At 32.9% G+C, this 72,089-nt stretch overlaps 3 protein-coding genes and 1 long non-coding RNA gene across 4 annotated transcripts; 2 read left to right on the forward strand and 2 right to left on the reverse strand.

The window, feature by feature from the left end:
* Positions 1-19,835: 19,835 nt before the first annotated feature.
* LOC130969456 (RNA polymerase sigma factor sigB-like) lies at positions 19,836-24,348 on the reverse strand. Its single transcript, XM_057895187.1, has 6 exons — positions 23,704-24,348; positions 21,822-22,424; positions 20,976-21,206; positions 20,730-20,870; positions 20,399-20,599; positions 19,836-20,296 (listed from the first exon to the last, which is right to left on the reverse strand). The coding sequence occupies exons 1-6, from the start codon at positions 24,250-24,252 to the stop codon at positions 20,012-20,014; spliced, it is 2,010 nt and encodes a 669-aa protein (XP_057751170.1). The 5' UTR covers positions 24,253-24,348; the 3' UTR covers positions 19,836-20,011.
* Positions 24,349-36,585: 12,237 nt separating this feature from the next.
* Positions 36,586-40,061, reverse strand: LOC130967983 (phospholipase A1-IIdelta-like). Its single transcript, XM_057893054.1, has 2 exons — positions 39,449-40,061; positions 36,586-37,482 (listed from the first exon to the last, which is right to left on the reverse strand). Exons 1-2 carry the CDS (start codon positions 39,930-39,932, stop codon positions 36,728-36,730), a joined length of 1,239 nt encoding a protein of 412 aa, XP_057749037.1. The 5' UTR covers positions 39,933-40,061; the 3' UTR covers positions 36,586-36,727.
* A 717-nt stretch (positions 40,062-40,778) lies between these two features.
* On the forward strand, positions 40,779-42,746 carry LOC130970273 (uncharacterized). The gene is made up of 2 exons (XR_009082034.1): positions 40,779-41,230; positions 42,323-42,746. It is a non-coding gene; the product is annotated as an uncharacterized LOC130970273 (long non-coding RNA).
* A 4,723-nt stretch (positions 42,747-47,469) lies between these two features.
* LOC130968961 (membrane-bound O-acyltransferase gup1-like) lies at positions 47,470-55,248 on the forward strand. Its single transcript, XM_057894494.1, has 20 exons — positions 47,470-47,917; positions 49,705-49,916; positions 50,030-50,088; positions 50,284-50,465; positions 50,569-50,617; positions 51,182-51,285; positions 51,369-51,433; positions 51,806-51,876; positions 52,381-52,440; positions 52,576-52,689; positions 53,052-53,176; positions 53,268-53,319; positions 53,519-53,581; positions 53,664-53,773; positions 53,854-53,946; positions 54,046-54,127; positions 54,221-54,298; positions 54,459-54,534; positions 54,615-54,664; positions 54,766-55,248. The coding sequence occupies exons 2-20, from the start codon at positions 49,775-49,777 to the stop codon at positions 54,805-54,807; spliced, it is 1,617 nt and encodes a 538-aa protein (XP_057750477.1). The 5' UTR covers positions 47,470-47,917; positions 49,705-49,774; the 3' UTR covers positions 54,808-55,248.
* Positions 55,249-72,089: the final 16,841 nt, after the last annotated feature.

A 72,089-nucleotide genomic window follows, 5' to 3' on the forward strand; every position in this document is an offset into this window, starting at 1 on the left:
CTTGATGTGTTTGCTAGTAATCTCAGGATGAAGTAGGTAAGGCATGGATCAAAGGAGCAAGAAGGGAACATGCAAGTGGAGAGAAGCACAAAAAGCCAAAGAATTGATCTAGGCCATGCACGCGCACGCGCACAAGGCGCTCGCGCGCACATTGCGAAAGAGGCCAGGGACGCGCACGCGTACCGTGCGCGCACGCGTCGATGACGGCACATGACCTCACTAATGCAACATGTGCCTGGCGATTTGAGAGGGTTTCTGAACCCATTTTTGGCGCCAATTGCTAAGGAAAAGGGATAAAAGGATGAAGGATTAAGGGGAAAGGGGAATCAATCAATGAAGGACAATTAGTTAGTTACCATTAGTTGAGGATTAGTTTAGAGTTCTAGAGAGAGAAGCTCTCACTTCTCTCTAGAATTAGAGTTAGGATTAGGTTTAGTTCTTAGATCTAGGTTTTAATCTTTGCTTTCTTCTACTTCTACATCTCAATTCCTTGTAATTACATTCATTCTTCTTCCATTCTTTTGTTATAATCTTTCTTATGTTGTTCTTGCATTTGTTATAGATCTAGTATTGTTTCCTCCACTCTCTTTCAATTCAATAAAGGTAATTCATAATAAATGTGTTTCTTTTAATTGTTGTTGTTAATTCCTTTCAATAATTGTTGTTAGATTTTGCTCTTGTTGTTGATTTACTATGTTTTCCTTTTATGCCTTCCAAGTGTTTGATGAAATGCTTGGTTGGATTTTAGTTTAGGTTTTGTTCCTCTTGGCCTAGGTAGAGTAATTAGTGACTCTTGAGTTATCTAATTCCTTTGTTGATTGATAATTAGAAGTTGCTAATTAGTTTGAATATCTCTAAAGCTAGTCATTCCTTTAGGAGATGATTAGGACTTGAGGAATCAAATTGATTCATCCACTTGACTTTCCTCCATGGTTAGAGGTTAATTAAGTGGTAGCAATGAACAATTCTCATCACAATTGAGAAAGGTAACTAGGATAGGATTTCTAATTCTCACATCTTGCCAAGGGCTTTGTTAGTTGTTAGCTTATTTTCATTACCATTTACTTTTCATGCTTCTTATCCAAAACCCCAAATATAATTCATAACCAATAACAAAACACTTTATTGTAAATCCTAGGGAGAACGACCCGAGGTCCAATACTTCGATTTATAAATTTAGGGGTTTGTACTAGTGACAAACAATTTTTGTATGAAAGGATTATTGTTTGGTTTAGAAACTATACTTTACAACGAGATTTCATTAGTGAAATTCTAAACCGTCAAAAATCTAATCATCAACGTGCGCACATATCAGAAATCCTGAAATTTTGCAACTTTGCAGAATTTCAGATTTTTAACACCAACTTTGAATGATCATAACTTCCTCTACAAAAACCCAAATTTTACAAACTTTATATCAAATTAAAGGGTTTTTAATAAGCTTTGATGTCAAATAAGTTCCAATCAATTTTGAAAAATGAGGCAAAAGTTATGATCGAACAAAGCTCACTAAAAATCAACTTTTACCCAAATTCACAAATCCCACAATTTCTCATAAAACACAACCAAAACCATACCAAACCATTCAAACTCCCTTTCTCATCAAAATCAACACTTTATTTCACATTACACCAAGTTTACCATATTTTCCTTTACCATTCATCATCCTCAACCTTAGCATCAACATATCACTTTATAATCAATCCCCATTAACATTTTTCTAACTACATTACCAAATCATCAACATTAACATCACATATATCAACACAATTCACTTTTCAACTCTACAAATCAGTCATCCTTATCATATCATTATCAATCGTCATAATCAAACTCAACAACCATCAATTCATCATCAATCAACATACAACAACATTCAACACTCATCAACCAGTTTTAATTCAAACCTATCCTATGGGTCACTAGCCTAAGTGTCCATGAATATTATACTACATAGAGGAAATCAAAACCATAGCTTGGCCGATTTCCTATATGAACCAAAACTCCAAAATGGCACAGGTTGAGTTCTCCACCATAAGCAAGCCACCAACAAGCTCCAAACTCACAATAATCAAACTATATATGCATAAACCATCACAAATCAACCTAGGATTCCATTTAAACATAATACCACAAGGGTTTAATGTCTCTTACCTTTTCCAACAGATTTGATAGCCAAAATCCAATGCTAAGCAAGGATTAGAGCAAACCTAAACATCCAAAATCACAAAAACTCATTTAACCCAAAGCCCTGAAAAAACTCGAAATTTTGAGGAGAAGAACTGAGAGGATTTCAAGCTTTCCTCACCAGTTCTTTATATGGATTTTGTAGAGCTCTTCACAAGGAACGCGTAGTCGCTGACGATACGCAAATCGGAGTATCGTTGCTCGAGATATCGCAAAGAGAAGAGAGGTGTGGATAGTGTTCTCTTCTTCCTCTTCTTCCCTCTTTCAATTCTGATGTGTGTGTGTGTTTATGAGGTGAGGGTTCATTAATGAACCCTTATATATGTTGGACTTGGGCCCAACTTGGGCCCGTTTGGCCCAACTTCGGGCCAAACCTTTAAAATTAACGCCCGGTTTTCAATTTCTAATGTTTTCTAAGGTTTTTAACTGTTTTCACTTTTTTTCGCGCAACACCGGGCAAACTTGAACCAGTTGAACCGGTTCGACTGTCGGTTCGTGATTTTTCACGGTTTTTCGCAAAAAACACATTTTCTGACTCAGAAATAGCTACTGAATCTAAAAATCACATTTAAATCCTTAAATTCTTACTCTAACTTTGTGGAGTCTAATCTGGGCAATATAATCACTTAATTAACCGGTTGATTAGTTGCGGTTCTTACACGAAGCATTCATGACAATATTGTAATAGTTCAAGAAATGGTCCGCTCCATGAGGAGAGTGAGGGGAAGAAGAGGATTAATGTTGATCAAGATAGATTAGATGAAAGCATATGATAGATTAAGCTGGTCCTTCATTAGGGATTCCTTGATTGAATTTGGTATACCGCAACACCTAAGAGATATTATCATCCAATGTATTACTCCAAACTAATTATCTATCCTTTGGAATGGTTAATAGACGAATTTCTTCACTCCTTCGTGTAGAATTAGACAAGGCGACCCGTTCTTGCCATATATATTTGTTATATGTATGGATAGGTTGTCGCATATGATCTTGGAAGCAGTTGAAGGAAATAGGTGGAATCCTATGTGGGCCGGTAGAGAGGATCCGCTAATATCGCATTTAATGTTTGCGGATAATCTTATTCTGTTTGCTGAGGCAAGCGATGATCAATTGAGAAATGTGATTGCCATTCTTAAGGATTTCTTTGAGGTGTCAGGATACCTTGTGAATTGAAAGACAAACATTTATTTCTCCAAGAATGTCACAGAGCAAACTAGACAGAGCATAATCTCTATGAAAGTTTTTTCAGCCGTGAATGAAGTTGGAAGATATTTAGGGGGACATGATCCAAAATCCCAGAGCAAAGAAGGCCAACTTTAGTCACATTCTTGATCGAGTGAATATCAGACCGTAGGAGTGGAAATCCATGTGCCTTCAATGGCGGGAAGGATAACTTTGGCGCAATCGGTATTGGGCTCCATGACACTTTATCCTATGCAACATCTTCAAATCCCAAAAAGTGTTTGTCATGAGATTGAAAAAGCTCAACATGCGTTCATTTGGAGCCATACAGTCATAGAAGGGGAGCTCATATGGTGAGGTTGGAAAAGATTCAAAATCATCAATATAAAGGGGGCCTTGGCTTTCGAGATCTAAGTATTGATAATGAAGCTTTGATTCTCAAACGAGGATGGAATTTGATTAATGATTCGAGCTCTTTATGGGATAAGGTTATGATTGGTAAATATAGTTGTGGAGATAATTTACTACAGCGTTGTACTTCAAAGAACGAGGACTCTCCCTTATGGAAAAGTATGTGCAAACTTTGGCCAATTCTGATCCAGAATGTTGGGCACATAATTGGCGATGGAGAGAAGATTAATTTTTAGAGTAATGATTTGATGGAAAAGGGGATCAAGTTACAGGATTAGGCTTCTCCTATGAGAACTCAGGAGAAAATCAACTGGTCTATTAATAAATATATATATTCTAATGGAATGGGATGTGAGTAGACTTGACATCCTCCTACCAAATGACATGGTTACCAAAATTCTCAAGTGCTCTCCACCATGAACAGAGGAAAGGGAAGATTCATTGATGTGGAGACTAAATCCTAAGGGAGAATTCACTATTAAACATACATATAGTAATCTGCCTCAACAACAACAAGAGGAAGACCTGATTTGAAAGAAAATTTAGGAATGGAAAGGGGTATAGAGAATTAAGATATTTGCCTGGCAATTGGCCCATAATGGTTTATCAACCTTATTAAGAACAACTAAATAGACTCGGGGGAATAAATCCAATTGTATGAATTGTAATGTGGAAGATGAGTCCCCTCTCCATGCGGTAAGGGATTGCCCGAAGGCTTCTATCATTTGGATGGCGTGCATTAAATCACAATACATCCAAAGTTTTTTCTCATTGAATCTAAGAGACTGGATCCTATTTAATATGTCCATAGAGGTTGGGAGGGACCAGAATTTGAAATAGAAGGACTTTTTTATGACGACAATTTGGATGATATGGAAGTTCAGGAATGAATATGTGCACTCTAATAAGGAAGATCAATATAGAGTCAAATTATTAAGAATCAGGAGGATAATGGAGGAGAACAAAATCATCGTTAATGGAACTCATAGGTAAGACCATAGAGGAAATAGAATGATCTCTTGGAAAATTCCCCCGGAAAATTGGTACAAACTAAACACTGATGGGGCCTCCAGAGGAAATCCAAGGCCAGCGAGTTGTGCTGAAGTTCTAAGGAATGAAAATGGTGGTTAGGTGTGGGGAGTTGCTAGAAGATTGGATAATGCAAAGGCCATAGAAGCTGAAATCAATGCTATAAAAGTGGGGCTAGAAATTGCTTAGAGTAAAGGAATAAAATTTTTAATAGTGGAATCAGATTCTCAAGGAGCAATCGAGCTTATCAAAAACTCTCCCATGCGTCATCCAACTATTTCTCGTCCTTTGCGAAGAATACGGGCTATGATGAATAATAGTTGGAGAGTGAAGTTCCAACATGTGCTCAGAGAGACTAATCAGATAGCGGATAGGTTAGCTAACCTGATATTGGATGGTGAAGAAGAAAGTATATTCTTTGAACAACCCCCTAGAGAAATCTCAATGCATCTGTTTGCTAATAGGTATGGGATCTCATATCCCCGTCTTTTGTAATCCTTTTTTTTTTGCGTTACGGCCTTCTTAATACAAAAAAATATATTAGAATATGAATTATTATAAATATATAGATTAGAGAGGCATATTCATACTTTATGTTGTTCAAGTTTAATTTTCTTTTCAAATTAAGTTTAAGAATTTAATTTTCATATAAGGAAATTTAATCTAAAGAATTTTGGATTTATACTAATTGTTTTTGTTTATTATAGATAAGATACATAGTGATTTATAGTTCATAGATTTTTAAGGATGCTTTAGATAATTTATCTTATTGTTAAAGATAATTTAAGTTATCATGAATGTTGAAATTATATGAGGGTAATAATAATAATGAATAATGTTACACATCCAGGTATTTTTATTAACCAAGTTCAACCAAGTTAGTCTAACATCAACAAAATCAGTTATGGATAGTGTTTCAGGTATTATTAGAAATGGACTAATTGGATCTAAACATGAGATCCAGACTCTTGTTGGGTGAGATGTTCCTTTGTCTTCTCTAGCATGATGATGCTGTACGAGCTCTTTGGAGAGAATAGTGGGGGTACCTGCAATGGACTCTGATACTTAAGTTAGCAAGGGATTTAGGCAGGTTTTTAGTAGATTAGAGTTCGAAAAATACCTGAAAGTGTCGGAGTATTTATCAATGTAGATGTAGAGCAAATAACCACTTTATAGAATAGTTCCACTTTAGGTGGTGGATAATTATTCCCTTTTATTGGAGATATTATTAAGATCCCCTTTCTAGATAAATAGGAGAAATTGTAGGAGTCGATTGCTCATGTAGATAAGCAGGGCGAGGCCTGTGTTGCCTTGTACGGCCTCTTTAAGGTCGGCTAGGTCACGAGTATGAATTGTTATAGGGCTTTAATCATTTTAGGCCAACCCCTTGCAACGGTCTCAGTTATGAACAATGCCCCTGCTTGAGGTTAACTTTCAAAAGTTGGACTCAAGCATTTTATCAAGTAGGTAGTGGAGTTCAATTAAAGTCGTCCGAGTAGGTCGCTCCTGTTGACTTACCGATTTTATTAAGTCGGTCAATTTAACGTAGTTGATACTTGTAGAGGTTGGATGCTCGACGTGGTTTTGAGCAGTTGTAACATTTTACTTTATAACCTCCTGACCGCTCTTTCGAGAAATGTGCGCCATCATTCAAAGTGGGGTCTTTTTACTTTTTTGCCTCTATCACTATAAAAATGTAACTCCCTCTCTTCTTTCTTCTTTCCTCAGAATCTCCATAACCATTTCTTCCTTTTCTGGCAATCGTTCCAATGTTTGCTTCATTTTCAAGGGGTTGTTGTTTGCTGGAGTTGCTGTTCGTGCCATTCTGATACTTCGTTCTTCACAAAGGTTGGTATTTTTATTAGTTTTTCTGTTATGTTGGCTTCCATCATTTGGTGTAGGTATAGATTCTTGAATTCCTCCTGTGATCTTGGTTTGCTGATCGTATTGTGTTCCTAGGGTTTAATCTCATCTTGTGAAGATAACTGCTTTTTGGTTGAATCTTGATGTTTTTGCTTGTGAAAAATGCTTTTATCGATTTTTGTGAATCAAGGTATATTACAATATATTCTTTTCCCAAATTGTGTCGTTGTTGGCTGTAAGATCCAGAAAACTTCATTAGTAAATTATATATTTAAAAAATTGAGTTAAAGGTGTTTAAATCACCCAGTCTGAGTTAAAAATTTAAATTTCATAATTTAATAATTTACAGATAAAAGTTGAACTCAGAAAATTATTTGGAGCGCAAAAATATAATTATTTATGGAAAAATGTGTATCGACGTTATAACTGATAGTTAGGGGTGGAAACAGGTCAGGCCAGGTCAAGCTTTGCTCTTAACAGGCCTGGCCTATCATGTAGTCAATTGGTCTGAGTCTGGTCTGCAACCTGCTATATACTTTTTTTAAAGTACTAAGCTTGGCCTGAAGCCTGTTAAGAGGCCTGATAATTTTTTTATAAAAATAAAAATATTATTTAAAATTTTTTTTAATAAAATTTATATGTAATATGTCATATTTAATAATTATAAAAAAATTTTAAATTTTAAAGTATTTAAAATATATAAAACTATTTATAATTAAATATAATAAATTTCAAATATCTCATAATTCTGTTAATAACAAAAAATTATTTATATATATAATTATGTATTAACAGGCCCAGGCAGGCCAATAAGGCTAATTAGTGAGTTTGGGTCTGACCTATTAACATAATAAGGCTTTTATAACAGCCTGAGCCTGTGCCTATTTTATAACAGGTCAGGCCAAACATAGGCTAGGCTACAGGCCCCTGTTAGGCCGCCTGACCTTTTTCCACCCCTATTGACAGTATACATTTATAAATGTCTGGTACTGTGTATGAGAAAAATAAAACTATAAAAATGACCAGAAAAATATTTAGAATACAAATCGAAACACATACCCTTAAAATTTTGGCCCTAGGTAGGACTAATAGGTAAAAGGACAAAAATGCTCCTCATTTAAGGAGTCAAAGACGTGACTCCTGAGAGAGATCGCGAGTGATGAGGAAAGAAAAATGAGAGAGAACCTAGAAAATATTATTCACCTTCTTCTTCAAATATATTTTTCTCACAAATTAGAGCCCCGATCGACGACTTGTTTGCGGCTATGTGTCGCTCTAATATCTCTCTACATTTCTATGTATCTTTTGTAATGAGTAATCATGAGAACTCTACTCTATTTTCCTTTTTCCTACTGTTTTACATTTTTAGGTAGTGAGATAATGAGTTTGTGATTTTAATGTTTTACGAAAAGCTCAAGCCCAAATTCTAGTAGAGTTTTAACCAAGGTTGCGAGAACTGAACCGATAAAATAACTGGTTCACTGATTCAATGGTTTGACCGGAGTTCAATCAGTTTAATTAGATATTAAATAAAATTATTAAAAATTTAATATATAATTTTAAATATTTAAATTCAATCATTTCTAAGTCAAAAAAATTTTAATATGAAAATAATTTTAGAGTTATACCTCAACATGATATTAGAAGGTGTTATACCTCAAGATTAGATATTAGTAGTTTTCTTACAAAATTTATTAATAAAGTTTGATCAACTAATGTACACTACACAAGCAAAATTACAACCACACAATTATAAGGACTCATAATACTGAACCAAAAGTTAGACAGATAAACAGAGTGGATACAATCTTGTTCTTAATGCATAATATAATTTTCTTTTACAATGAAACTAGAAGCATTAGTAATGGATACTTTAAGATGCTCAATAAAAACACTAATAGGAATAATGCATTTATATTAATTAATACAAGGTCTTTCCATTATTTAGATACAAATGGTAACAATAAAAATAAAAAATACGCATATCAATACAGAAACATGTCTGCGAATGGCATTATTGATTGAATTGGGTGAGAAATTTGCCATGGCTTAAGAAGCTTATCCAAATCCAAAATTCTGAAATCCAAATTATAAATTACATACAACAAAATCCAAAATCCAGAATCCAACATTTAGAATGATTAATTCATATAATTCAGAATTCAAATCAAGAATACAGAATGATTAATTCATATCATTAACACTTTGTGATTCTTTCATCTTTAATGTACATCAAAAAAAAAAACTAAAATTAGCAAAAAATTAGCAAACTCCACAATAAAACTAAAATCAGCAAATTCCATAGTAAAATCAACAAATTTCACAGCAAAATTATGAACAAAATTAACTCAACAAACTTCATAGTAAAACTAAAATTAGCAAACTCCACAGTGAAATCAACAAACTCTACAGAAAATTATGAACAAAATTAACTAATATCACCGAAATTTATGAACAAAATTAACTATTATCAGAGGAAGCTCAAACAGGAGAGAAAGGAGACACAATGGCAAAGAGGAAGTGGAGTGCTTACCGGCGGGGAAGAAGAATGGGAGTGCTTATCGGCAGCGAAGAGGAAGGGGAGTGACGGCGGTAAAAAGGGAGAAAGTTGACACCGGCGAATACAGAGAGAGAGAGAGAGAGAGAGAGAGAGAGAGAGCTCGAACAGAGGAGAGGAGATGCGTTGGCTGTGGGGCCTGCGGGGCTGTAGTGGCGGGCTCCAAGGCTGGGGGGCTACGCCGCTAGGGTTCTTTTTGTTGAGTTTGTTCATTCTTTGAGTTTTCAGAGAGGAGGGGAGATGACTAAAACTGGGGGCCTGGGGGACTGGGTCGGGTAGCCATTTAGGTTTTTTTTTAAGGGGTCAAAACGGCGCCGCTTTGGAAGAGTCACCAAAGCAGAAAACCTCTAAAAAATTGGTCAGTTCAGCTAGTTCACTGGTTAACCGCTGGTTCGATCGGTTTTTTGCCAAACGATTTTTAGGATCAACCGAACCACTCTGGTTACCGATTTTTGATTAACCAGGTTGAACTGGCCGGTCTGGTTCAGTTTTCAGAACTATGGTTTTAACCCATGTTCATGTGTAATAAGGTAAGAGAACTCTTTCTCTCTAGTTCTCCTAATTGGTGTGAAACCTTAGTATGAACCTTGTGTAATTTGAATGAAATTATATTGAATAGCATTGGTTGAAGCTTGAATTGGTGAGGAATTGATTGAGACTTTGATTGACCAGAGAGAAAGGTTTAAGAGGTTGAGACTGTCGTCAACTAAGGTACGGGTGATGATCGGATTTCTATCGGTAAAGAAATTCACAAGAATATAATCGCGTTGTAAGTATAGCTTCTAAACCAACAGAAAATCTTTTCGTACAAACATTTGGTTGTCACAAGTAACAAACCCAATAAAATTTATAAACTGAAGTATTCAAACCTCGGGTCGTCTTCTCAAGGAATTGCAGGGAAGTATGATTTATTATTGGTTATGGAAAACAGTATTTTTAGGATTTAAAAAGGTTTGAATAAGAGAAATAAATTGCAGGAATTAATAAATTAATAACTAATAAAACTCTTGGCAAGGTATGAAAACTAGAAGTCCTATCCTAGTTATCCTTATCAATGGTGATGAGAATTATATTTTGCTCCCACTAAGTCAACCTCTAACTATGAAGGTAAGTCAAGTGAACAAATCAATTTAACACCTAAAGTCCTAGTCAACTCCTAAGGAGAGACTAGAGTTATGGGAATTTAAATCAATCAGAAAAGATAACAATTATAATTCACGATGAGTTTGACAACTCAAAAGTCACCAATTAATCAACCAAAACCAAGAATGTAGAAAGCTAAATTAAAATCATATATCTGAAAATACCTCAAATTATATTAAATAGAACATTCAAATCTTAACATGGAAAAGTTCATAAATTAAATTAGAAAAATAAATAAAAAGAACATTGAACCTGTAATTGAAAAAGATGAAATCCTAATTACTTTAAGAGGAATCTTAATCCTAAATCCTAAGAGAGAGGAGAGAACCTCTCTCTCTAAAAACTACATCTAAATTATGAAAAGTGAATAATGGAAGACATCTTAATGAATGGATGTATCCCCCCCCCCCACTTTATAGCCTCTAATCTGTGTTTTCTGGGCCGAAAACTGGGTCAAAAATAGCCCAGAAATCGCCCCCAGCGATTTCTGGTACATACAGGTCGCAGGAAAGTGGCGCGGAAGCGTCGTCTACGCGTTAGCATGGATTGGGTTTTCGCCAGGTCACACGTCCGCGTGATCTACGCGTTTTTGTCGCCTGGCTTCAAGGCAGCTATGGCAAATTATATATTTTTGCGAAGCCCCGGACGTTAGCTTTCCAACGCAACTGGGACCATCTCATTTGGACCTCTGTAGCTCAAGTTATGACCGTTTGAGTGCAAAGAGGTCAGGCTGAGCAGCTTATCAATTTGTTCAACTTCTTATATTTCTTCCACTTTTGCATGCTTCCTCTCTATCCTCCAAGCCATTCTTGCCCTATAATCTCTGAAATCACTTAACGCACATATCAAGGCATCGAATGGTAATAAGAAAGGATTTAAAAATAGGAAAATAAAAGCCAAAGAAGCATATTTTCAATCATAGCACAAAATTAGGAAGGAAAAATGTAAACTCATGCAAATCATATGAATAAGTGTGTAAAGAATTGATAAAAACCACTCAATTGAGCATAAGATAAACCATAAAATAGTGGTTTATAAACGGGTTTCGATTTTGGATAATATTATTGTTGTATTAAATTGCCTAGATTATTAAAAATAAGAGTTGTGATGTTTATTTGCCATTTCATTAGAATTGAGATTGGTGGTGGTTGATTGTCTAGATTGTTGAGAATGAATTTTGATGAATGTGGTATTGGATGATATTGTATGTTGAATTAAAATGGTCGGAGGCCTTGATTGATTGAGTTCCTATTACTTGGGATGTATTGATTGGTTGTGGCAATTGTTGAAATTAGAGTTTTTATGATGAATATGTGAAACTGAATTTAGGGTGAATATTGTTGATTGTTTGGAAAAGTTTTATGAGCGGTAAGATTAAGGATGAGATGAGATTTGAGATTTAGATGAGTTATGTAGTGAAGAGCTAGGTGAAAACAAGAGCGAAATTTATGAGTAGTGGCCTAAGCTTGGATTTGGCTAGGTTGGTATATAACGGATTCAAATTTAGCGTAAATTTTTTTCAAGTGGAGCAAAAAAATTCTGCACTATGACAGATTTTTAGCCCAACTTTAGAGGGTCATAACTTGGCGCTCGGTACTTAAAAATTAATAAAACTTAAGTTAAAATAAAATTGGGGATGTCTATTTTGTTGTCTTCAAAAAATAGAAGCAAAAAAAGTTTTGTACTAAAAATTATGATCATTTGAATTTTGGTGGTTGAAATTGAATTCTGCAGATTATGCAGTAGTGCCTGGTTTTGTGCGTACGCACGATGGCTGCATACACATGATGGCAGATCCGTGCGTACGCATGATGCCTGCATACCCATCATTTGTGGATCCTCAAAAACTAGTGTTGGATTCGGCGCGTATGCACAATGCCTGTGTACGCTCTATTCCCTTGAATTTTATTAAATGCTGATTTTGAACTATTAAACCTTTCCGACAAGCCTGTACCCATCTGTAATCTCTATATGGAGTCTAATAACTATTTTAAAGGCTATGAATGTATTAGGGGTGGGTATAATGAATTTTATTGAATCACTCTCTGATAAAGACTCGTTAAATGAGATATAAATATTGTGGAGATGGTGATTCATTCCGTACACAGTGAGGACGGTGGCTTTGTCCCGCTCACGGATTGATGATATTAGTTACGTTAATAACAAATGGAGTTATGATGGATGATAACTTATGATTATGATTATGATATACCAACTGAATTGGCAAGAACAGAGGTTTTGTCCCACTTGTATTGTTAATGAGGCACCTGAGCCTGGCAAGGATGGTAATTTTGTCCCGCTTGCTCAGTGCTGCGGTGTGGATGTGAGAAAGACAGTAAGGAACTTTCCCTCGATTTTATTCTCCCACATTCTCTCTAGTTTCAAGGTGGAAAGAGACTCTCCTTCGTTTTATATGGCACGACCTCACAAGGGAAGGTGGTAGGACACTTTTCCTCGATTTATTTTCCCTGGAGATACCTCCAACAGAAGGTGGTAGGACAAACGTCTTCCCTTGTATTCTCCCTGAGGATGCGCAACAGAGATATGATGTCTAGGATAGCTACCCGATGTGTCAAGTTTGGCCGTATAACTAACACGCGAGCTCATGGCCAGTAGGACAGACATGCATCATATGCATTTGTTTGATTTATTTAGATGTGCATAATTGCTTGGTTTGCCTACTTGTTAATCTATTTATTTGCTACTTGTACTACTTGAATTATTTGTACCTTGTTGTGATTGATTTTGGATGTCTTGCTTGTGTTTGTTTCGCCAAAAATAATGAGACAAGATGAGATTATGGTTTTGGTTGATAAATTGGATTGCGGCTAGGTTTGATGTATTTGGTTAACTTTACATATTGAGATGATCAATTAATGAGGAATGTATTATGGCGGTATTGGTTTAATGTCAATAAGTGAATTGTTTATTTTAGAGTTCTCAGCTGGTAACTTTAAGCGAATTATCATAATAAGGACTTAACTAATGAATTGACAAGTAAGAGAGGTAACTAAATTGTAATCAGAGTTATAGTACACAGTAGAGGTTCCTTTTAAACGATTTAGTTAAAAACCTTAGGCTTTAGAATCCTGTAAAGTTTTGAGATTAGGATTGCCTAGAGGGTTCATATTTCCTTATGTAGTCATTATATAGAACAATTACCCTACTGGAAACCTTCGGATTCTCACCCGTTGTTGTTATCTTATTTTTCAGATATGGATCGCCACGCACCTCGGTGAGAGTGCAGGATTCAGGTGCTGAAGTGAAAAGGATTATTTTTGAGATTTTATTTTGAGACTAGAGTTCTCTTCCTATTTTGATATTGTATTGTATATGACTTTAATTCCTCTTAGAGAATTTTTATTGGAGAGAGAGGTTTATTATTTTTTATTGCCTCTAGTGATGTAATATTCTAGCTAGCCTTTCTTTACGAGTCAAGACTAGTAACTATTGTGTATATACTTTATTATGTACCTTCTTATTAAACTTCCGATATTTCTGCTTCTGTATATGCTCGCTCTATAGTTTTAGCATGTCCGTGAGTATTTGACGGCTAACGATATTCGAGTTTTCTTTATGGGCTCCTAGTATTAATATTATTCTTCTATAATTATATATGTATCTCTAAGAATAAATGTAGTAATGCCTCGCCATCATTGATTTACAACTTAAGCGTAAAGTTCTGTGTGGTAGAAGGTGTTACATTGGCTCGATGATGGTGCCATTTGAGATTCTTGTGGACCATAGTCATGTATTCTATTCAATGGTGTTGGTTGACGATGTGAGTTTTATCTGTGTCTGAACATTTGCATTTTTTTATCTTTGTAGACCTTTACAATTGACCATCTTGTTTGTGTGTAGTAACTTGGTAACATTTTCTTTTTGAAGGTATTCTTTATGTCTCGATCTGTAGTGTACATCATGCCTTCTAACACTCCCGCCGACTAAGATTGGGTAGATAGTACAATTTTATCTTCCATGTCAGTAGTGGATAGAGAGATGTTAGAGGAATTTCGAAGTAAACATCGAATTTGTAGGGAAAGAGAAGATGAGGCCAATTATGACTTCGAGGCCCCAGATCCTGAAGAACAAATTTGTTATGCCCGAAATGACACGTCGGGCGAAAATTTCTTATTCATATATGAATGTCTTTTCACTAGGTTGGGTGTTACGATTCTTTTTTCTAATTTTGATATGGATATCCTTTTGACCTCTAAAGTTTCTCCTATCCAACTTCACCCAAATTCTCGGAATTTTATGAAAGTGTACTAACTAGTTTGTCATGAGCTTGAACTCCCTATTTTCTTTAAGGTTTTCTTTTACCTTGTTTCAACTGACCAAGCCCTTTAGCTCGAAGAAACAATATTGGGCTTCTTTCTAAGCTATTTAGGGCAAAAATGTATAAACTAACTAGTGGTACCCGACCTTTTTATAGGAATAAGATGGGACAATATATGTTTTGTTTGTATTGGGAAGAGGTTTTCATGGTTGTAAAACACAATTTTGAGGATTTGAAAGAGTTGGAGCATAGTAACCTTTCATGAGAGTTGGAGCATAGTAAACTTTCATGGCTTAGATATAAAGAAATTTTTGACTTCCAAGCCAAGTTAACTCGTGGTATGCTTACCTTGTTACTCAAATCTTTTCTTTCTTTTTGTAAAAAAAAATGACTAGTGGTTTGGCTCATTACAATAAATTCACCAAGCCAAGAAGAATGCCGTAGCTCAGCAAGTCCAACTCAAAGAGTTTGGGAAGTTGGCTGAAACTCCCTCCTCTTCTCCTGGACAAGGTTCGACCTCTTCTCAACCTAAACAACTTGCTCAAGCTTTTCCTCCTCCTAAGGATTCTACTGTCCAATTTATTCCTCTTGTCCCTCACTTTTTGGACACTGAAAAGGAATCGGACTCGGGTTCATGTTACAAGCACAAGGCTCCCTCCAACAAATACGGTAATGTTTACGACAAAGATTTTAACACAATTTCCTTTAGTGAGGAGTACATCCTTTTTGGGAGCTCTATTGCCATAGATTGTGTCTCTCTAGAAAAAAATATTGGCATGGTGGCAAAAGGGAGCATTCGTACTGCTGGGATTTGTACTGCTTTTCTTAAAAAGCTTCACCAAACTCCTCTGAACGCCACTCAAAAGGAGGTGTCTGACCTTAGAAGAGAGGTAGATGAGCTAAAGAAGACCAAGACGGCATGGGAGGCTGAAAGGAATGCCTTCAAGTCAGACGTCGCAATGCTGAGGAATATGGTGAAGGACTCTGATGCCAAACTTGATAAGGCAGAAGCTTTGAAGAAAAAGGCAGAGGAGACCTATACCCGAATTTATGGGGAGAAGCTTGAGTTGGTGTCCTAGTTGGAGGATTTAAGGTTTGATCATGATGTGCTAGAGGGCTCTATTGGACAGGAAATGGATGCCCTTGTGAAAAATTTAAAAGCTCAATTTCAAGTGATCGCCCTCGGGGTTGACATTTTTGCCATTGAACCAGACAAGTTTGTGGTCAACAGAGAGATTGTCTTAATTCTAGAAGACAATGAGAATGCTCCGAATCCTCAGAGTCTCAAAGCTTCTTCTTCAGTTGCCGAGGAGATTTCTCACCCGACTTCTACTGAGGAGGTTGTGCAGGATGAAGAGATTATCCAAATTTTGAAACCAGAGGAGGTTATTCCCTCTGGTGATGTTTCCTGATTTCTTTTACTTTTCTATTTTGATGACCCGACCTGTGGGTCTTGATTCGAACAATTTTGTTGTGTAATATTGGATACCTTGTGCCCTTATTTTGGACTTTTATTTTGTGGTGCTATTGTTGCTTGTTCTGCATTTTCCATGCTTTTGTGTTATAAGAGAAAGTAATTTGTTAATTGTGGGAAGAGGTTCCAAGAGCAAGATTTGCCTGAAAATCTGTGAAAATGATTCATGCAATCCCATGAGGAAACAGTGAATATACTCAACTTGAAGAAACTCTTGCATGGCGCGCGCATCACCGCAATTGCATTGCACCAGGCGATATGAGTTCAATTCTTTCCAAAGAACCTTGATTCTTGTGAAGTATTGTGACACAAACATGGCACCTTGTCGAAGATTCATCAAGTCGTGCTTCAATTCGAACATGCGAGGGCTATTTCCATATTGAAAATGCTCCTTCAAATCGTTCCACAACTCTGCTGCAGAATCTGTGTATACGAGAGAGGTAACAATTTCTTTTGAAATAGAATTCAAAATCCATGTGCTTATTACGTCATTCACGCACTGCCAGTTCTCAAATTTCTTTGATTCAGTGGTTGGATCTGGTTTAGGCACCGATCTAGTGTTGAAGCCAAGCTTGCGTTTGGCATTGAGGGCTTTCTGCATCAATTCATGCTTCAATTCAAACATGCGAGGGCCATTTCCATATTGAAAACGCTCCTTCAAATCGTTCCACAACTCTGTTGTAGAATCTGTGTATACGAGAGAGGTAGCAATTTCTTTTGAAATAGAATTCAAAATCTATGTGTTTATTACGTCATTCACGCACTGCCAATTCTCAAATTTCTCTGGTTCAGTGGTTGGATCTGGTTTAGGCACCGATCCAGTGTTGAAGCCAAGCTTACGTTTGGCATTGAGAGCTTTCTGCATCGCGTGGCTCCAAGAATGATAGTTGTCCTCAGCAAGTTGTTGAGTGACCAAGATCAAACTTGGTTGATTAGCGGGAGAGAGGTTATAAGGATTTACAGCTATTGATGAAGCTAAAGAAACCGCAGATAAAGATGAAGCTAGCTGCGCCATGGTTGGTGAAATTAGGAGAAGAAAAAAAAGGAGACGCTTCTTTCTAAGTCTTGTTGATCGGAATCGCTGTTTTTACCAAGAATAGAGGTGAAATACGCGCATTCTCATCAAGCTCAGTTGTGTGAGTCAAGAAAAGAGGAAGAGAGAAGAGAGAAAGAAGAGAAGGATGGAGGGTTCAAGGAAAAAAAAAATGTTTCTGATACCATGTTGAATATTGTGAAGAGTGTGAGAGAATGGACTTAGTTGTTATTGATTGTAAAAGAGTCAAGATGTAAAGAGTGTAAGACAATAGACTTAGCTGTTATTGATTGTAAGAGGATCAAGAAGTGAATTAGCTTACTCAATTGTGGATATACAACGTAATAGTCTAACTAACTCTATGTCTAGTCTAGCTAATTAGTATACCTACTTCAGTCCTAACTAACTTATTAAATTATAACAGATTATACAAGTATATGCTATGGCTAATAAATATGGACATTGTCAAGAAAAGATAAAAATAATAAGTAGCATTTTTCATTTATTTATTTTTTTAAAAATAAAATAAAATTGTTTTTAAATAAAAAACTGTGAATCATGATTTTTCATGCATATAAATTTTTAACTGATTACAGGATATTACTTTTAAACTCATACGTGTGTATTATACCATTCTAACCCCATTTTCAAATATTACACTATTCTTCTGGCCCGAATTAATAATAAATTTTTTAACTGATTATAGGATTATTTTTTTTCATAGTAAGTTATATTTCATTAATTATTGAAAAATAAAATACAAAGATGTCCAAAAGCAGGACAACATAATGAAAAGTGGGAATTTTTCAAAAACACTACACTGAAAGTATTCATCCAACGGTGCGTGGTCGAAAAACGAAGAAAAATTTTAAAGAAGAAAGAATGATAAATCAAATTGGATGCAACTAAGAGCTTGCCTCATGGAGATGACGGCCTAAACTGGGAGTTCTTTGGATTTCACGGAGCAACTTGACAGAGCTTGCTAGAATGGCAAACGGCATTGAAGTAGAACCTTCAAAAATCAACTGGTTGCGAGCTTTCCAGCAGTTCCAACAAATGATGGCAAGCAATTAAAGATTACGGTCAGCATTCTTCAATGGGTTAAGCATCTCTGTTGATGCAATCCACCATGTCCAAAAGTCGTTAGGACTCTGAGGGGGAAGACAGTCACAAAGATAACTCTGAGACCATACATCTTTAATTCTAGAGCAATCGATCAAACAATGAGTGACTGTTTCGGTTGCTTCATGACAGCAGGGACATATTGGTGATATAGATGGGATACTGTGATGAATCTGAGCAAGCACCGGAAGCCGGCCATGGAGAGCTTTCCAAATAAATAGCTTAATTTTGTGAGGCAAGTTCAACTTCTATAGATCAATCCACGGCTTTTTCTGCTGCATATAATTAGGGCAAAGCTCCAGGCGGATGGTAAAATAAATAGCCAATTCTGTAACCTGAAGCTGTATCATATTGATTGCTTGGATTTGTTCAAATCCCATTGCAATTTGTCCCTATTCTGCTGAATTTTAACTGACAAAATCCTGTTTGCAACGTCTTAAAAAAATAATTCTTGAATAAAATTCTGATTCCAATTTCTATCTTAGTAATTATATCTTTTAACTTGATTACAGGATATTACTTTTAAACTCATACATGTGTATTATACCATTCTAACCCCATTTTCAAATATTATACTATTCTTCTGACCCAAATTAATAATAAATGCTTAAAAATATGTCTACTTATTAAAAATAATTAAAAATTAATATTTAATTTTAAAATATAATAATAAATAATTATTAAATATTTAAATTTTACCATATGTTAAGGAAGACATTATAAAATTCACCTAATAATAATTAGCTGTCTACCGGATGTAATTGTTAGTGCTTAGTGTGTTTACTTTATTCGTTCTTAATTACTTGTATTTGAAATATTTATCATGCTTAAGCAATTTGATTTGTAATTTTTTTAGGTTTAATTATATCATTAGTTCCTATAATTTTATCAAATTAAAAATAATGTAAATTAAAAACCTAATTTAAAAAAATAAAATATAAAAATTTAATTATAAATTCGATAAAACTATAAAAATCAACAAAATAATTAATTTTTTTTTTACTTAATATTATAAGCCCTAGCAAAAGTTGCCATACCAGAACTTCAACAAATAACAAGTAACAACCCTCTAGGCCTCTAAGACCCAAAAAATAAAACAAAAAACTATGGCACCTGCATTTACAGATCAGAAATCAGTATAAAAAAAAAGAATAATTTCACAAATACTGCATGAACAATTAATTTGTGGAGTTACTTTACTTATACAACTGATGCAAATAAATATAATTAAAAGTAATTTTAGAAATATACTGACTATACAACTCCAAAATATGTTTATTACGAACGATAGTGGTATAAGTAGTTGAATTATTCATGCAGAATATCTGCAAATGTGATTTGTGAATAATTTATACAACGGTTAACAGGATATTCTTGTCTGGGGAATTATCTATTTATGTTCGTCAGGAAATGAAGGGGCAGAGAGCTCACTTCAACGTCTGATAAAAAATTGGTTGACTAGTAATAATAAATCCAGTTATTCCCTTGTGTGTACATCCATTTCCGAGTGGTATACCAATAACGTTCTGTTTCCTATTTTGGAGAGGAAGAAGGTAAAAGATGAAAACGAAAATAAAAAGGAGGAAGAACGTACATACAATGATACAAACAAATATGCAAAAGGGAGAATGGACCGCACCCTCACCAGCATCAAATAAGCCTAACTCTCTGTCTCCGCTGTAACAATGAGAACATATATATATATATATATTTCTATATTTGGTAGGATTATGATGAAACCAAATACTGCTGGAAATGCTTGGTCCTCTTCTTGTTCCTAAGTTTCCTAAAAGCAACAGACTCAATTTGCCTGACTCTCTCCCTACTCACGCCCATCATTTCCCCTATCTCTTGCAATGTCTTCATCCTTCCATCATCCATACCAAATCTCCATCTTATGACCTGTTGCTCTCTGGGATTAAGACTTTCCAGCACCATCTCGAGGTCCTTCTTCATCATTTGTTTGATGAGCTGTTCCTCAGCTGTTTCAGCATCAGGATGAGCGATCACTTCCTGGTCAAAAACACAAATCCGTCATCATATCAGTAAAATGAACTCAGATAGACAAGTCCTTTTCCATCAAGCATAATAAATTTTAATAAGTTTAGGACAGACCGAAGGCTTCAAATTCTGGTTGATCCCAATCTTCTGCTCTAGAGATCTGGGAGCTTTTGGGGTCAAGAGTACAGCACCAAGCCTCTTCATTGACAGTCCAGTTGCTGCAGCAACTTCTTCATCATTGGGGTTTCTTCCATTTTCACTAAAAAATTGTTTTCTTGCCTCTTTCACTCTGTAAGTTGCCTCCACCATGTGGAACTGTCGAAACAAAAAACAATGCAATGATACAGACGATCATAGACATTAGATCTATTTCAACGTTGCAGTTTCTTTCACTGTAACACGCATAGTCAGAAAGAAGATAACCAAAGATAAGTATAATGCTCACAGGTAGGCGAATGGTCCTTGACTGATCAGAAAGCGACTTTCGAACTGCCTGTTTAATCCACCAATGAGCATATGTGGAGAACTTAAAACCCTTGGAAGCGTCAAACTTCTCTGCACCTCTCACAAGGCCTCGGCATCCTTCCTGTAATCAATGGGAATTATATAGTTGATTACTGAAACAATAAGGTCATCATGTTCGTCATAGCTACAATGTGTTTAACCGAAAACTGTAGAATCGGTAATATACCTGGACAAGATCCTCCAGGTTCATCCCAGCTCCTTGATAATTCTTAGCAATTGATATCACAAGCCGTATATTGCTTTTAATCATTTTGTCTTTGCAAAATTTCCCATGATTTAGACGTTTCCTCAGGGTCTTCTGATCTACTCCAGCTACTGCAGCCCATTGAGCAAATGTGGGTTGCCCACCACATCTTTCTGCAACTTCCTCCCGGAGCTTTTCAAGCTTTAGTAAGTCCTGAATCATATTCGCAGTAGGGGCCAGATAATTTAGGCGACAAAAAGAATATTATAAACTTCACTGCATTATCAGAAAGAAACTTTGAAAACAGTTATTCTTTTTTTTCTTTTTTTCTGGGGGGGAGAGGGGTACTTGATTGCAATTTTATAACTTAAAGGATTAAAATCTCCTAAAATATAAATTCTTTGAATAATAATCTGCATAAGTATATTATTTCTAATTTCATTGTAATATTGCATTCCTTTTCTGACTCTGATGATTCTTAAAACAAAAAACAAAAATGGTCAGCTAAACAGGAAGTAAGATTAAGTGAATAGCCGCAAACCTAACGGATGAGACTTGCATAACTTGATATATCTTAAAATTGGCAATGGTCAGCTAAACAGGAAGTAAGATTAAGTGAATAGCCGCAAACCTAACGGATGAGACTTGCATAACTTGATATATCTTAAAATTGGCATAAAATTTATTGATGAATCATAAAATCAGCATGCATTTTATGGAGACTATATAACATATTTGGAGCATATTAAAAATAAAATGCATGAAACCATGGTTGCCACGCGAGTGTAGTATAAAAATAGTGCATAACCACTAACATGAGATTCTCACCTGAATTCCTTCAGACAGTTGAACTTCTTCAGTTGATGTAAGAAGCCTAGTAGTGCTGGTTGTTGTTCTCAAGTAACGAAGTGGATCGGAATAGTCTACTTCTTGAACGGGAACACGCTTTCTCCTGCTGGGGGAACCAGACTTAAAAGAAACAATATTTGTGGCAGTCTTCTCTGCCACCCTCTCTCTTCTAGCTTTTCTTTCTATTTGGCGCCTAGATCTTACGGCTATACTATCTGAAAGCTGTTCCTGCAGAAGCTCAAGTTCCTCATAGGTAGGCTCCACATTATCAGACTCCTCATCACTATCCACTATGTTTACATCTTCCACTGTTTGTGCTCCAGAGTCAATGGGACGTCTTGCTATGTCATCTCCTGTTTCCATACGTTGAACCCACTTCAGAAGTAAATTATCAGATTTGGAAGATACATGTGATCTAAATGCTGGTTCTGCCGAGGGTTTCTTTTTAACTAGAAGGGCTGCATCCTTTGCAACCTTCACAGCAGCTTTAGCAAGAGCAACAGCTTCATAAGCAGCAGCAGCTATTACAGCCTCTTCACTAGTAAGAAGTGATTCTGTAGATAAGGTTGATTTAAACTTCGCCTGATTATAGGCATAAATAAATTAGTCTCTGGGTGAGTTCGATATAACTAAACCTATTTTCTAATTATAATGGCCTGTTTGGCTTCTATTTTAAGTTCCTATAATATGAATTTGTGAAAAAGAAATAATAAAAAAAATGGGTAAACAATGAAATTTTGTTTTTCCTTCCCCCTCCTATCTTAACTATTTCCTTTACAACAACTTGTAACAAGAAGCACACAAAATAGAATGGAAATTGTCTACATCCAGTTCAATGTTACAAACCATGTCAAGCCTCATCGACAGTTGGATTATAATTATAATAACATAAAAAATGGTGATAAATGTTGCTGAACTTTGTCAAAATGGCAGGCTTAATGCAGCCATGAACAGGAATAAGTAAGCTCCCTGTCCATGAATGAGTAAATAACAATAATAATAATAACAATAATAAAGCATCGCCAAGGGCAATAAGATCACACTGACATGACTCAATCCAAATATACAAATGTAACAATACAAAAAAGTGGAATGCGGAGCCAAGAATGGTGAAATCGAATTGATAATAGATTGGGGAAAAAATGATTGTGGAAGGGTAGCTGTTTGTTATGAGTAAAAACGAGGCCTAAGATCCAATTAAGATAGTTTTACTAGTAATTGATTTACTATAAATAGGTATAGTAAGAATGTAACTAGCAATGAATGATTTCAGTGATTGATTCCTTTCTTCTTTGGCCCTAATTGGGATTCTCTCAACTCTCTCTTCTCTCTATTGGCCCTGAATTGGGAAAATTTTCTATTCTCTCCCTATCTCTTAGATTCTTATCCCTAACATTTGGTGCTTTCATTGGCCACCATTCTCCATTTTCATGGTGGTTTGGTGATCTCACCTCCAATGGAACAAATTGGAAGTGTAGTTGAGTATTTTACTGCCTTTTTATCTTATATTTAACGTCGCGGAAATATTGAAGAATTTTCTCAATGGATTAAACACATATCCATATAGAAATTATATTTGACAATCCTAAATCTCTTTGGATGCATTTTATTTAGCAAAATTTTATGAAGAAAGATGGAAAAATCCTTTTCCAGAAATTTCAAAGCCAAAATTACCATATCAACACCATATCCAGATCCAAAAAAATTCATCCACAGAATCAACAGCTCAAGCAGAATTTCAAATCTCAGATCCAGAAATTCAATCAAAATTTCAATGTCCAGTTCCAGCATCATCAATCACAATTCAGGATACGACAACACAATCAATTCAACAAGTAGAAGATTCAGAAGATATATCTACCGCGATCGCGATTGACAGTGACGATGTTGATGGACGAGCAGTGAATGGCACCACTCTGGGCAACGGAGACGGGAAACTCACTGCCAGAAGCGGCGCCGAAGACGGCGCCGTCGCGATGGAGAAGGTGGAGGACGCAAACCAAGAACCGGCAGAGGTGAAGGCGACGCGACCACCACCAAAGCCACCGCATCTGAACTCGCACGCGGTGGTCTTGCCCGGCACCGACGACGCTGCAGAGCTAAACAGGGGAGGCGTCGCCGAGGACGGCGCCTCCGCGAAGGGAGAGCAAATGCTCGCGAAGTTCCGGGTTGACGGAGCAGCGACGATGGAAGACAGAGCGGCGACGGTAAAAGGCAGGGGTCTGTGCCGTCGAGTTCCCTCAATCATGGCGAAGCCAGCACCACTCATGGCCGCCGTATTTCCTTGGGACCGTGAAAGTGGACTCGGGTCTGTGACGGGTATGCCCGAAAGGCGGCCGCTGCACGCAGGGTTGGGGGCGTGCTGGTCTTGGACGGCAACATCAATCCTAGGGCAGCAAGGGTTGGACATGGGTGGAGGGCAGCAGCTGTAGGACAGTGGAGGAGAAGGAGTCGCTGGAGATTCCTTCCCTGGGAAGGAGAGAGGAGTTGGGTCAATTGAGTTTGGTGTTGCATTAGCCCGAAACCTAATGAAGCCCAAAATAAGAAGGGGATAGGTGATCCATTTAATTCAAGCCCAATTTTGAGAATTATAGTTCTTTTGGACCAATTTTAGATTTTTTATTTTCAGTAGTAGTTTTTAGTCTGACAAACTAAGACCTAATTTTAGATTTATTCATCAAATATATTTTATTTGTTTTAGATTGATGGAATAAAATTTTATCAATGAAATTCTAGTGGTAATTTTGTTTTTTGTAGTAGTAGAATAAAAATAAAATAAAAAATATTATTTTTAGATTTAAATGTTTTTTTAATTGTAATTAGGATTTTTTATTTTTTTTACAACTTATAGGCAAGGTTGTCGTTAATGGGAAGTTAATCTTAAGAGTAAAGAAGAAGTTCAAGGTCTAATTAAGATAGTTTTACTAGTAATTAAATTTACTATAAATAGGTATAATAAGAATATAATTTGTAATTAATCTAACTCAATCCAACTATGTTTATAAATCGAAATTTAAATACAATAATAAATGTGGCTTATCTTTTGTTAGAGAGAATCTCGTTAATAGTAACCCACTCAGAAATAAATTAAGATAGTGACTGAAAGATAAAACAAATATCTTAACTTTTCTGCACAGGATTACACTTTATAAATACTAAATCCTAACTATGTAAAAAGTACGCTATTAATTTTGAATTGCATTATACTCATCTTTTGGGCATCGAAGTGTTTTGTGGGTGCCCGCCATCACCATTTCTCTTAAAGGTGACGTATACCTCATTCGTCTCACGCAAAGACAAGCTCAATCCTTGAACAAAACAAGTTATACCTCAAATCCGACTTACTACATAGGAACATTTGGCACCCACCATGTGGCCGAGTCTACTTAACGCCACTATTATTTTTTCTGTCCGATTATTTATCCTGTTTTGTAGGTTATAACTAATGGCAAAAAAGCAAAACAATTCACCTTCATCTCCTACTATAGCAGAACTATTAGTGATCAAAGAATTACTAAAAGCATAAATTCGAAGGTTAACTGAACTTGTAAACCAAAACGAACAAGGTGATGAAGAGGACCAGAGAAGTTTTGGTAACGGTGACAACGGTGATGACCACACCTCGGAAATAACGATCGTGGTAATAGTCACTCCAAACTCATCAACAAAAAAAAAACAAATTGTGTCAAATTCTCTGGTAACATTGTCTAATGGTACATAATTTTAGCTACATATAAGACATTTTTTGTTCCCATGTTTTGATTAGAAATTCTGAATTAGCACAATTATGCAAGCATTTGATTAAATAAATTGATTTTATTATTTCTGACATATAACCAAGAGTGGAATCATATATAATCCAAACAATCTAAGCCAATTGACAATGAACTTCTCTCGTTGCCATTTAGATTATTATTGCTATTATTAATATTGGCCTTGTCAATTGCCTTTTGACTACTCAGTGTTAGCTCATGCTATTTTATTCACAGATATTTGTACTCATTCTCTTCAATTATTTGTTCTTGGAATAATGAAATTCAACTTTAGCTTTAACCGATGAATTCAAAACATGTGTTTATAATCCTCTGTACAAAAAAAAAATTCGAAATTACCTCGAAAAACAATCGAAAGGCGAATGACCGCAACAAATCAAATCGATAAAGCATTATACCACGGTCACACAATGCGTACGCATAACCTAACATGCTTATATAATTCTTTTACTTTAATTTTCAATACGACATTACCTCTATAAGGCATACACTGCTCTATATACTTGAATCGCTTCACTTTTATGTATCTTACCATTTCATATACTAACCTTGAACACGCTATATTTCTTGGTAAATTGTCGGTCTACGTTTCTTTTTCGATAGAACTTTCTTAAGTATATCTGGTACCACTGTTTCTACTGTACATTTCTACGCCAAGTTTTGTATACAGGATAATACAGTCATGCCAACCGGAAGAAAGTCAGGCAGTGCTATAAACAAACTTACCAAAAACAATTCCAGCAATAGTACCACCATGCAGACTATAACTCGAACAATTCGAACCTTCTAACAGAACTCAACTCCATAATCAATGTATAAGATTGGCTTAAAGGTGCATTTCAGCTAAGCTCACAAGTCGAAACATGGTGATGTTTTTCTTCTTTCATTAATAAAATATATTTACTCTTCTATTTTCAATTTTTATAAAATATATTTACTCTTCTATTTTCAATTTTTTCTATTAATCTCATTGATCACTATCCCTAATTGATCTATAAGCCATCCAGTACGATCAAATCAAAACCGAACTACACTTCGATTTTCAAGCGCACAAGATACCAAGTTATTTATCATGTTCTATTATCCCTAACAACTAAACTATAAAGATCGGATACTCAAGCTCAAGTGCAACTCACACAAGTGATACTTTGATACAATCATTCAACTTCAAAATCTATCAATCAATCAGAGAACAAAACTCAGCTTTCTATCAATTCGAGAACAAACTTAATTATCAATTAGTTCGAGAGCAATTATATATGCTCTACCAACCATTATCTTTCTACATTTTATAATCTCCATGAGACCATGACTAATAATATTCTATTATGTTATTGCTATACAGGGACGGACATAAGGGGGGGCGAGTGGCGGCCTCGGCCCCCCCAACTTTTTTTAATAGTAATAAGTTATTATGTATAATTTAATTTTTTTTAAAAATTATTTATTATTTTGTCTAGTATAAATAAAAGTTCAGTCTAATTTAAATATTAATAATTTTTAATATCTACAAAGTAAGTAACAATATTAAAGAAATCTGAAAAATATATTATTACTAATATTTTTTAATTAAATAAAAATTTTCAAATCTCATAAAGTGAATTCTTTTTCTTCTTGTGGCCGTCTTTTTTTATTCATTTGGTATTAATTTTCTCTATATCAACTGCTACAATTAAGAGATCTTTTTCAACTATGAATATTGTGAAAAATAACTTAAAAATAAAATAAAAGATGAATTTCTTGCCAATTGTCTTTTAGTTATATTGAAAAGAAAATTACTTAAAAATTTGACACAAATTCTATTATTGGTGAATTTTATAATACGAAGATTCGACCACTTCGTTAATAAAAAGTATATACATATTTTTTTACTTTAAAATATATTCTCTGTCGGTATATTTTTGTAATACATCTTATATTATATAATTTTTTTACATAATTTTTAATATTATATGTGTTTTTGGCCCCCCCATAATATCATTTCTGGATCCGTCCCTGTTGCTATATCAATTCTTGAAAGCTAATAGAACTCTTATCTAAGAGGAACTACGATAAACCAATACTAATGTTGGCAGACAAAAATAAATCGACAGTTATAAGTCAGTATCAATCCAACAAACCGGTAGTTATAAGTCAGATTCATTTCAAACTAATCAGCAACTATAAGTTCAAATCATTCCAAACAAACCGACATCTATAAGTCAGAATCATTTTGAAACAAATCAGCAATTATAAGTCCAACTCACTCCAAACAAATCAACACCTATAGTCGAAATCATTTCAAATAAATCCGCAATTAAAAGTTCGAATCATTCCAAACAAACTGACACCTATAAGTCGGAATCATTTCAAACAAATCGGCAGTTATAAGTCAGAACCACTCCATACAAAATGACATTAGTCGAAACCAGTCAAAGCAAATCGGCACATCTAAGTCGAAGTCAATCTAACAAACTATCAACTATGAGTTTATCCAAAAGTGCACTAATGCAAGCAACAGCAAATCTCATTCTCAAAATTATGAAGTAAATCTTGGGGGCTAATCTTCATCTCATTATTTAAACCATTATTTGTAATCATTCTCAATTTTTTTTTTTACTTTACTATTCACCTCAAATTATTCCCAAGCATGACTATCATTTTTCAACATACAACAAGTTGAGTTTAGGGGCTACTACTATTACTATCAACATTCTAATTTATAGGTCCACATAAAACTTGAAAGCTCAACCCGTCGTATTGAAAAAGACCACAGGTCAAGCTTGGGGACTGTGATAAGGTGCTTATAACCCAGTCCAACTATGCTTATAAATCATAATTCAAATACAATAACAAACATGGCTTATCTTTGTATAGAGAGAATCTCAATAACAACCCACTTAGAAATAAGCTAAGGTGGTTATCGAAAGATCAGGAAAATATTTCAACCTCTCTTCAGAGGATTACACTCTATAAATACCAAACTCTAACTATATAAAATGTACGCTATTCGTTTTGAATTGCATTATACTCATCTTCCACTCTTACTAATTTGAGCGTCGGAGTGCTTTTGCAGGTGTCTGCTGCCGTCGTTTCTCTTGAAGTTGACGTATACCTCATCTGTCTCAAGCAAAGGCCAGCTCAATCCCTGAACAGGATGAGTTATACCTCAAACCCGGCTTACTACGCAGGAACAACAATGAATAATTTTAGTAATTGATTCCTTTTTTCTTTAGCCCTAGTTGGGATTCACTCTTCTCTTTATTGGCTCTTAATTGAAAAATTTTCTATTCTCTCCCTATCTCTTAAATTCTTACCCCTAACACTGGAGGTGGGTGGAGCAAGTGCATCTGTATAGGCTCTCCAATGAGTGTTTGGAATGAGTGAATCAGAATACGCATCTAAAACGGATAACCCCAAGTGTTGCAAATTAAGGATGAGTGGTGGTGTTGGTGTCGCTAAAATGAAGGTCGCCGATAGAGTACAGTATGCTGTAAACATAAATTTTTCTTTATTTTCGTTGCATATTTGGTTTCATATGGAGGCACGACAAAGAAAAGACGAGCAAGACCCCAATCCAATAGAAATAGAAAACAGCATAACAGTCAACAACTATAATTAAGATAAAAAAAGGAAAAAGAAGAAGGTTACTTAGATAGATAGGAAGAATATAATGGTATCGGGGAGGCACTTGAAGTGTGACAACAGATACAACATGGGGGTGTCGTAATCTATTATATCTCGTTATGTTATGTTATGTAATGACATGCCAAGGCTCAAGAGCATTAAAAGCATTAACGGTCTTGAAATTTTACAGCACATTCAATTAAATCATAAACTAAATTTAATGGCCACAATCAATTAATTAAATATTTGACATCTATTCTATTATATAAAAATCGGATTTCTATACTTAATGATGGAGGTGACGTGGCATGTTTCTGAGAATGTTTCTCGATTTATTTTTTTTAATTATATAAATTAAATCAATTATAACTAATTAATGATATCAATTAACTAATTTAATTAGAAATTTAAATCTCACAATTAATTATATTAATTAATTAATTTAGTTAATTATTACTTATTTGATTTGATTTGATTGGAGCAAATTATTTTAGTAAATAACATATATGATAACGAAATACATGAATTAATTTAATTAGTTTATTTTTTTCAATGGCATCTATTTATACAAAATTATAATGTCTTTTTTATTCAGTCCTTCTCTTTTCTCTCTTTCTGTCTCCTTCTCTTATGTTTAGGATACAATTTTTGTAATTTATTTAATTTTTATTTCTTTTATTACTACTTATACATTTCATTTTTTTATATTTTTTAAAGATTTTTGTCTATTTTAGTTGCTCATTATTAGGCGCATATTTTTTCCCTTCGAGCTTTTGATTAACAAAAGAGATGTGTCTTTTTTACGATATTTTTAAATAATCTTACTATGATTTTGTTTTGTAATATTCTCTTTTACCATGTGTACTTCATGTGTTTAAGGAGTTGACTTAAAGTTATAATATTATATATAAAATTATAGTATTATTTATAGTATGTTAAAATATTAGAACATTATCGTATAGATATTTTTAAATTTGTCCATTAAATTCAATCATATAGGATCTTAAAAATTATGCAATTATGTAATTATTTATTTTTTCATATAATTATTGTATTGGTCATTTACATTAGTGAGACTATTTTTATTATTAATATTTATAAATATACTATTATTTGTATAATTAATTGAATCATCTTATTCGTTTAAGTTTAATTCCGAAGTGTCATCGCTATTTTTATTTTTAAAATTTTTTTTCAATATTATTTAACAATTATAATAACATGATAATAGTTAAAAAAGGATAGAACAAAAAAAAATTAATGTAAAAATAGGGTAAAAAGAATAAATTTATTTAATAACTTTTTCAGAATATATATGTTTCTTCTTTATAGATAATTATTGTAAGGTATCAAAAACTCTAACAATTATTAAGAATAAATGATCGTTATAAAAACAATGCCAATTTAAATGATATACAAATAAACCATGCCAAACATAACGTACAACTTAAAAGGGTTATTTATGAAAGAATATAGTTTATAACATTTTTTTTTACTATTTATTTCAAAAAAAATCTTAACTACTCAACAATCTTTATTTTTAAAATTCACTATATATATATATATATATATATATATATATATATATATATATATATATATATATATGCAATTTTACTCTTTTTTTTGATAAAATTCTACTTGTGATGCTAATTCTTCTAATGTTGTAAATGCGGACAATTATATTTTTATTTTTTGATATAATCGATATATTAATAATAATGAATAGTAATTAACTCCTCATATTTTTAATCAAAGCATTTTGACGATAGTTTTTATTTATTGATGTTAATGGTTGATTGTTTCTTTAAAATAAAATACATTATAATTTTAGGTTATTTCATAATTAACAATAATGCTTGATTTTTTTTTTAAATAAATTACATTATGATTTTAGGGTATTTCACAATACATAATTAATGTTCATAATACTAAATTACTCTAAATTTTTTTATTTTTTATGGTTAGTAATTAATCCCAAATTGAAAACATTATGTTGAATTATTGAATAGTCCAAGTATAATTGAGGTAGTTAATTTAGTTTATTTGTTTATTAATATATTTGATCAAAAACATGAATGATAAATAAAATAAAAAAATAATTAAAAAAATAAAATATTAGTAATTACTTAAAATAAATAAAAAAATAAGTTATAGTGTATTATTTTATTTAAATTATTAATAATTAGAAGAATAGAATGTAAGTAATTATTTTAAATAGACATTGAATTCAGTTTTATGTTACTAATTATTTAAATTGTTAATAAAATTTTATAATTTTTAGATTTATATCTATTCAATTTATGTATTTTATTTTATTTTACTTTAACAAAAAATTAAAACGTGCCTTTTTAATTATTTTTTTAGAAAATATAGTGAAATGAGTTATATCAATTATAATTAATTATCTATAATTAAACTCCAATTGTTTGAAATGAGTTATATCAATATAGTGAAATGAGTTATATCAATTATATTTACGTTTTTAAATTGTTTGAACTCCAATTTTATGCAAATACATTGTTTCAAAAACGGATACGCAAATACATTGTTTCACTATTTTATATAAACCGCTACTGGCAGTAGCGGTTTACAAGTGCACAGAAATCGCTAGTACCAGCCGCGGTTTATGAGTGTTCTTGGTTGTTCATAAACCGCTACTGCCAGCAGCGATTTATGTTGGTTGGTATGCGTGCGTAAACCGCTGGTGGCCATAGCGGTTTACGTTTATTGTGTGTCATTGGGGTCCTTATATAAACCATGGAGGGGCCAAATGTGGAGAGGTAGAGTATTATTCACAAATGGATGGGGAGGATAGTTTTGTGGCTCTGGTCGATTGCTCTGAAAAAATTCAAAAGAGCAAACGGCATAGTGTGAAATTCACAGATAGAGAACCGGTTAGTATTTTTATCCGATCTTCAAGTACATTGGTAGAGATTAAGCTCAGCATACTAAAAAAGCTCGGTACCCGTGAGACGAAGCTGGTTAAAAAGTTGTTTTACAAAATTCCCATTACCGTTGTGTCAACCGGTGTGAGATATGAGACCTTTATGATAGGGTCGGATGAAGACCTGTAGGTCTTGTTTCACTGCAAGCGTAGTTTTCCGGACGTGAGGATACCTGAGATGTTTGCGAAGTTGGAAGATCGTATGGATAGCTCTGGAGCATCGGCACCGGGTCCTCAGTCAACCACAGTGGGTGGTGCCTCGACATCACTGCATGTGGTAGCAGCGGTAGTTCCACCTCCTGAGCCCGAAAGTGCTAGGGTTGAGTTTGAGGTCGGACCGGATCGAGTTGAGAATGCGCTGTGTGATGATGATTCCAATGAGGAGCCGGTCGATATTGGTGGGGACAGTGAAGATGATATACCGAGAGGTGTACGTACAGGCCATGGAGGTTCCGGTTCTGGATCACAAGAGTACCCTCCCCACCTGTCGTCTTTGAACTTGGAGGCCATCGGCCAACACCAGAATGTAGAGGCAACATTCGATGGGCAGGGTATGCATGATGGGTCAGGTTTGACTGAATTTCAGATTGGCCAATCGTTCCAGAGTAAGGAGGAAGCTGTGCTGAGCGTGAAAGATTACAGCATTCGGCGTGGAGTTGAGTACAGGGTTATGGAGTCAGACAATCTAAAATACCAAGGGAGATGCAAGGAGTTCGGTAACGGGTGCACGTGGTTGATTCGGATAGTCATGCGGAAAAGGAAGAGCACATGGGAAGTAAGGAGGTACAACGAGCCACACACGTGTATGGCCACATCGATTTCGAGCGACCACAAGCAGCTTGATTATCATGTGATTTAGGATCCTAACAATAGACCTAGGTTAGATCTTACTCACTTGACTTAATATTTTGAGTCATTACTATAATAAATACTATACTATTAAATATGATTATATTTAGTATATATAAAAGTTAGGTATACTTACAATAGATTTTATAATCAAACTAAAAAAATTCTATTATCTTTTTTTTTAATTTTAAATATTATTTTTACTATCTTATTGAAAAAGTGAATAATAATAATCACTTACATAATTAAAATAGATCATCCTAATATATACATGACACTACATATATCAAGAATTATTATATGTGATAAATTATTTCTTTATTTTTCTAAAGATAATTTATATGTAAATTAACTAATTTTTATAACACACGATCTATTGGATATTTTTTCTCCTCTTAATATGGATAAATTGATGAATTTAATATATAAAATATAATTTATATTATTTAACATATGAAATAAGTAACTTAAGCCTTTATCTAAGACAATAAATATAATAGTACAAATACCTACATATTTATTACTATTAAAAAAATATACAAATAATATAAACATGATTTTTTTGGTAGAAAAACAATAATAAAAGTTATTAATTAATTTAATTACATAATAAAAAATTATGAATAATTTTTTAAATAATAATAAAAAATAAGATCACTATTTTCACATACTATAAAGTTTATAAAAAAAATTTAGACAATAAATTAATTCTCAATAAATTATATATTAGCTCTGTTAAAAAAATTAAATGATATATCAGATATTATTATTTGTGTACTAATTATATATATATATATATATATATATATATATATATATATATATATATATATATATATATTATCGATTATTAAGTTATAATTAATTTTTAACTCAATTTTTGGTAATTAAAATTTAAATGATTGAAATTATTAAATGATGAATATTTTGCAGCTAACTAATTTTGTTTTTGTTATTAAAATTTTAAAAAAGGTGAATTGTTAATCGATTCTAAATTCAAATTTAATTTAAATTTGTATAAGAAAATATTTTGAATTTTTTTTCACTAACCAGAATTAATTTTGAAATAAAAAATTATTTTGTACATCATATTATAAAATAATATAGTCATTCATTTTTTCTTTAATGGAAATTATTGTCAAATAAAATAATAGAAAAATAGAAAAAAAAAATATATTTCAATCTAGGAATAATAATTCATTTTTCAATAGAATAAATTATATATTGAATAACAAAAGTTATTATAGTTTCTTTTTACACAAATTAATATACTCAACTACGGTGTTTTGGTAATATTACCAAAAGATATTAATCAATCTAATAGTTTTTGTAATGATATAAGTTTATAAGTTTAGAAGTTTGAAAACCGGTAATATCGTTGATCATATTGTTTGACTTCCTGAATGAATAAAATTATAACAAAGGCAAATCTCCATAAGTATTGCTATCATCAATGAGAATTGTTCTACTTTCAAGACAAATACTATTTTTCAGCTTGGCAGGTCAAGAACTAATCCTCCACAGATTGAAGCTCCATTTATTAAGGGTATGCCACTAGTCAATGAGTTGTTACATACACAAGGCGGGATTCAAAACTCTAATACTTACTTAGGTAGATGAGTGAGATAATCACTCAATCAATCTAAATCAGTTAAGATAAATACTAATTATTTTAAATATTGTTAACATTAAAAATAATTAACCTTTAATTTTAATTATAATTTTGTAAAATATATATTTATAGTAATAATTATTATATATTTTTTTGTTTAATCTCTTTTAATAAAAAAAATTATATATTTTTATTAATTATCCCGTACAGTGTACGGGAACATACACTAGTTACAATAAATAATAAAAGAATTTCACTAGAAAATCAACAGGAGTCTAATCAACAATACACCAACAAGTGTTTTTGAACTGCATTTTATACTAATTAATTGTCATTAATTAGTGATTATTTAAATTTTATTTTTTAAAAGATAAAAAATTAATTATTAATAATTACCTCTTTTTACTTTAGTTCACTTTTTACTATTTATTACGCAAATTCTAATTCTTCTTTCAAAAAAAAATTTCGAAACTCCAAAAAAAATACCAGAACATAAGATAAAGAATCACCCAAATCCTAAGAAAAAAAACATACAAAACATAGGATAAAGAATCATCCAAGACTAATAAAAAGAATCATCCAAATCCTAAGAAAAAACATATAGAACATAGAAAAAAGAATCATCCAGAGAATCATCCTTAATTTAGAAAAAAGAAACATAAAAACTAGTTAAAAGAATCATTTAAAACCAAATAGGAGGAGAAGAAAAAGAGTCGCAGGTGGCCGGCGACAACGTCTTGGACAGTGTTGCGTGGACGGTGCGGACTCACAGTGGCACGTTGCGAGGAGGAAGCCATAGAGGTCGCGCATCGCGAGTGGAAGAGTCGCCATGGATCGAAATAGTTGATCGCTCGTCGCGAATGAGGATTTGGCGGTGGCTGCGTCACAACGGATAAGGAGCCGTTGGGTGCAAATTCTGCACTGTCTGACGCAACGGATAGAGGCCGCGATGGTGTTTGGCGGTGCAAATGTATTGAGATTATAATCCATGGCAGTGGAGGCGGCTATGTCCAACGAAAAAAGAAAATAGCGAGACGCGCGAAAGAGGCCACGCAACGTGACGAAAGACGTGGCGGTAGTTAATGGGCGGCGCCGAAAACTGCGTGAAAATGACAACTTTGTGGAGGGAGAGATTTGACTGTTTCCAAGTGAATGGAGGGGAATTAGATTTTTTGTGAATTATTTTTATTGTATACTATAAATATGATTATAATTAATAAATATAGATAGAATCTTTTTTATATTTTAAATTTTAATTTTTAAGTTTTTATTTATTTATAAAATTTAAATTATAATAGAGTTGATTTATATTCACTAGTAAAAAAGATGTTTGCTATACTTTTCCATAATAAAATCTTTTTTTGAACTCAACAAGATTCAACCCAGATAAAAGGAAATTGAAGGGAAAAGAGTTGATTCACGACTTACAAAATAGAACACCCTATCCATAGTACAGCGTGTTATTAGGACCACCATATCCACGCGAATTAGTCAAATTAATATAATTCAAAGAGGGATTATATCTAATTCAGTTAACTATTTCGTGACACACAATAAGTTTTTGAAGTAACATACGACGACGACAAATAATGTTATCACATTTTGGATTATGATTTATTTTGCCATTTTGATTACACAAACAGTGGTTGTTTATTAAAAAAAATAGTTAAAGAAAAACTATAGACATATATTAAGAGAAATGTTTTGTCATTTTAGATTATGATTTTTTTTTAGTTGTTTAGGTATCCCTCAATCGACAAATCAAAAATTAATTTATCGCAGATTTATATTTTATTCTACACAAATTTATTTTTGTCTTTGATGAGCCAAGATTTGAATTCATTATTCACATTGTTCATTATCTTCATTGTTTACTTAACAAAATTGTTTTTTTTTATATATTTAAATTAACACCGATTACTTTTCTATTTTCTTTTCAATAAAAATGTTGTCCTCTAACATTTTCAGCATATTATTATTTGTATTTACTGAATCAACACATACATACTCTCATTATTTTCACACTCACAAGTGCTCATTTATAAAACAAAATTAGTATAGACACTTAAGTTTTTTTATCTCTCTTTCTTATTCCCATTCAATCATAATCTTCAGGCACAGGTATGTCCTCCTCTTCTGGGGCATCCAGGACCCACTCACCATCGTCCCTTTTCACCATCCCTTTATTCTTCTCAACCCACCATAACCCAGGCACGCGGTACTCATCCTTCAAGAACTCACAAGACTTGTTCACAAGAGCCAAGCTTCTCTTCACTCTCAACTTAAACTCACCATGCTTCCCATTCCACCCCGCCACCACATGCAGCATTGCCTGCAGGTTATGCCAGTCGCTAGGGTTCTTCGAGTCCCTCAGATTCCGCGATTTTCGCGTATCGATCTCGAGCTCCACGCCGGTATATTCGTACCCTAGCAGCCTCCCTGGGTAATGAGGAATTACGTCAATCACGTTTCTCACATGAAGAACCTTCAAGTTATTGAAACTCTTCACTCTCTCGTTGAATGCCTTGTTCCCAATTTGGGGTGAACCAAAGACGAAAGCGGCGACGGGGACGTCGGTGATGCCGTTTTCAACGAGGTCGAAAGCGCTCACGATGGATAAGGATGCACCTAGGCTGTGCCCTACCAGGACCACGCTAGGGTTCTCGTCTTTGTAGAGTTTCAACAAGGCTTTCACTTTGGTTAAGACTTGTGTCCTTGCGCTTAGTTTTGTGAATGGAGATTTTGGATCTTCGGAGGTGTAGATTGTTAGCCAACCCTTCATTACTTTGGGGACGTCATCGTCTTCCTCGCTGTCGCTGCTGCTGCTGCCATCTCCGTCTTGGCTTTGTCCAAGTTTCTGCATTAATTAATTTGCAAGACTTTCTTCGGTTATTGATTAGATTGATCTAATTGATACACATGGGAACAAAATTAAATAAAATAAATTAAAGTTAAGTTCAATTATTTATGTGCTTGCAACTGGGATGTTTCATATATATTTTTCAATTTTGCTAGATAGACGGTGAAAAATGGGTTATGTCCTAAACTCACTAAACATAAACAAACCTAATTAATTTAAAATTAAAATAATTGTAAAATTAATTTTTTTAATTAATTATTTACATTTTTTATAAAAAAACGTTATTTTTTTATATTTTCTCATATATTTTTTTATCAGAAATAATAAGAAACAAATTTTATTTTATATTTTAATTATTATTAAAATAGTTAAATAATATTAAATATAATAAATATATAATTGTAAATATGATAAACATAAAATTATAAATATTAAATTAAATAATTAAAATAAATTTTAATTATTGTTTCATATTGATCAAATGAAACTGTGAATACAGTTTGGTATCTATCAGACTCTTTAATCTAAATTTGTCAGTATCTAAAAATTTTATCTCAAATTTAAATATTTTTTTTTTGTAGAATTTAATCTATTCAACCATTTTTTTATTTGGAATAGGACACCTAATTTAAAGGATATATATAATAACCCATTAATGGTATGATATGTGCGTTTGTTTTACAAAATTGTTATTTAAATATTAAAATTGGTATCCACATTTTTTACATTTAAAAACAAAAAAATATATGAAAAATAAAAAATGAGCGAGTTTGAAAATAATAAGGCTAATATAAAAATAATACTATTATTTTTAGTGTAAAATAACATTATTCTTTACATATTTTAAATATATATTTTATATTTTAATACGTATTTTATATAAATAATAAATAATAACTTAATTAGTTGACGACATACATTGTATTTATACCAAAACGATTAAGACACCAAAAAAAATGCCAAAACTATTACTACAAATATTTCCACGGAACTAAAGCCGTCCTGCATATTCAATACCGAATTGCAAAACAGAATATTTTTGCTTACGTAAAAGAGTCTTCATCAGAAATTCTTTTCCTCTTATAACCCAAAAATAAAATAGAAAATCGAAAAGAAAAGAAAAATTATTTTATTGGAAATAAACGTGTTAGTGTATATTTGCCTATTTAGATTTGCGTTTGTTAAATCGAATGAAATTAATTTTATAAAATTGATTTTGGATAAAAATAAATTTGTGCCAATATAATTTATGTTCGACTATACTAAAATTAATTTTAAAAAAAAAATATTATTTAAATAATATTAATTAAAATTATTTTTAAATAAATAATTATTAAAAAATACATAATATTAAATTATAATAATATTTTTTTAAATATTTTTAAATTTTCGTAATTTTTTAGTATATTTTTTATATAGTATTATTTATAGTATTTTTGAAGTTTTTTAATATATTATAAATTTTTATTATTATTATTATTTATGATTAATTTTTTAATTTATTTTATCTAATGAAATTAATAAATTATATTATAAAAAAATAATAAATATAATATTCAAAAACTATAATTATAAAATTATACAATATTAAATTAAAAAATTAACAAAAAATAAAAATAATAAATAATAAAAAAAAGTTTATATAAAAAAATAATAAAAATTTCATCAATAAAATAATAACATATATAAAGAGTAAAGTTGCTAGAAAAATAGCCATGAAGTTTTCAAACCCACCCTTATTCATGCAAGTTCTTTTCCATCAAATGACTTTTTGCATCATCATATTTAAAAAAAAAAAATCAAAGTCGAACGATCCTTCCGTTTCTTTATTTAACTTTTTTTTTAAACAAAAAATACCCAATTATAAATTACTATTGCAATTTTAAGCATTTATGACAATTTCAAGCCCATTCCACATATATATGCAAAAATATAATAAATACCTTAAACTCTTAGCATTCAACAAGCCGGTTGCAGATTCAGGAGCAGCTCCAAACACATCAATCCACTCAAAGTCCCGGGTGGTGCCGCGCCACACAACATAGATCTCACGCCGGTTCAACTTCTTGCTGACCTCATCAATCGTCACAGCTATGTACCCGATCCAGTTGGACTCGCGGTCCCACGCCTCACGTGAAAGGGAGTGCAGAAGAAGCGCTTCGGGGACGGACACGCGCGCGGTGCCGTACAGAAAGCACGCGACAGTGTAACTTTCGAGATCATCAAACATGACTTTCTTGAAGAAAGAGGGCTTCCCGTAACGGCTGGAGCCGCAGTAGGGGGAGTTTTTGTCGTTGTTGAAGGCGTCATAGGTGGCTTGGATGAAGTCGCCGCAGCGGAGGATGAGGTTGAGGAGGTGAGGGTGGAGCGGGTCAAGGAGATTCTCCCAGTTGTTGCTTCCCAAGAGTTGGTGCCATGTGGGGGTTGTTGTGGAGTCTGCCATTGGTAGTGAGAGGAGGGAGGGTGAGTCTGAGTGTCAGTGTGTATAGTAGTTTTTGTTTGGGTGGGGAGTGGGAGAATGTGTGGTGGGAAGAGAAAGGGACGATGTCATGTTTATGTGGGGTAAGACTTTGATTTTAGTCAGATATGGTGGCTTGTTAAATAATTAAAGGGGTGCTTTCTTAAAGTTGCTTTTCTTTTTTTACTTTTAAGTTTTCAAGAGTAATGAGGATAATAATACATGGAGAAAGGACCGTTGGTAACATAAGTGGTTATAAATCTTTCGATTAAAGAATCAAAATAGTACGTTAATTATTTTTTATATGATGGATGAAATGGTGTAATACGTTGATATGAGTTGAAATGGGTATATTTCACAAGTGTGATGTATAATGTAAATCGTTACTTACGATTTGTATAATAAAAGAAATCGTTATTCACGATTTCATAAATCACATTTTTTTTAATTAAAAAATTCAAATCGTGACTCATGATTTCTTTTATTTTTTTGTCTTATATGAAATCGTAACTAACGATTTCTATTAACTTTTTTTAATTTTTTGTCTTATTTGAAATGTTACTCACGATTTCTTTTTATCCCATATCACTACATTACACCAAAACATCATAATATTAATGAAAAACACCAATAACAACACAATATAAAAAAAAAATTAGCCAAAATAGTACTCGATAAGGATTATTTTTGATTGGTCTATTTATAAAACTGATTAATTTATTTTTTAAATTTGATTCGGCCCGGCCGGCTTACATAACCCGGACCGGGTCATTTTTTTTTCTTTTACTTTGGTAAACGACATCGTTCAAAACCCTACCCCTCACTCCTCATCATCTCCTCCCTCAACGTTACTTTCTCGCTAAAGCTGAGCTCTCTCATCTCTGTCACTGTGGCTCAGTTGCTCTCGCACAAGCTCTCTCCCTCTCTCGGCTCCGGTCTCTCTACTGTCTCCGGTATCCCACTCAAGCTCGTCGTCCCTCTTTGTGCCGTCACTCACCACCATCTCGCATCAGTCGCGCTCACGCGCCTTTCCTGCCCTCGTCGTCGTCAGCGGCAGAAGCAGCAGGTCCCGGGATTGGTCGTCGTCATCGCTCCTTGTCTCATCACCGTCTCACACTCAATCCCGCGCCTTTGTTGCCATTGTTGTGCTCGTCGCCGCCGCCGGCAGAAGCATCCGGTTCCGGGATTGATTTTCGTTGTCGTCTTCTTGCTTCGACTTTCGCCACCAGCTTCCTCTTCGCCGTCAGCTTCCTTCGCACAACCAGAAGCTGGTCTCCAATTTGGTTAGTTCCAACAAATTCCCATGTTCTTTCTTTTTCAATTTTGTTGTTCTAATTCATCACTGCACTTTGATTTTGCCGCTGAAATTTATTGCTGAGAATATCACCGAACTAGATTTCCTATTGCTGATAATCATCACTGAACCTTGAATAATTTGTTATTGAGCTGAAATTTTCTATTTACATTGTGATTGGATTGAACCTAATTAGTTGTGACCATATGTATACTTCAGTCTAGAAGTTGGATTAATAGTTTATTTAGATAAATATGTCTTGGGGATGCTGAACAGTACTTGTAAAAGTTGTTGCTGCAAGCATAAAATTTAATATTAATTTGTTACTCGTTTATATTCTTATATAAAAAAATTACAATGGTAGAATTAGCATTGTGTGAGCATATTATGTATTGTGAGATATTTTGGTGATTAGCTAACATATTATTTGGAGTCTATCTAAAGGTAGACGAGGCAGGATAATTGTTTTTTGGAACTTTATCCATGCATGTTCTTTGGTTGTTGATATGATGACATTAGGGTTCTGTCTATTAAGCTCTAATGAATTTTCATTTTTAATGGTTTATTATTTTGGTACATAATTAATTTTAACATTATGTCAACATTTTCAAGAAATCAATTACCTTTATCTTAAATAATGTGTTCTGTTTTTGTTATCCTGAATACACTAAGGGACAGTGCAAAGGCAACAGAGCATAGGAGTGCATTCAACAAATACAATATAAGGGGTCTGTTTTGATACCTGAATTGGTTGAATTTGTTATTGATTATCGTCACTAAACCTTGAATTTGTTGCTGTTTTACTCAAATAATTACTTAGGTAAATCTTTTTGTTGCTGAAAGTTATCATGAATGGAATTTGTTAGTAATTGAACTTTAAATTTGTGGTTGTTTTGCTGAATAATCAGAGTTAATTTTTTTTGTTGTTAAAAATCATCTGAGTTGAATTTGTTATTGATTATCGTGACTGGACTTTGAATTTGTTGCTGTCTTTACTCAAATAATCACCTAGCTCCTTTAAACTTTTACAACATGACTTTGCAGTTAATGTATTTTGTATTGTGTTCCTTCATCATTGTAGCTTGTGCCTTTGAATCAAATGAAAAGATTTGTCAATGAAATTTCCTTGCAAAAGTGAAGGTGGCAGAAGCTCCAAACAGATTAAAGATCCCTCACGTTCATTGCTGCAACACAGGCAAGCAGCTTTGAATAGAGTGAAAGGCTCACTTGACTGCTCTCAATTGGAGATTAACTGGCATTTAGATCCATCGTAATTCCACCATTCAATGTATTTTAATGAATTAATAACAAAAGATTGAAAAAATTGGCAAAACATAGGCCAAATATTTAATATCAACTGTACTATAGGCATTGATTCATTGTTGTAATAGAAGTTACCTATAATGTATTATCTTGAGGAAGCTTATCCTCTTATAGCAAATATTAAATTCATACATGTAATCGAAATATGATCTTTATCAAATACATTTGAACTTTTCCGTCAATTTTCATTAGTTTTAATCAAAACTCTAGTATATAAATTGATTCATTTGCAAAATATAAAAACAGAATCATATGAAGCACGTAACGTTATTAATTCAATTCAAAATGATACATGATTCTCGTTCATGGTGTTAGCTTGTCATTTAGTTGGAGAAGAAGTGAAGAACTATAAAAATTCTTTTTTATTCTGAGTTCCAACAATGCTCATCATCAAATAGAAACTTAGAATAAATTATATTAAGAATCAGGATAATATATATTCTCTTCTCTTTATCAATTATAACAACAATATTGGTACTAGTCTTTTTTAAAAAACCAACCAAAAAAAAATATAACATAAACAAAATAAAGATATTAAAATGAGTCAAGGCAACACCAAATCATATGAATTGTTGCAAGTTCTTCTTTAATATCTACATTGCATATACAAAACTTCAAGATACAAATATGCAGGACAACGATAAATTCAAATTCTAACAATGGCACAAGATTAGTTGTTTACACAGAAATTCACTAATTTTGTACTTCAAATTCAACAATGGCAAAAGAGGCACCCCCACCCACTGAGCCATTTTATTCAATCATCCGTAACTCTGTTTGAAAATAACAGCACAAGTAATAGAGCTTTTTTAGCAACAACACCCACAATCATCTCATCATCATCATCATTAATCACTAAAACTAATTAGCACCTCAACAACATTCTTGCTATAATAATGATTCCAATCTTCTTCATCAGCATTCCTTTGTCTTCAAGTACCACAATCCATCAAGATCAAAAGACACACACTAAATAAAATCACAGAAGACTTACCGGAAGGAAGAGCGGCGAACGGCGAAGAGGCTCACGGACGAGCTGCGACGAAGACCGGCGAAAATGCTGCTGCAATGGCGATGAAGACCGGGCTGGAGGCGGCGACGTTCAGGCTGCGACGAGGGAAGGCGACGATTCTGCCTAATCCCTCAGGCGGAGACAGCGACTTTGCGATGAGGCCGTGAGAGTGAAAGACCGCGGCAGTAAGGGGGGAGGACCGGCTAGAGGAAAAACCCAAAATGAACCGTTTATAACCACAAATAAAAAAGAAAAAACCGTTAAAGATAAACCGAATTTTGGTTTAATCAATACTAGGTGTCGAACATTAATTGGTAGAAATAATGTGTCTTTAAAAAAAGATGTTTTTTTTATATTTATCTAAGTCTCGTTTCTTAATTTTATAAAAAATAAATTAAATTTAATATTTTATTCTTTAACAAATTTTAACCATGCTAAATATATATACATTAAAAATAATTATTAATATAAAATTTATATTAAAAATAAATTAAACTATATATATAAAAATATATAATAACTAATTTAAATAGTTAATTTTAATATATAAATAATATTTTAAATAAATTTATATACATTTTAAAAATTTATTTGTCTTAATAAAATTTATTTGAAGATTATTTCTCCACGTATACTAAATATTTATTCGAAAAGTATTAGATTGGTCTTTTATGTTTTGGTGTAATTTTGTTTTGGTCTTTAAAGTTTAAAGTGTACTATTTAAATCTAAAAAAGTTTCATTAATTTTAATATAATCCCACCGTGAGATCAAAGTTAAATAATTAACGAAATATCCTATATGACAGCAGTATAAAAACAAGGTCATTAATCTGGAGAATAAGTACAAGCTCTAGAGACACAAAATCAACCATAGATACATCAATACATTTATTTATCATTCTTCTCAACTCTATAAAAATATTTTATTTAAATTGTAAGAAAAATGATAAATAAATATATTGATGTATCAACGGTTGATTTTTGTACCTCTAGAGCTTGTACTTATTCTCCAGATTATCGACCTTGTTCTTGTAACGCTGTCATGTAGGATATTTCGTTAATTATTTAACTTTAACCTCATGGTGAGACTATATTGAAACTAAATAAAATTTTTTTGGATTCAAATAAGACAATTTAAACTTTAAGGATTAAAACAAAATTATGTCCAAACGTAAGGGACCAATTTAATATTAATTAAAACTTAATTGATTTCTAATAAATTTTGGATCAATAATATTTGGTCTTTAATAAAAATTTATTGTTTAAAATGTATGTTAAAATTATTTTGTCAACAAATTTATCTCTTTTATTATTATTTTTAATAATTTTTTAATATATATAAACTAATATATCTCTAATAAATTTTATTATAACACAATTAAATCTAAAATTATAATTAAATAATAAATTAATCGCCTTTATAAATAAGTCAATCTGTCTCAAAAAAAGGATTTAAGTAAGAAAAAATTAATGGTAAAGATTTTCTTAACTTTCTCTATTGAATAAAAAACAAAAAAAATATTTTAAAATTACTAATGCAGTAATTCAATAAATTACGGGATTATTTTTTATTTTGTCTTGTACTAATAGGATAGTAATAAAAATGAGAGAAGATGAAAATGCAGTCATAAATCCTGATTTAATTTTCAAGTACAATAAATTACAACCCTAATTCATCGAAAATTTTAATTTAAAAAGTCCTAATAATTCATCTAGAATCTTAATTTTTACTATAATTAATTAAATTATAGACACCAATTTTAATAAATTACAACCCTAATTCATCTAGAATTCTAGAACTTAAACCAAATTCAAAGCCATTAAGCTTACGTCAAGTCTAGCCAAACTTCTAGTTACTAATCCAACTTAAAAAAAAGGAGATTACATAAACTCTACCGGAGCTTATATTTCTGAATCACCACCAAACTTCACTCAACCAGGCCTAATTAAATCATTAAGTGCTAACTTATGAAGAACGGACACTTCTTTGAGTTACTATGTTCTCGTGTCTGACATATTTTGGTTACGACATTTATTGATACTCGTCCGACACATATATTGTGTCTAACTGTGTCTTAATAAAAAATAAAAAATTTTCTCCAGACACGCTTGGACACATTTAAATACCATCACGTGTCAGCGTGTCCAGCCTTATTCTTAACATGTATTTTTGGAATAAATTTAGAAACAGTATATATTATTTATTAAAACAAAAAATATTTTAAATACTTTATATAATTAATGTCTATTAAACTAGTTATGCTTTATGGTACAAAGTGTTGGACGACCAAAGGGGAGCACGAATACAAGTTAAGTGTGGTAGAGATGAAGATGTTGAGATGGATGAGTAGTCATACACGATTGGATAGAATAAGAAAAAAAATATAAGAGAGAGAGAGAGAGCACCTATTGTGGAAAAAAATGATAAAATCGCTTCTCAATAGTTTGGATATGTGAGAAGAAGATTGACAGAGCACCCAGTCAAGAGGGTGGATGAGATGGAAGATAGACAATGGATGAAAGGCAAAGGAAGACTTAGGAAGACCATCCATGGGGTGGTCAAACGAGATCTATATATAAGCGGTCTCTCTGTAGACATGATAGAGCTCAATGACGTCGTTTGATCTATGTAACCAACCCCACCTAATGCGACAAGGCTTTGTTGTTGTTGTATGTTTTAATATCAAAAAATTATCAAAATATCATTATGATTTATTTAAAAAATACTTTATATTATATATATATATGCATGTCTCCGTATCCTATAGGATTTTAAAATTCGTGTGTCAGCGTGTCCTATATCGTATCATATTCTGTATTCTTGTCAGTATCTGTGTATCATAAGTGCTAACCCAACTTAAAAAAAAAATCCTTGTTCAAGCAATCAAAAAGTTTATTACAAAAAAAAATTATGATTTTTTTAAATTATATCACCTTTTTTTTCTCTTTTCTTTTACTGTGATTCTTCCCATACTCAAATTACTCTTTACTTGTATACAAAGAAATAAAATAGAAAAGATAAAAAATAAGATTATTTTAGTAAGTTCTTATAGAAAAAAGATGAAATATAAATTGTAAAAAATATATTTTGTGTTTTTTTTTTTGGGTTCATCCTTAGAAGATTATCAATTATATGGTTAATATATCTAAGAATGAATTTTTCTCAATTTGCTACTGTCATATCTTTTCTCGACCGTTTACACAAGTTGTGAATTCTCCAAAAATTTATGGGCTTATTGATTGATGATAAATTGATACTAATAAATTGATTACTGGCTTGTTCTTGCTAGGTCTTACTTTTTTTTTTCTGTTGTTAAATTTTGTTAAAATTTCTTGATTTTGTTGTTAATGATTGTGCTGAGCTTGTTAAAATTTAGTTGAAAATTTTGTTAATTTTTGTTAAAGCATGTTAATTTTTGTGTTAACATTGGGAAAACTATGTTAAAAATTTGATGGTGCATCTTTTAGGTATCTTTTATCATTATCTGAAAACACATTTGATTGGATGTTTGGAAAACATTTAATACTATCAATGTATTAAGTATTAACTATTAAACAAAGATGTTTTATAATTCTATAATATAGCAATAAACATGTTCTATAATTTTTATTGTGTTGATGATTTATTGATTGTTTTTTATTGTGTTGATGAGAGTTGTTCTATAATTTATTTATTATTTTATTTTAAAACAGTTTTTTTCGGTTGGATTACGGTTAGACCAGTTGAACCAATAAACCAGTAAATCAGTTATTAGAGCGGTTTGATGACGTTCGGTTTTCAGAACCTTAATTTTTTTAAAATCCTCCACCCCAAACGACGTCGTTTGACGTTTTAATTTAAAATAAAAAAATACCCAGCTGAACTAAGCCCCACGCCCCCAGCCAACCCCCAGTTCTCTCACTCACACACTCTAGTCTCGACGGCACCCCATAGACACAGAGGCAGAGCTGGAAGCTCATCTCGGTTCACCGCCACCACATGCTCGCCGCCTTCGCCGCACCTCTTTCCGGATCCTCCTCGTCGTGTGCTCGCGTCTGGCCTCTCTCCTCCGTCTGAATTCGGCTGCTCGTGCCTCTCTCGCCTCCGCGTCTGCTCGAGCGGTGCTTCCTGCTCGTGTCGTCGCCGCGCCTCCCTCGCCTCTCCCTCTCCTCACGTCTCTGCTCGATCTTTGTCGTCCCTCGCGTGCTCGTCGCCGGCGGTCTTGCTCCCCATCCCTCATATGCTGCTGGTTCTCCGCGTTGTAAACATAAGGAGAAGGACTGCCGCAGTGCCGCCAGCTTATCCGCGTCACATTTTCGCTCATTCTCCTTCATACTCTGCTCGTTGGAAGATCACCGAAGGTTACTTAATTTTTCTTGCTTACTTTTTTCGTTTTTAATCTGTTCATAAAAAAATGTGATTTGGTTAATTTAGTTTTTAATGTGTTCAAGATGATTTAGTTAAAAACAATTAGTTAATTTTGTGTGTGTTTGTGAGCTCTGATCTCTTATGATGCTATGTATGAAATGTAACTGACTAATTGCTTGGTTTTGAATTTGTGATGAGACTTGAATTTGTTAATTTGTTGAATGGGAGACTTGAATTTGTTGAATGAAAAGCTTTCTAATTACTAATTTAGTTATCGATTGCTGATTTTGTGTTGGTTTGCTAATTTCGAATTTGGAAAGAAAATCTTGTGGAGAATGGTATTTAATTATTTAGTTTTACTTTGTGGTTATGATATTATGACTCTCTAATAAAAATAATAGGAATGCACCTTATTTTCAATTTTAATTTTGAGGGCCCTGAAATTACTATTGTTAGAATTGATTGTTAATTGCCTAATTGATTGTTAATTGTTAATAGGCTCTGTTGCTACAATGTGAATGTTAATTGTCTAATTTCAATTGATTGCTAATTGCATAATTGATTGTCATTGTAATAGTGTGATTATAATTAGATAATAGTCTCTGTTAGAATTGATTGTTAATTGCCTAATTATTAATAGGCTCCGTTGCTGCAGTGTGATTATTAATTGCTTAATTGGAATTGATTGCTAATTGCCTAATTGATTGTCACTATTATTGTGTCAAATTAAGATATTATTGTAATATTGAGTAATAATCTGTCTATTTTCGTATTAGTGATTTTAGAAATTGAGACTTGATTGTTGTTAAAGTGTTGGTGAAGATATATATTTCAAAATTTAATTTTAAGATTTTGACTATTTTATACTTTTATTTAAGTAGGACCGGGTTAGTCGGTTCAACCCGTAACTCACCAGTTAAACCAGTGACTTAGTAGTCTGACTGGTTCGGTTTTGACAACTATGCTTTTTTGTTTTCCATCTCCAGGTACCTCGTCCCTTCCCTGCATCCTACTTTTGGATCATATTTGTTTGTGTATTGTTATACCCCTATTGTTTCTGCCCTGATAATGGTGAACAAAATTGCTTGTTGAAATTGATTCGAAATTGGTATCACAAACTTAATCTGAGGTGCTTCTGTTTTATTATCAAATGTGCTATGCAGAGCATGACGTAGTAGCTCCTGGATTGCTGAAACATTGTGATTTGATCTTCGAATTCAGTTTCCTTTTAGTACCATGTAGAAAATTGGTTAATTTGTTGCATGGTTTTGATTATTTGTTTACTTTTGTTATTCCTGGTTAGTGCAAAAGTACACTGATGGTGGTTTTCTTTTAGATTTTATTGAGAAATTATTGCTGGGATATTAAATAACGTGACTTACTAAAACGGACATTGCAGTGTCAAAATCTTATTAACATGCTTTTGAAATGAGATTTCCTTTGAAAAAACGTGGCTAGATTATCGAAACTCAAAAATACTAAAAACTTGTTATAGTTGACTGATGTGGAAGGAGAAGGAACAATTGGGTTGCAATGGTCCAGGAAACTTTTTGTAGGGTCTGCACTCTCCATAGAAACTCAGCTCCTCCTTTTATGTACCCATTATGGATCTTCTCTCTTCTTTTTCATCAAATCTTGTCTCCTCTTTTTCTTCAATTTTTCACTTTAGTTGTTTGTCATAGAGTTTGCAGAGTTGTCTAAAATTGTGATTATTTTATTAGTTTTTTTGGCCAAAAAATAATCTGATGTAATTTGAAAATTTTCCTCTGTGATGAAACAGAGAATCATGAAATTGCCTGTGTCGAGGTGTTAACTAGAGGATCTTGGCTTTCTTAATTTACAAATAGCAAATGGGTACATCTGCTGCGAACAAGGAAAACTTCAAAGGCAGTAGAATTGAGCCCTGGAAGCAGAAAGAACTGTATTTTTTGGTGACTTATGCTTTTGTTTTCTATGTCATCATCATTCGCCGTTCCCTTCAACTCTCTCATGGTGAAACTCTTATTTCACATCCTCCCCCCCCACCCACAAAACAATTATTGTTTGCTCAATTGTATTTTCACTTCCTGTACTTAATTGGTGAACATTGGGATTGATTTTCACAGATTATGGCAAGCAATTATTTGGTTTACGCCCAGGATGGCTCATACCTAGGCAACTCAATGTATGTGCTCTTTTCTTATTATTATGAATTTATGATCATTCTATAAAAAGAAAATTGAATTTATGATCATCTTCTTTCTAAGAATTTCAGTAGTTGGCTAGGTTGCTCATGCGTTTCTTTTCTGTTGCTGTTATTCTTGGCTTGATCTCTTTCTTCATGCTAATCAAATATATGCCTGTTCTGTTATGTATAAAGGATGTCACAGATGCTCAATGGAGGAATTTGCGAGGAAATATACCTGTTCTTACTGTTGTCTTTGGCATTTTTACTCTGCTTGCCAACTTGATGAGGGCTTTTTTCAATTTAAAAGTGGGGGGAATGTCCATTATCTGGCTTTTATTTTCTTTGACCTATCTATCATATCTACATGGAGCTTGGTACAGTTTTTCTTTATGTTCTACATTTAATGCTCTTTCTTTCTTTCACTATTGGCACTCTTTACCTTGTTCACTCTAACTCCGTGTCTGTTTCACTTTGCAGCATCATATTTGTCCTATCAATAGCAACTGTTAATTTTCTTCTCGTGAAGGTGCGTGTAGTGAAACAATAAATAATATTTCAATATTTCATCCGTGGAATGAGTAACATTGACTTCCATTGTTAATTTATCATGTCATAACAGCTCTAGTTTTCATTAAAGGTTATTTCCCTCGGACTGCTTAATATTGATGTCTATATTAAATTTATTAAGGCTCCTTGTATTTCATTTTTCCCATTACAAATATTGTGATGACTGAAGGTAGCTTCAAAGAACAGTCTTAAGAGTTTTGTGGTTAAATGTTGGAGTAATGTGTATCCCAATGACGAGCATAGAAGGGTCTCCTTTTGTAGGTTGGTTTTGGGCTTACAATGTAAACAGATTTTAGTCTGAAAGAATAAGAATGATCAAAATATAAAATGGCTTTTAAACTTCTGGACACCACTATAAATATACTTAGGAGTTATGTTGCTTTTGCTTGTTTTTTTTCTTTACCTTTTTCTTTTATTTTCCTTTTTTTATTTTAAATAGATCTGTAATGTTCTTATGTGCAGTTCCACATTTATCATGTTATCGTTATTTCCACAGTTGTCATGTAAAATTCTGTTTCTGCAGATATTTGCACAGAAGAAGTACTTTCCACTTGTAATTTGGAGTTACAACTCTTTTTTTCTTGTCTGTAATCGCATTTATGAAGGATATTCATTCTCAATTTTTGGGTAAGATGAGTCATATTGGTTACATCGATATTATATGGTAGGAGTAATTCTATTCTCGCCTAAGGTTATGTATTATATTTTAGGCAACAGTGGGCATTTTTGGACAATTTCCGAGGGACTTTTAGGTGGCACATATGCTTCAACTTTGGTATCTATTTTTATTATTTGTTTTTGTTCCCATAATACCTATAATAGACTATGTGTTGCTAACCATATATCTCTGGCCGCTTTCTTTTACCCATTCTGTTGGTGGAACTATTCTCATGCATATCCAGCTGATGCATAAAATTTGACACAGCTGTTTATTGTCGACTTCAATAGTAGTTTCAGTTTGCAGTGACATATTTAGAATACTTATCATCAAGAATATTGAAGTTCGGTGATATGAACATTTAAATTAAAAGGGACTTATTGTGCTTTTTCTAAGATATATATATGTGCCTGTCTTTATATTTTGGTTTTTGCATAATCAGTGTGTAATGTGATAAGAAACATTACTCAATGTATTTGTTTGTGGCAGTTGTTTTACGCATGATTAGCTTTGGCTTTGATTATCATTGGAGAGATCAAGATTCTCATTTTGATATGGAGGTATTTTTCTTTTAGTGCATCACTTTCCTGTTCTGAATACAAGTTTATACTCTACGGTCTCTCTGAATGGTGATGACAGTTTGAGGATCTGGGAATAAATAATGCAGCTTTATTACCTTGTAACTTTTGACATAACCTTTAGAAGCTTGATTTTTTCAGTATCACGCATAGTGTAGGCTGAATTAAACATTCATATAAATCTTGAATACCTCTTACAAAGGCCGTGTTTTGTAATGTAACCCTTGCTTGATTAGGTTCTAGTTTTCTATTATGGTTTATGAACAACCTGGTTATGTTCATGTTTTTAAGAGAAGACTATTATAAGGTTGTACTCATGTTCCTTAAGCCATCAAATTTATAGTTTGCTATCATGATTTAGTGTATCTAGTACACATGACCTCTTCTAGCTCAAGATCTGTTGCCAAATTCTGTGACTTTATGCTTTTGTGTATTTTACATGATTCATAAATACTTGGCAATATTTTAGTCTTTTTATTATTGCAGAAGCATTGCAAACGTTGTCATATTTGTAAATCAGGAAAATCTTGCTATCAAGCTTTACAGGTTAGGATATCTGCCAGTTAATCAAGAATCTTCTGTTATTTTTATGCTTTTTAAATGTTTACTTCTATTGTTCTTCTTTAAGTTCGGCATGTGGATGCACAGTTTTCTGGTTCATAATTTTAATTCCATTATCAGGAGAGCAGACCACAGAATGACAAGTTTGCATATACCACATACCTTTGTTACTTGCTGTATGCTCCTCTTTACATTGCTGGTCCAATATTGAGCTTCAAAGCTTTTGCCTCACAGGTCTGACTGTAACTTATATTTCTCTTATAAGCTCCATGTTTGATTTTCAGTTACATTTGTTATAGTTCTAGGCTTTCTGAAATTTCGATTGATGAAGTGAACCCTAACCTGTCATTTTCCATCATAAAATTATATGTAAGATATGATTTGTTTGAATATTAAGAGAAACCAAATTCGTTATTGTTTGGAGATTCAATTTCTTAATTGACAATTGTTAAATGTATTACAATAACAACAATGACAACTAGGTAGATGTTATACTTTCTCTTCCTCAACATTTCTTGTGTCAGTAATTGCTGGCAAATGTTTTTAAATGGCAAAGTTTCTGGTTCGTTGATGGTATTTTTCTATTGTTTCTGCAGCTAGAAGTTACTCAAAATACTCATTCAGTTAAGAATGTGGCACTCTATGGTTTCCGTTGGCTATTTAGTCTTCTCCTCATGGAATTGATGACACATTTGTTCTATTATAATTCATTTGCTAATAGGTTAGAGTACTATCAAGAAAGTCCATGTGTTATAATTAATATTTTATCCAATTTTTATTCTGTTAACTGAAATAGTTTCTTCATTACTTAGTGGTTTGTGGAAGCACATGTCTCCCATGGATATCTTCATCATTGGATATGGGGTAAGAGGATACATGTTCATCATCTTTAAATGGTATTATTGAGACTAATGGCAACTCCTGATTCACTCAACAACCTAACCCAGTGGGATAAAGTTCAGTATAGGTGGTTGCTGTTGCTGTATCAAAAATATTGAAAAAATAAAATTTCCAAATTCACTCACCATAGTGTTTCTCATTCTTTGTTACATATTTGTTTCAGGTCTTAAACTTCATGTGGCTAAAATTTTTATTGATCTGGCGCTTTTTCCGTTTCTGGTCATTGGTATGCTACTTGCTCTTTAACCCTCTAGAATAAATGTTAAAAGTTTGAATTTAGGTCATTAATTTGGAATGATAAGTTGTAGATAAATGGAATTGAGGCTCCAGAGAATATGCCAAAATGTATTAATAATTGCCACAGCTTGGAAGACTTCTGGAAAAATTGGCATGCTTCCTTTAACAAGTGGCTTGTGAGGTGGAACTGATTCTTTTGGGCTGATTTTGCATTTTATTTTTCTTGGATGATAGCAAATTATTGATCGAGTAGAAATTCAGGTACATATACATTCCTCTTGGGGGATCTCAGAAAAAGCTACTGAATGTATGGGTTGTGTTCACATTTGTTGCCATCTGGCATGATTTAGAGTGGTATGCACCCTTCATTGGTAACTTAAATCCATTCTACTTGTAATATTGGCATATTCTTTGACCTGATATCTTATTCTTGATTATCCTCTTGGACCTTAGGAAGCTTCTTTCATGGGCATGGTTAACATGTTTATTCTTTATCCCTGAGTTGGCTTTAAAATCAGCAGCAAATGCATTTCAGGTAAAGCATATCCTTGCATTTCTTCTTCACTGTTCCATTGTTCCAAAGTCATTAATCTTTTTGTTTGACATCAAGTTAAATGTGGTTCATCAGGCTGAGAGTTCTTTTGGGGAATTCATATTTCGTGAAATCAATGCTGTTGCTGGTGCAATCACAATTACTTCCCTCATGGTTTGTCCTTGGATGTACTTTGGAAAGCTATAGCACATATGAATGTTTTAATTCTTAGTTATTCTACATCTCTACTTGCGGCTTACTTGATCACAATTTAATTATGTGGAAATCAACGATAGTCAATTTCTAATTTTAGTGCAATGACTTTTCTTGACAGGTGGCAAATCTGGTTGGTTTTGTTATTGGACCCAAAGGCATTAATTGGCTTCTTGATTCTTTCCTTAGCAAGGAAGGTTTGTCAATATTTTTAGTCTTCTAAACTTTGTTGCAGTTAAATACAGTTTAAAATTAATCTGGTAATTCCATCACTCAGGGCTGCCTGTTCTCGGTGCAATGTTTATCACATTTTACGTGGGAACAAAGGTGTGACATTTTCGTCATTTGCATTGTGAAACATTCCAAATAGTTTTTATTCTCTTTGATTCCTTTTTTAGTTTAGTAATCTTATGTCTAAGTTCTTGCAGCTTATGTTCCACATAGAGGAGGCCAGAAAAAGGTCACGTTGAAATGAGACAATTTACCTGATCATAATACTTGATGCCAATGACCAAATTCATGTTTATTGCCACAAGTTTCAATCCTGAAACCAGACAGCATGGTGAGTGGTGGTTCTTGACCAAACAAATTCCCCAATGCATTGTGCATCGAATTCGGATCCAGTGCCTTCGAATTTTGTACACTAAATGGAAAAATCACAGTTGACTCGGGACACGGGAATTAGAACTTGATCACATCTCACTTCTGCTTTGATCCTTTGTTTGGTTTGTTTTAGCTCCTTGGACTATGTTTTTTGCAAGTTGTCATTAGTAATTACCGTGAGCAGGTGCAATATTTTTGCGAAACATTTCGAACCCCATTTTTAGCTTTTATTTTTCCATAGTCCATACGCAGTTATGACTTTTGATAGATGCGCATCACGGTTTACAACTTTACATACACGTTTATTTACATTATTAAGCTTCGAATGAAACATATCATAACAAAATAACATAAGAAAAATTTCAAGTGTACCAGAAACACTGATGTTTCAGTTGTTTTAACCGTTGATCTGAATTATAAAAAATATATATAATATATATTAATTAAAATCAACAGTTAAAATAATTGAAACACTGGTGTTTCCAATATACTTGAAATTCTTCAACTAGCATAAATATCTGGAAATGTATTACATTGGCCGATTCAAATAATAAATACTCGTAATAACAACATTGGCCGATTCAAATAATAAATACTCGTAATAACAACAAACGAAAGACTTGTGAGGCTGAACATATGAGCAAGCCCATTACCTTATATCAATACAATATAATTGCGGATACAGGACACGATGCGATTTGGGATATATGTATATGTAAATTTAAAATTCTTATAAAATACTTGAACACGATATATATATATATATATATATATATATATATATATATATATATTATAGATAAATTGTAATAATATTTTGGTATTTTATTGATATTAAAATATAAATTAATTTTTTAATTATTTTTAATATTTTTTTAATTATATAAAATATTTTTTATTTTAATAGTTAAGAAGATATATTGTTTCTAAATTCATTTTAATAATTCATGTTAAGAATAAAGTTGGACAGACTGACACGTGATGATATTTAAGTGTGTTCAAGCGTGTTTTGAGAAGAATTTTTTATTTTTTATTGAGACACGGTTGGACATAGATGACACACGTGTCGGGCGAGTGTTGATGTGTGTCGTGTCCGATACGCGAACACGAAAAATCAGATAAGTGTTCGTGCTTCATAGAATATTCATGTCTCAAGTCTTTTCAAGTTATGAAGTGATAAGGTGAAACGAAAACCACAACGATGTGGTATTTGTTGCATGGAAGGGCACAATAAAATATCTTGTCCATTAACAAAGGACATTATGCAAATCAATGCCAATTGTGCAACTTGTCATGGTATTATGAGAACCTTTTTGAGGAAGACTTGTGTAGTATCATGATTTTTTCGTAACTAAACGACGTTTTGGTTTTCACTGATTAATTTTATTTTGTCGTTTCTGAGCCTTGTAAATAAAATAAATAATAATATAATTTTATTATTATGTTATTTATTTATTTTATATGCCATAGTTATAATAAGGTTTACATAATAATTTTTTTTATTATCCTTATCGAGTTCGATATCTGTCGATATAAGTAAATGGTATTCTTTGATGGATTTAGAGTTACTAATGCTCTATCATATACCTTTTATCATTAAGTTACTAATGTCATTTATATTAGTAACTCATATATGTTTAACCCTATATATATTATTACTTGTGTTTTGATATACCCAGTTTTCATAATTATCCATTTAAGACATTTATAACTTAAATCGCTGACTCAGCAGTTTAAGGAAGTGACATCCAACCCCGAAGCGATGGCAACGAAAGACAACGTTCGTACGGATGTAATCGGATGCGGGTCGAAAACCGACGGATGAGCTCATTACCTGCACTAGGGTTAGACATGCATTATAGTTGTTTGCGCATATCTCTTGTGTGTTTTGAATTCGTTCTTGTATTGTATGTTATGTTGCTATTTGTTTTTGTTTGTTGTTTGCTCTATGCTCTTTTGTTGGGGTCTGATTGATCTGGGACACGTGGCCGTTATATAAAAATCAAATTAACTTATTTCACCCCGACCCTACTAAGAACTCCTCAGTTCTTACCCCTTATCTTCCTACCCCCGTCAGATGGAGACGAGTGTTATCTTTTATGAGCTCGATCAGCCTTATGTGTACGAGGATTCTGTCCTTCACAGCTTCTACGTGGTGGCCGTGGAGTCTTGAGTCCGTACATACGAAGTTAGAGATCATCCTTTTCAGCACCCGCTAGCTTCACCTCTCTTTGATCCTAATGCACTGTATGCTTTTCCACTATCTTGGTTACATCCCGATTCTGTCCATCATCCTTTTGATCACATGCATGGAGGTCCTGTTCCAGCACAGCAAGATGGTCAGGTGGTGTCTGAGCCTAGCCCTGTCGTCGATGACTACATCCCTGAGTATCCTCTAGTAGCTTTGGATATGTCGATAGAGTCTCTTTCTACTTGTTCCTCTGACCCTTTCAGCATAGAGCCTATCAAGACTTCCGCCATAGCTTCTAGTCAGCCCTCAGCAGTTGAGCAGATTTCTCTTAGTGGTACACTTTTCACAGGCGATAGTAGTGATGGTAGTCTCCAGAATACATCTGACGATGAGGACATCGAGAAGATAGAGATTATGGATCTGACTTCTGAGGACAATGAGGATCCTGAGATAGATATAGAGATCATGGACTTGACTTCTGACAGCGATTAGGTAGCGACATCAGCATCTTCTTTTGGCAGCTCTCTAGTTTAGTGTTTCTTTTGTCTTAAACTCTCACTTTTATTTTTTTGAGAGATCAAGTTAGAAGACTAAGCAAGTCTGAGCGTCAAATTAGGGGATTCCTATATGGGCAGACCTCGGAGATGTTTTGAGTTGTATATATGTACATAACTATGGGGTAGTAACTAACTTTTCATCTTTTGGGTGCTATGTAATATATATATATATATATATATATATATATATATATATATATATAGTTTATTATCCTGTTTGTGTATGAATCTATTTATCGTTTTGGTTGCGATTTTATTTTCTTTAAGAAAGATTTTTCATAAAAATCAAGTTCCGTTAACCCAATTACAGGCTTGATATTATTAAAAACAGTGTCGGTGTTGTTTCAAGTTGGTAACACTCGATGTTTTGGTATGAGCATGCCATATTGGAAATTAAATCGTTACAACCTGAACTAACCTAGCAAAGCTATATAACTCTTAATCTCTCGGTGGATCTATCTAAAAGTGAGAGACTACAACAAAATCTATGCTAAGTTGAGACGCTCCCAAAACCTGCTAGCTTGAGCCATCAGTCGTCACTATCTGAAAATGAAATCTCTATGACATCAGGGTACTCCTCAGGATCCGCCTCATCATCAGAAATCTCTATAACCTCTGGAACTTCTCTGATGCTGCTATCATTGCCAAGATCCATATGCAAAGGCTCATAAGGAACATAGGTCTGTCCACAGATGTTGTATCCAAAGTCGCCACAGAAAGTCTAGACTGTTCTCCAGTCAGTGCGCCAGACAAGGGTGGTGAAATCGGCTCTAGAGGAATATCCCAATTAGGTACAAGCTACTCAACTAGGTCCGACGGAAGAACAACCTGATCCTCGGACTGTACAGGATGAGGGTGTCCAGGTTCATCAGGGAACGGATGATGTAGAGCGTCCAGATGAAACCAAGATAACGGAAACTCATAAGGGGCGTCAGGATCAAAGAGAGTATCGATCGGATGCTGGAAGGGATGGTCTCGTAACACATATAGTCGTATTCGAGGCTCGGCAGCTACAATGTAAAAACTATGATGTACCGGGTCCTCGTAGATATAGAGGTGGTCTAACTCATATGCTTCTAAGCAACCCTCTTGGCAACAACCTCCTCCATATTCTTATAGCTACTATCCACCCCTTGATGCACATTAATACAAATCAAACCCTCAACATTTTGATCAACCTCACTCACAAGCCACATCACACTACCACCAAACACTCCCATGTAATCCAATTCCATATCCACTGTATCCCCAACCATGCACACCTCAAGAACCACTATATGAGCCATGCCACCTATACTTAGAACCACTACCTCAATACACCCACCAACATGACCTACCATCCGACTATGAAACCTTTCTTCCAACCAACGCATCTTCTTCTTCATCGCAATGTGAAACTCTCCAATCCTTACCCCAAGAACAAAAAGAGCTTAAAGCTTTTTTTCAAGAGCAAGAAGAATTCCGGAATAGGCAAGGGTGATCTATGGCTATCATAGCCAAAGCAGTGAACCGCTTAGTCCAACTACGCTCAAGCAATCAAAGCGTTTTTCTTGAGGAATGTGGGAGATCAAGTAAGGAGTATAGTGAAGAGGAGAATGTGGAACCTCAAGGAAAAGAAGGAGAGTTAGAGCATGAATCGCAACAAGAGGAGGAAAGTGAAATGCTTGAACCGGAGGAGGTAAGGGGAGAATTGAGGGAAATTGATCAACAAGTGGATTCAATCATTAATGTTTTTTGTCCACCTTGGTCAATCCTCTCAATGATCTTGATGAATCCTTCCCCATTGAGTTTGAGAGAGATATGGAGGTAGACTTCACACAACTTCCTTGTTATGACTTGAGTGATGGAGAAGAGGAAGTTGGTGAAGAGGTAGTTATTAACCAAGGAGTGTAGGTCCTCATGCAAGAATCTAGGAAAGCAATTCCCTTCCAAGAGTACATTGAGTGGGTACCAATCTCTTCCGTAAACTTCATCGGCCCACGCCAATACGCTATTATGAAAACGGATCACCAACTTAAGGCCTTGCTTGGAGTGTTGAATGGTGGCACATTGGATTTTGGTTGGCAAAAGGGTCTAAGACTCATCAAAGAAGCCAAATCAATTCTTGGGAGCTTCATGTGCTTAACTTAGGACCCCGAAGGACAAATGAAGACTAAGCATGGGTGGAGATTCAACGAGGAATGGAAGCACAAACCTCCTTGATATGAGCTCCTCAAAAAGTCCAACTTAAGGACTTTAAACCAAAGTCTAGGTGGGAGACACCCCACCATGGTAATATCCTTCTAATCCCTCTCTTCTTTTAGTTTTTGCTTATTGAATTTTGTTTCTTTTGGTTAGTTTAATTTAATTTGATTCTAGGCTTATTTTAGTTGCATTTTAGTTTTGCCAATATGTTTTTGAAGAATAATATGTTTTGGGGTTGAAAATCTTTAGTTGATATCATGTTTGGTGCCTTAGAGGCATTAAAATTTTGCAGAAACAGGGCAGTGTGCATACACACACACTTGTGCGTACGTACAAAAGTCCCATTTCCATTGCCTTGTGCGTACGCACCCTGCTGTGCGTACATAAACCCATTTACACCCCCTCTGTTGGGAGTGCTCGCACTTGCTTGTGCGTTCACACCCCAACCTTTTACGCCTTTGTGCGTACGCATGTCTGTGTGCATACGCACACATGATCCTAAAAAAATTGCCCTTTGTGCGTACGCAACCTCCTGTGTGTACTCACACAAACCCCTTCCTTAATAAACTGTGCGTCCGCACCGAGATGTGCGTACGCACACTTCTTAATTGCTCCTCTGCCGGGTGCATTCTCACGTTCGTATGCGTATGCACATCATCCATTTTCCACCTTGTGTGTGTACGCACAAGTACTGCTTTGGGCATACTTTAGTTTTTCATTTTGGTTGTTGCTTAAATAAGTTGCAAGTGTTTCTTTGATGATTAATTGGGCTAAATGTTGATTGAAATTATCTTGAAAGTTGATAGATATGTGCACTGTGTGTCAAGTGTTCCATGAAATGCCTGAATGAACTTTTAGTTTAATGCATGTGTTGTAGTTACCATATGTGTTGGACTATATCCTTGTTTGGAATTCGATTCAAGAGTTGTGCACTTTTGAATGATTATGATATTATTTTGGAATGGAATTTCAATGATGTACTTATTGTTGCTTTGAGTCGCTAGCACCAAATTAATATGGAAATTAACGTTTGATTTCTTATTTGGTAAATTTTTAACAAGTGCATATTGAATTTAATAAATTGAATTGAACTGCTTGTTCATCATGTTTTATTAAATCAATATAATCATATAACAAGATCTTTGTTTCTTTTTAATGCTTTGCATTTGTTTGAGTTGACTTGACTTGATTCTTATCAAGCTTGTCAGTTTTTGCAACAAGCACCTTGTCTATGTGATTATTTCATCAATTTTCAATGATGAATAAATATTTTTCTTTTCATCATTGAATTGGTTATTGTTTGTTGTGCTAATTTATATTAATCTTGCGCTTTCACTTGCACAATTTCAATATCTAATATTTTCTAAATTCAATTCACTCTTGCTATAATTGCCTAAGCTTGCTTATGTTTGATTAATGCTTATTCATTGCCTGCAACTTAGGCCAATTAATTGAGAAATTCATGCTTACTTCTTTTTGATTGTGTGGTTGTCATTTTAACCGGCCAATGTGTGTCTGCTAACTGTGCGCACATTTAGAATACACACATTGTCTTTTATCATACCACACGCATATGAACTCTTCCTCAAATTCTGTTTAATTGTTTTATACAACAGCTGGAATCCCAATGCCCACCAGCTGAAGGTAAAGTCTCATAATTCTTCACCGCCGGATTGTGTGCATGCACGGAGGACCGTGCAAAGATTAAGTGGGGGGGGACTCGCAATTTTGGAGCGTAAAACTCTCTTTACGAACACTTTGCACTATTTCTTGTTTTTAGTTTATGTTTTTTCTTAATATTTGCTGATAGTTTTTACTTTTGCACCGTACCTTATTTATTTTGCTTATATATATGTGTGTCCTAGTTTGCTTATAGATTTATTATAGTAAATATTTGCATGTTGCCTAGTATAGGAAATAAGTTAGTAAAAACAACAAAAGAATTTTTAAGAAATCTCTTTTAGGGCGTTCTATTGATTAGATTTGAAAATTTGTTTTTCAACTTGATTGAAGTATTTTGTGGAGCATAAAAAAGAGGAAGAATAAGACACCAAGTAAGATTTGAGCTTTAATTGTGTGGTTGCATATTTTCAACCGCAAATTTTGTTCTTGTGTGCTATAGTCCTTTTATGATTGTGATCTTAGATTTGCTTGAGTCTTTATGTCCTATATTTGATATTTTGAATGCATTTAGTATGGTTGTGATCATTTTTTGAAATAAAAACTCATTAACCCATATGATCATACCCTTATATCTACCTTTGTAACCCACTTTGAGCCTTTTAATCCCCCTTTTATTCTAATTTTAAGCACATCATTCCCCCTAAGCGAAAAATTATTAATGTCCATGAATTGTATCTTTGATTAGTTTGGGTTGAGGAGTGTGTGTTACTCGAGTGTAAGGGGAGAATTTGTGGAGAAACATTGGTAGTAAATTTACTTTGGGTATTCGTTGAAAATTTTTTGAAAAATGGATAAACACTCATGCATTCATTACTTAAAACATATGCATCTCTTTTTCATGATAAAAGAAAAAAAATTTGGTGTATATACTTTTGCATGATAAAAAAAATACATATATGTGTGAATTAGAAAGAAGATGCATGAGTGAGTGTGAAAAAAGAGATGAATAGAAAGTTAGGTTGTTTTCTCTTGAGTAAATAGGGTGATATAGAATTAGGTGGGATACTTGAGCTAATCAAAGATCCAATCTACTAATCCACTTAACCATATTAATCATACCCTTACCCTAACTCCATTACAACCCTCCAAAGACCTCATGATATTTGCATTTATGCATCAAATATTTGTTGATTGTTAGATAACTAGCAAATCCTAGAAAACATGACTAAAAGAGAATTGAGTGATTAAGCCCTAAACATTGAGCGATTAGAGCGTATACATATCCGATGAGGGGTTCGATTGCTCAATTCTATGATTCCTATTCTTATCTTGTGTTTTCTTGCAAGTGCCGAATTAATTTTTGAAAACTTTGAATCAAATCTTTGGATATTGATCATATTGCATTAATTCCTTGCCTTAGCCCTAATGATTTTCTTTGGATTGATTGGAATTCTATTGTTTGTTTTTGCCAAATTCAGTAGAAATCTTAGTATAGATATAAGTAGGTAATATTTAGCATAGTTGCATGCATGTAGACAATGCATTAAATAAGTTGCTTGCCCTTTTACCCTCCTCCTTTGATTGTTTTTAGCATGAGGACATGCTATTGTTTAAGTGTGGGAGAATTGATGAGTCCATATTTGATGATAATTTTTTACTTGAATTGGACAGATTTCATTACATAAACTCACACTTATTCATTTAAATAGCATACCTTTGTGTTTTCTCTCTAAATTATGTCTAATTGTGAAAACATGCTATTTTGTGCTTAATTTAATCAATTTTATTCCACCTTCATTCCATTCGATGTCTTGATATTTTTGATGAGTGATTTCAGGTGTAATAGGTAGGAATGACTTAATAAAAATGAAAGATAAGCATGCAATTGGGAGAAAATATGAAGAAACAAAGGAGAAGAGCTTTCCAGAGTGTGCGTACGCACAACCTCCCGTGCGTACGCACGAGATGAAAATCAGCAAGTGTGTGTACGCACACACCTGTGCGTACGCAGAAATCCCAACGCGTGACTTCATTAAAAAGTCACGTGGCTCGCGATTTTGGAGGCTTGGAGTCCCATTTCTGCTTGGTTTGATGCATATATGGAAGCGCTAGCAAGGGGAGAAGGGACACAACACACTTAGGCATTTTTAGATAGTTTTAGGAAGTTTTTAGTTTAGTTTTCTTAGGTTTTCTCTCAACTTTCTTAGGGTTTAATTAGGGTTTATACTACAAGTTTATATTTTCTATTTTTTATCTTAGATTCTAGCTTGTTTCCATTGTAAGTATTTCTTAATTTTCTCTTTAATTACACTACTTATTCTAAACTTTCTTATATTTTAATTCACTTTATCAATACATATATACTTTTGCAATTTTGAGCTCTAGTTGATGAATTTGATGTTTATTGGTTACTACATGTTTGTTTGAGTTGCCATTGTTGACTTTGTTCATTGATTGTTCATAGTTTCAAGTATTTTTGCAATATGGCTATATTTTGTGATTATGCTCACCAAGTATTTGTGGAAATGTCAATTTTAAATATGGAGTAGATTACCACTCCTTGTCTTGGGAAAATGAGTATATAAGATACTAGAGTCAGAATGTCCGACATTTATTGATAATTCTTGGATTGTTAGTTGTCCTTGTTTCCACTAACGCTATTTTTTTACTAAGATAATTAGTAAGTTAGCTAGGATTTGTGGATTAAGAACAATTATGCTCACTTGACTTACTCTTCGATGTTAAGGGTTGACTAAGTGAGATTAATTCATTATAATTACCATAGTTGTGATTATGATAAGGAAGGAATTCCCTAACTCAACCCAAGCCAAGGTTCTATTTATGTTTTGAACCACAATCCAATCATTTTGAGCTTTACTTGTTCTTGTTATATTAATAGTTCTTTAATTCATTTATTAGTTCATTAATTGCAATTTTGTTTGTTCTTTAATTCCTTTAATTGTTTGCTTCATTATTGAACCCTCGATTTCACAATCAAACTTGTGCACTTGTGGTCACTAGTTCCTTGGGAAGACGACCCGGGACTTCAAACTCCCGGTTTATATTTGTTTTAGATTGTGACAATCTTTTATTTAAACTTTGATTGAGATGATCGATTGTCGGTTTGGACTAGGGGTGGCAAACGTGCCTAAACCCGCCGAGCCGGCTCGCGTAACCCGCCAAAAAAGGCGAGCCGGGTTGGAAAATTGGGACCACCAAATAGCAAAAGTCCGCCTAACCCGCACCGCTTAAACCGCGGGCTTTGGCGGAGCGGGGCGGGCTTTTCTCGCTGGGCTTAGTGTTTTTTTAGTGAGGGTGTTTTTTTACAATTTTTTTTGTCAAAACCTAACTTTCCTCAACCTAACTTACAAGAGTATGAAGATAAAAATTGAGTGGTTTGGATTATGTTTATATTACTTTGAAGACAATATTTATAATTATGTTTTAAATTATGTTTATTTTGCTTTGGAGAGAATATTTATACTTATGTTTTGGATGAAAACTTGGTTTATAATTATGTTTATTAGATATTTATAATTACAAAGATTTTAATGTTTATGAATATAAAAAATATAATTTTTTATGTCTTTAGAAATTATAAATTTATTAATATGATTGTAAAATTAAATATATTATTTAGTAGTTATTAGTAAAAAAAAAAAGAGGAGTTTTGGCGGGCTTAGCCCGCCAGCCTGCAGTTAGGCGGGCGGGGTGGGATTCTAGGACCGCCTCACTAGGTGGGGCGGGGCGAGCCAGCCCGCCAAAGTGCTTCTGGCAAGGCGGGGCAGGCTTTCCCGCTTGCCACCCCTAGTTTGGACTATGCTATCAATGGATTTGTTTTGTCTAAATTTCCGAACCGGCATAATCTTCTTTATCAATGCGCAAACAATTATGATGCATGTCTATTCCTAGTGCAAATAATAAGCTCATTTGTCGGTTACACACCCGCTCCCGACAATATCCGGTAATCATATCCGAATATGACTTTCCAGTTGGCATACCCCTTGTACACACCTCCTGTCAATACATGGTGGCTTTTCCTCGCGAACGTATGGCTGACATACCTCTGTGAACACCCCCTATCGTCACAGGCTGCGGTCTCAAGCTGAAAGTATGTATAACAAAATCTCTATGAACATTCCCTATCGTCACAGGCTGCGGTCCTAGGCCGAAGGTTTCTGAAAATAAGTCTTAGTGGTCGCACCATCATCAATCTGACTGCCTTTCTACAGCAGATTCTCACATAATCTTTTTCATTATTCGCCATCAATTACCCTTTTTGGTTACACATCTTTAGTTCACACTTCTATTCAGAACCTTGTCACTTCTTTATTTTCTTTGTTTTTTTTTCTTTCTTTTTCTTTCTTCAATCTTTTACTTTATAAATCTCAAAATATCTAATCATGTTCGCATTATTCTCTCGCTTTTCCCTAAATGTTTTGTGAAAGGAGAATCATAAAACTCTTTAATAATACTCTATATTTTTAATACTTTTAGAAAGTCGTATTACTTTACTTTTCTTTCTTATTAAATAAAAATAAAGTAATGAATTTAACAAAAATATACTAATTAAATATGCATAATTATAATAATAATTAAGAAGTATTAATGTTTAATATTTCTATTTTTTATACAAAACTAACTTTATTAAAGCTTTAGTCTTATACTTTTAGAAATTATATTTTAAATTCCAAGCTTGTAAGTATTTATTTTTGTCCCAATATTTTTAGAAAAATATTAATTAAATCTCACATATTTTAATATTTATAAAAGTAACTCATAATTTTTATGAAATATCTGTTAATTTCTAAACTCTTATTTTTTACTAAAAATACTCTGAAACTTATATCTTTACAAAATCAATCTCAACTTTTATCAAAATATAATTTCATTCTCAAAATAATAATGTTATGTTGGTGACAAATACAACTCTTAAAACCCAAAAATTCTTTATTAAAATTTATTTGAAAATATATATAATTTTTAATCCGTTTTCGAGTTTTACAGTTACCGATTTTTCACCATTTTTTAGTTAATCTCTTGGCCATCAATTCTCATCAATTTTTTTCAATAATTTTGCATAAACCAGCCCCAAAATTCACTTAAAACTCTTTGGTTCTGGTCTGTATCCATCAAGCCCAAACCATAATCTCAATATAACAATAATATATCAACAAAATTCAATATAGCTCAATTCAAACTCAAACAATAATCAATTAAACTAACATTCACTTATCACATATCACATTAACATTTAATCGGTGAAAATGACTAAACTCTACCTTTATACGAAATCACAATAACCGAAACTCTAGAGAAAGCTCCTGAATGAGAAATTGAAGACGAAAACGTCAAAAATCGGCTACTCCCTTCAACTCTTCAATTCGGCCGAGACATGCAAGGGGAACATCGATTTCTCCGTCGACTTCTACCAAACAAAAGTGACGTCAACGTGAAAAAGAGGAAGATAGGAACACTTTAATCAGTTTAGATTTTTTTATTGGAATTTTGGATTTCAAGAAATCGAGGTTGGAAGCTCGAAGATTTCACAGTTTCTCTCTCTCACCCACGGTTTGTTTTTCTTTCTTTTTTTTCCTTATGGCTTCGGTTAATGAGAGAAGGTGAGATGTTGATGATGATAATTAATGAATAAGGGGGTTAGGTGTTACAAGGGGGGTTGGATGTTACTTCTTTAAGTTGATGAGTCAGCGATTCAAGTTATAAATTTTTTAAACAGATAATTGTAAAAATTGGGTATATTAAAATACAAGTAATAATATATATATAGGGTTAAATATATATGAGTTACTAATATAAATGACATTAGTAACTTAATGATAAAAGGTATATAATAGAGCATTAGCAACTCTAAATCCATCAAAGAATACCGATATTTATTTATATCGGCGGATATTGAACTCGATAAGGATAATAAAAAAAATAATATTATTATATAAACCTTATTATAACTATGCCATATAAAATAAATAAATAATATAATATAATATAATATAATATAATAATAAAATTATATTATCATTTATTTTATTTACAAGGCTTAGAAAGGACAAAATAAAATTAATCATTGAAAACTAAAATGTCATTTAGTTAAAAAAAATCAGGATGCTACACAAGTCTTCCTCAAAAAGTTCTCATAATGCCATGAGAAGTTTCACAATTAGCATTGATTTGGTGACTATCCTTTGTCAATGGATAAGATATTTTATTGTGCCTTTCCATGCAACAATTTTGAGAATTTTGAAAAAAAAATGCCATTTAAACTATCAATTTCAGTACCAATTTACTTTTCTTATTCATCCTCAATCTTAAAATCTTTGATTAGGCTCATAACAGTGTTTCGAATAAAGTGGAATCTCTCCTGTCTATATAGGACAATTATCAATACCAATCCACCAAGTTTCTATATTAACTCAATATTATAGAGTCCCAAGTAATGCCACTTGAATCAAAAGTGCTTGTCTTATTATTTTTCAACTACCTTGTTAATACAAGAGATTTTGGCAGCTCAAAAATGTTAAAAAATACCAGTACATAAACTATATGCTCACACAAAATTTTAAAAGATTCTGTCCTTAAGCATGAACAACTGAATTTCGTCATTTCGTTGTCAACAAACCTCCCATAGACTTCTATATTTTGATATTGTGTAAAGAACAAAGGACTCAAATGCCACATCTTGCACAACTTTCATTCTTATAGCCCTAACAAGCATTTGCCAAAATAAAAAATATCTCTCTTGTATAGACATTTGATGCAAATCTTTTTAGAGATTCTAATGCTATTTTAGGTACCAGAAAACCAAATATGAAAATATAGTCAATTTCAACCTCCTTATATCACAAGTAGATAAGATATCGCTAAAATGCTTTATGAAATCAACCAATTAACCTAGGATCAAAGCAATTATGATTGTGCGACACAACAAATAAAGCCACATACCATCTTCTAATATAAACTATAAAACAAACTACAAACTTAGCTAGGCAACCACAACGGTCTTAGATTTTGGCTTCCTTTTTCTATTTTTTATATTATAATATTTCTTTTGTTTAAATTCCTCATGAGAGCACACAAATACATATTTTTTTTGCTGTTTTTTTAAGTCTTACTCTTTCTAACACCAAAACCAGCAGATTTTGTATAATGGTTATAGAAATCAAATACTATCCAAAGATTAGGAAAATGAAAACATTCTATCTCATGAGCACTTATATTCAAAAAATCAACCCTGACAATATTTTTAATATCATTTATTCGATATACTTCATCCACTTATATGAAAAATCATTCCATTAAAGATTGCTTGAAATTCTTGCTCTTCCAAGCCCTCAGAATTCACATATTAACTACCTCTTTTATTATCTCATTAAAGAATATCCTTTCTTTCATTTTATCATCCATCTCAAAATTTTGCACAGTAATTTCATTTGTAATCGAATCATTTATCATTTGTCTCTGAAGTGATAAATTCAAATTATTTATAATTTTTTGTGTTCTTGATTTACTATTAATAAAAAGATAAAACAAATTATATATTTTTCTAATCCTTCTAAATTTATATTTTGCTTAATACCAATACTATTCTTCCAAGCTCAAAAAAAATAGTATTCTAATAAAATAAAGGTCCACAAACCAACAATATGAAAAAATAGAATTGTAAAGAAATAACATAGAAATAAGTAAAATATAAGGAAAAATAGTATTGATATTAATAGTATTAAACACGAATTTTTATCTTTTTCAGTTTTATGTGATTTTGTTATAAATGTTTCTCCCTTTTATTTTATTTAATTCACATTTTAATAGAATTGTGTTTTCTATTAAAAACTTGATTACATAGATCTATAAAAATATTTTTTCCTTTTTTTTTGGTATAATTTTGAAAAGAGCATTACAGTTTAAAAGAGTAAACACGCTCCCTTCTCCCTTATTTTTGAATTACTCTTGAAGAACAACATGACATTACATACAGTAGTTATCTAAAAATTTCAAGATTCAAAACAACTATCAAATTTGTTATTGTATCATCATTGTATAGTCAAATTTGTTATTTAAAATAATAAAAAATGTAAGTAGTAATAGTACTAGTAGGTGAATGAGATATATAAAGATAGTTAAAAAATTATTTAGAATATTAAGGTTAGTAAAGTAAGAAAAAACAACAATAGAAGAATGTTATTGTGTGGTTAAAAAGAGTAAGAAGAAATTCAAAAGAAGAGACTGAGAATTCGGAATGAAAATGCCAAAATGGAGAACTGGTGTAAGAAAGGAAGAAAATTTGAAATAGAAATGAGATTGGATATGGTTAGAGTTTAAGAGTAATTAGGTTAAGTTAGAGGAGTAATTTAGAGATCGTTGATAATTTTTAAGATTTTAGTAATTTTGTCCACTGAGCCTATCCTTTATAGTTACAAATTAGTTTTAATTATTTTATAGTTAAATTTATGAGCGTCATAATCTTTTATGATCAATTTTGATACTTTATTCAAAACTGAAATGTAACCAATCTTTAATAGTTATATTTGGATTATTTTAAAACCTAATTTATTTAAATATGTGATTTACCCTTTTTTATTTTTTCTTTACCTTTTTTTAAATTTTTTTTATTTTTTATTCCTAAATTCTGTGAGGTTCACAAACAATTTTAAAATTCACGGGTTATTTTTTTTAGAAGATAGGATAAATTACAAAAATATTATAAAAGTGAATATCTAATATTATTGTAATTTTTTTGAAAAAACTATTAATAAAAATCTAATTAATTTTGAAAATTGCCAAAAAGCATGTGCAATTAAACCTTTAAAATTTTAAAATTTGATTTCGATCCTTGGAGATATTGATATTTCCGGTTTACGTTATTGAATTGAACTCCATTTTTCAGCATGTGTTCTCATCATGATTCTATTAAAAACTTGATTTATATCCATAAAAAGTATTTTTTTTCCTTTCTTTCTTTTGGTATAATTTTGAAAAGAGCATTACAGTTTAAAAGAGTAAACACGTTCCCTTTCTCTCTTATTCTTGAATTACTCTTAGAAGAATAATATGACATTACAGTAGTTATCTAAAAATTTCAAGATTTAAAACAATTATCAAATTTGTTATTGTATCATCATTATATAGTCAAATTTGTTATTCAAAACAATAAAAAAATGTGAGTAGTAATAGTACTAGTAGGTGAGTGACATATATAAAGATAGTTAAAAAATTATTTAGAATATTAAGGTTAGTAAAGTAAGAAGAAACAACATGAAAGAATGTTATTATGTGGTTGAAAAGAGTAAGAAAAAACTCAAATGAAGAGAGTGGAAAGAAAATTTGAAATAGGAATGAGAATGAATACTCTTAGAGTTTAAGAGTAATTAGGTTAAGTTAGAGGAGTAATTTAGCCTGCATTTGTTCATAGAAACAGGACATTGAAATGTGGACACAGAGACATAAAATTATGTTGGACAGAGCTAGGAAACATGGATAGAAACAATATGTTCAGACACTGAATTAGTGTATTTTGTGTTCAATCCTGACAGGAAGGACACAGAGACACTAACAAAAGACACAACTTATTTTTTATTTTTTCTTTCATTATTCTTGTTAATTTTTCATAATTATATTTTTTATTATTATATTTTTCGTCTCAAATTTATTTTGAATGAAAAAAATGAGAATAAATTAGATTTTTATAATTTATTCTAGTTTATCACCAAACAAAATACAAGAACACAAAATTTCATATCTATATCATTTATGTCTTGTTCTCAGTGTCTTGTCTTGTTCTATTATCAGAAAACAAACACAAATTGTTGATAGTTTTTAGGATTTTCGTAGTTTTGTCTACTAAGCCTATCTTTTATGGTTATAAGGCAGTTTTAATTATTCTATAGTTAGATTTATCAGTGTCATAATCTTTTATGATCAGTTTTGATACTTTAATCGAAATTGAAATGTATCCAATCTTTAATTGTTGCATTTGAATCATTTTAAAACCTAATTTATTTAAATATGTGATTTACCCTTTTTTATTTTTTACCTTCATTTATTATTTTTTTTTTAAATTTTTTATTCCTAAATTCTTTGAGGTTTACAAATAATTTTAAAATGTACGGGTTATTTTTTTTAGAAGATAGGATAAATTAAAAAAATATTATAAAAGTCAATATCTATTATTATTGTAATTTTTTATAAAAGAAAATTATTAATAAAAATCGAATTAAATTTTGGAAATTGTCAAAAAGGCAATGCAATTAAACTTTTAAATTTTCAAAATTTGATTTCGACCTTGGAGATATTGATATTTCTGGTTTACGTTATTGAATTGAACTCCATTTTCCTTATTTTTCCAGCAACGTGTGTTCTCAACATGATTCTGAAAACTAGATCAGACCAGCCGGTCAAATCAGTTTCACTGCAAACCAAGTTTTAGCGGTTCGGTTTATTAATAAAAACCACTATTTTAAGAGTTGGAGACGAACCGTTGAACTCGGCCGGTTTATAAAAAACGACGTAGTTTCCTTTCGTGTTCTCAGCATGATTCTGAAAATCAGATCAGACCAGCCGGTCAAATCAGTGTCACTAC

Source organism: Arachis stenosperma, chromosome 3, assembly GCF_014773155.1.
Source record: "Arachis stenosperma cultivar V10309 chromosome 3, arast.V10309.gnm1.PFL2, whole genome shotgun sequence".
NCBI lineage: Eukaryota > Viridiplantae > Streptophyta > Magnoliopsida > Fabales > Fabaceae > Arachis > Arachis stenosperma.

What these genes read in the sequence shown, in the direction of transcription:
- LOC130968961 (XM_057894494.1), top strand. Translation starts at nt 49,775, where the DNA reads ATGGGTACATCTGCTGCGAACAAGGAAAACTTCAAAGGCAGTAGAATT. An exon ending in TTAATTTTCTTCTCGTGAAG is followed by an intron (nt 50,618 to 51,181) that starts GTGCGTGTAGTG and finishes CTGTTTCTGCAG; the next exon opens with ATATTTGCACAGAAGAAGTA. An exon ending in TTTAACAAGTGGCTTGTGAG is followed by an intron (nt 53,774 to 53,853) that starts GTGGAACTGATT and finishes GTAGAAATTCAG; the next exon opens with GTACATATACATTCCTCTTG.
- LOC130969456 (XM_057895187.1), bottom strand. Translation starts at nt 24,252, where the DNA reads ATGTCCAACCCTTGCTGCCCTAGGATTGATGTTGCCGTCCAAGACCAG. An exon ending in ACCTGGAGGATCTTGTCCAG is followed by an intron (nt 20,871 to 20,975) that starts GTATATTACCGA and finishes CATTGATTACAG; the next exon opens with GAAGGATGCCGAGGCCTTGT. An exon ending in CAAGGACCATTCGCCTACCT is followed by an intron (nt 20,600 to 20,729) that starts GTGAGCATTATA and finishes TTGTTTCGACAG; the next exon opens with TTCCACATGGTGGAGGCAAC.
- LOC130967983 (XM_057893054.1), bottom strand. Translation starts at nt 39,932, where the DNA reads ATGGCAGACTCCACAACAACCCCCACATGGCACCAACTCTTGGGAAGC. An exon ending in ATCTGCAACCGGCTTGTTGA is followed by an intron (nt 37,483 to 39,448) that starts ATGCTAAGAGTT and finishes TAATGCAGAAAC; the next exon opens with TTGGACAAAGCCAAGACGGA.